Here is a 72,089-nt window from a genome sequence, read left to right as displayed (position 1 = left end):
TATTGTTTGAGAGACTTAAAAATTGCCTATCCAAACAGCAGCTATCAAATCTTGTGACATTTTAAATAAAAAATTAGAATAGTCTACCTTTAGGTGTCTTTCTTCAGATCACACTAATGAAGAGGTGATAGCGAAGCCTGTCAGAATGGGCTTTAAATGGGCAGCAAACAGATCAATGGGGTGGACTCTAAAGGGCTCAATAATCAGTCATAAAAAAGACACAAGAATACTTCACATTTTGTACTGTAGAATGCATTAGTTCAGTTAACCTTCTATTACGTGTCCCAGTTAAAGGTCGTTCAAAATTTCTTTTTACAAACAAAGCTTTTAGAAGATAGCTCGTTGCTATTACCAATGGGGATTACTCTTATGCATTACATGAAAACATAGAACCTAATTTAATTAAGGGGCCACCATTAGTGGTAAAAAGTTGTTCGAATTATATTTGTGCTGTTTTGTAGGCAAATATCGCAGTTAATTCTTGTTAAGAAAATGTGACTGCATCGCTTGGACGTGGCATAAACTGACATTGCTCTCTGAATTGACATTCAGGGATAAAAGGATTCAATAAGGTAGATGCAGAAAAACTATTTCCTCTGGTGGGGGAATCCAAAACTAGGGGGCATAATCTTAAAATTAGAGCCAGGCATTCAGGAGTGAAAGCAGGAAGCAGGAAGGGTAGTGGAAATCTGGAATTCGCTCCCCGAAACCTGGAATTGGCTCCCTTGTTCGAGCCACATCATCTTGGGAACCTTCTGCATAAAGAGGAAAGGAAGATGTGTTAGCATGGTGTATGTGGCAAATGGGGCCACGCACAGTAGCATGGCCAGTAGGGTGCCATGCTGTTGATGGCGTGTTAATTAGTGAATGATCGTAAAGGGCGAGAAAACCTCCCCAAAAGGCTGTGGATGCTGGGTCAATAAAAGTTTTCAAGACTGAGATCGATAGATTTTTGTTAGGTAAGAGTATCAAGGGACATGAAGCAAAGGCAGGTAAATGGAGTTGAGGTATAGATCAGCCATGATCTTGAGGGGCTGAATGGCCAACTCCTCTTCTTATGTTCCTAACACTTTCCCCTTAAATTGTTTATATTAAATAAATATATCAAATCTCCTTTCTTAACTGATCCTCCAGGCACCATCTTTAACATGTCTCCTAATGTGCACATAGCTGAAAACTACTATGTATCCCTCTTTGTATTTTCTAGAATCTGCCATTCTATTTCTGTCTTACCTCTTCTAATATTGCTTCTAGTTATCTTCAGCTTCAAGGCAAAGATAGGGAGACAGTAATCTGCTATCTAGACACTGGCCCTAAGATTTACGGGGAGGCTGGGAGAGAATGGGAGCACCTGTCTGTGGCCGAGCAACCTGGAAATGCTGGGAAGGCGGAGGTCTTGCCGAATTTAACGGCAGGACCTCATTAGCATTTTTTTACTCCGTTTCCCGCCCAGCAGCCTACCAGATTGAGAGGCTGGTCACTGCCGGGTGGGAAAGCCTGGGGTAGAAGGCTGCAGCTGGGGAATGCTGGGGACGGTCAAAGATCAAGGAATGGTGGGGGGGGCTCGGAGAGTGGCAGCGAGGAGGGAGAGATCATGGGAAGGTTGAGATCGCGGGGAGGGAGAGATCGCGGGGAGGGAGAAATTGCAGGAAGGTTGGAAGATCACGGAGAGGGAGAGATCATGGGGAGGGAGAAATCGCGGGAAGGAAGAGTTTGCGGGGAGGGAGAGATCGTGGGATGGTTGAGATCACAGGGAGGGAGAGATCGCAGGGAGGGAGAGATCGTGGGGAGGGAGAGATCACGGGAAGGGAGAAATTGCAGGAAGGTTGGAAGATCCCAGAGAGGGAGAGATCATGGGGAGGGAGAGATCGCGGAGGAGGTCGTAAGATCGCAGGGATGGAGAGATCGTTGGGGGAGAGTTCGCGGCAGAAGATTTGCATGGGGGGTCAGGGGGAAGCACTCCTACTCCTCCTGGCCCACAAGCAGTGCTGGAAAAGCATTTACCTGCTGGATCTGGCAGCTCACACCTCCCTTTAGCTGCTGAGTTCCCCGAACCCTGAGAAATCCAGCCCGCAGTCATTAAATTCAAATAGCTCCCAAAATCTGAGGAACGGAGCCTCATTTAAATATTATAATCACGGACTTGCCTCTCCAGAGCGGGTTACTCGGACGCCCCCAAACCCACCGCGGTTAAACTGGAAGTAGGCGCTTTCGCGGTGGATTGGGGCTGGGTTTCATATATTTACCGTTATAAACCCCCCTCCCCCCGGCCCTCTCCCGTCCCTTGTGGGGGTTTAAAATCCCCCCCACTATGTTTGAACCATAGCAACAAAAATGGTCTGTACTTGGCTGTAATAAGCATCACCTTTTATGCCATTGTGCACGTGAGCAGTGATGCCACCAAATTGATGCATGCTATGATGCATTGTGTAGAGCAGCCAGATCTACAGACCATAGCCAAAGTTACTTGTAATGGTTTAGTTAGTCGTTTATGGACAGTTTATTAGCAGGTTATAGACTGAATTATTGGAGATGGACCTGAGTGATTTTGGAGCCAAAACTGTTCCAGAGTTGGCCAGAGTAGAAGTGGGGTATGGGGAGCACAATGGACTTTGATGGTTTGTTGCGGTTTCACACAACAAATAAACTGGCATGAACGCACAAGGGGAAGAATCAGTGACACATGACGTGTCTTTCAGGTGTTTTTCCGCAGTGAATGTGCCATGTGTTTTGTTGTTCTTCTGCTGATTTCAGTCTGAATCATTGGAATAATAAAAGAACGGCCTATAGGCATAAAAAGGAATGAATGTGGGAGTTACTCTAACAGAAATGGACAGTCAGGACCTTTACAGAGAGAGACACTGATGGATTGGGGGTGTATAACACAGGGAGGCATTGATGGTTTGGGGGTGTATTATACTTTAGAGTATAAATGACTGATGAGTTTTTGACGCAATAAAATCTATGAAGTGAGTCTGGAGAATCCTAGGAATGAATCGTGCCTCAAAACTGACTGCAAAGTATTTATTGTTTATACTACGTGACATAAAGTTCACTAATTTAAATAGAGATAAAAAAAACTTTTGATGTAATGTGAAGAGCACAAAAAAAATGTTCTGGATAGGGCAGAATGCAAGTTAGAAGATATTGAACAGGTGCCTGCCAACATTTCCAGCCTGCTCAGGGACCAGAGAGATGGGCAAACTCGGCCCCCACTGCACTGCGCCTTATCTCTTCTGCACACGCGCTGCGACATTGTGCATGCGTAGAAGAGATAATGTGCAATGGGGTCATTTAAAATCCGAGCATGAGTTGAGTTCTTGATGCCTGGCGTGAGGAGCGCAAACGGAGACCAGCAACTCACAAAAAAGCAGATGGTTGGCAACTATGAGCAGTTCCGTGAGAAAGTCTCATGGCTAAAGAGGAGACTTTTCACCTTCCCTCAGTTATGTGGCTGAGTCTGTACATCCGACCCTGGGCTCGTATTTAAAAAAAATTTTTTTTTTAATTCGTTCACGGGATGTGGGCATCGCTGGCGAGGCCGGCATTTATTGCCCATCCCTAATTGCCCTCGAGAAGGTGGTGGTGAGCCCCCTTCTTGAACCGCTGCAGTCCGTGTGGTGATGGTTCTCCCACAGTGCTGTTAGGAAGGGAGTTCCAGGATTTTGACCCAGCGACAATGAAGGAACGGCGATATATTTCCAAGTCGGGATGGTGTGTGACTTGGAGGGGAACGTGCAGGTGGTGTTGTTCCCATGCGCCTGCTGCCCTTGTCCTTCTAGGTGGTAGAGGTCGCGGGTTTGGGAGGTGCTGTCGAAGAAGCCTTGGCGAATTGCTGCAGTGCATGTTCGGAAGGGAAATACCTATTTGGTTATTATAAATAAACCTTGTTCAGCCGTTTCTAAAAAAAAAATACACATCTGACTAGCCGTATTTGCTTCACATCATCTGAAATTCGAAGTTGATTGTATCCCAAATAAATAAAACTCTCCCCTTACACTTACATAGGATCATTACTGTGCGTACTTAAGATATCTGAACTTTCTTCTGCTGTCCCACCCAAAATTTGGCAGGATCGCTGCAAAAAAGGGGGCAAAATCAGGTGGTGAGACTTACTGCATTCCCACCCCGAGCTAGATTTCCCTCTCTGCTCTCCTTCCTCGCCTGCTGCATGTAATACTGGCTCAGTTTTCTGGGAGATTTTGTTACCGGCTGCCCTTTTTACCACTACATACAGGGAGTGTCTGGAGAAAGGTGTCAGTAAAGCTCGGGGTAGCGTCAGTAAGGCTCAAAAATTCCTTTAGTGGAGGGAGAGTGCCTAGTCGAGTCCTCTTCTCGCTCCACAATGTTTCAACTCACTCACCTCCTTAGGCCTCAGTCTCGGACAAGGCCTACAAGATAATCTTGCAAATCCCATTTAGGGTTCTTCGGACCTCTTCAAATCTCTGGCTGCCTCCTCTTGATCCGCTGCAGCAGATTTTGCTCCCTCGCAGCGTCAAGCTGCCTCTTGGTGATAGCCATTCTTCCAGGAGCCCACCCTGCATAGCAAATAACTTCCGACTCAGGAAAATAGGTCAGGGCTGCGGTGGTGTCGGGCCAACTGGAGGAAGTCCCATCCCACTGTGTTACTGCTGCGAAGAGGAGAATCAAGCTCGTCAGGTCTGTAATTCAGCGAATAGCAAAATGTTCCACAAATGTTGCAATGAAATTTGGATTCCACATGAAGCACAATCTCATCTGCAAGGACTACATAAAGATAAACTTGGATCTAAAGGGTTACAGATATGCACTGGTGAACTGGGATCAAATAAAGCAGGTTTTGTTTCACAACCGATGAGTGATTCTCAGGAACTGATAGCTCATGAACCATAGCTTCTTGATTGTGTCCCGATAGCTCTGCTGTTATTTAAATTAGGCTGAGTCCAAACAGAAACACAGCCTCTATATCTACGGGGAGTTAGCGGAATTTGACGGCAGGACCTCATTTACATTCCTTTTCTCCGTTTCCCGGCCGGCTGCCGGCCAGATTGAGAGGAGGGAGGGAGGGAGAGATTGTGGAGGCTGGAGGGAGATCAGAAAGGTTGGGGGGGGTGGAGACCGGGTGGGGATCATGGAGGTCCGGGGAGGGGGCCTGATGGCGGAGGGGGTGGTTGGCTGATCGCGGGGAGGGAAGCAGGTTTGCTTGGGGGGCCGGGGGGGGAAGCACTCCTGCTCCTGCTGGCCCACATGCTGTGCTGGAAAGGCACTTTCTGGCTGGATCCGGCCTTTCTCACCTCCCTTCAGCTGCTGGGTTTCCTGAGCCCTTGGAAACCCGGCCTGCAGGCGTTAAATTTAAAAGCCTGCTAAAATTTGAGGCACGCAGACTCATTAAAATATTCAAATTACAGACCCGCCTCTGGAGAGCAGGTTAGTCTTCCGCTCTCCCCAGTCTGCCTCCGTTAAAACCAGAAGTGGGCGTGTTGGAGGCAGGTTGAGGTAGGATTTCTGATTTTTGACATTTTAACCGCCCACCCCACCCCACTCCACTCCTGCCCGTCCTAAAACCAAGGGCGTAGGGGATGGGGGAAGGTTAAAATTCCACACCGTGGTTTTAAAATAAAATTGCATTCTTAATGTTGCTTAAATTTAAACATTGTACTGGTTGTATATATAATATAACATAAAAGAAATGACATTCACAATGCTGTGTATATAATCCAAGGACCCCCCATAACATATCTTATGTAAGCTCTTTGTAGCCATTTATACTTATTGAGGTGGTTAGAGTAAAGGGACCTATAGTAACTGGGATAGTTAGAGTATATGGATCTATAGTAACAGATAGTTACAGTATGGGGACCTATAGTAACTGGGATATTTTAGGGAATAGGGACCTATAGAAATGGATAGAGTATAGGGACTATGGTAACTGGGATGGTTAGAGTATAGGGACTATGGTAACTGGGATGGTTAGAGTATAGGGACTATGGTAACTGGGATGGTTAGAGTATAGGGACTATGGTAACTGGGATGGTTAGAGTATAGGGACTATAGTAACTGGGATGGTTAGAGTATAGGGGCTATGGTAACTGGGATAGTTAGAGTATAGGGACTATGGTAACTGGGATAGTTAGAGTATAGGGACTATGGTAACTGGGATGGTTAGAGTATAGGGACTATGGTAACTGGGATGGTTAGAGTATAGGGACTATGGTAACTGGGATGGTTAGAGTATAGGGACTATGGTAACTGGGATGGTTAGAGTATAGGGACTATGGTAACTGGGATGGTTAGAGTATAGGGACTATGGTAACTGGGATGGTTAGAGTATAGGGACTATGGTAACTGGGATGGTTAGAGTATAGGGACTATGGTAACTGGGATAGTTAGAGTATAGGGACTATGGTAACTGGGATAGTTAGAGTATAGGGACTATGGTAACTGGGATGGTTAGAGTATAGGGACTATGGTAACTGGGATAGTTAGAGTATAGGGACTATGGTAACTGGGATAGTTAGAGTATAGGGACTATGGTAACTGGGATAGTTAGAGTATAGGGACTATGGTAACTGGGATAGTTAGAGTATAGGGACTATGGTAACTGGGATAGTTAGAGTATGATCTGTGTAATTACAGATGCAGATTTTTATTTTATGTTGATATGTATAACTGAATTTTATAAAGAATGTTCTATTAGGTAATTCATGGAATTTTTTGAGAATCAATTCTGCATAAATTTTGCATCAGAAATTCTTAAAGAAAGAAAAGATTCCTGCTTATTTATTTAAACTAAAGCTTGACATAAGTTTTGTATGTTTTATGTTTTTTTTTCAGCTGCAATTTCTCTACAATAATGTGTATTAAAATTTAGTGAAGATGTTCAAAATAAACATAGCCATATTTCCCACTGAGTAATATGAAAGCTGTAAAGTATTTTGTAAATACACAGACAGGATAGTAGAGGAGGTGCTCCTGGATAAAAATACACAAAACCTGGACATCTCTTTTAAAATGGTGTTTACACTTTTTATAAAATGGAATTCAATCACTTTAGTTCATGTGATAATGACATACAATCAGCACTGTGCACCTACCAAACTATTATACACTGTTTGATCAAAATTGTTTTTGAGACATGACTTTTCATGTTATAGCCTTCAATAAACGATTAAAGATATAAGTACTCTGCAATATTATGGAATAAACTCAGTGCATTCATCTCAAATTGCTCTGTTTGCTATTTTAATGGAGCATTAATCCATTTATTCAGAATGTTTTGATGCCTCCATAAACACAGTGGACAAATGAATTTGAGCTAAACACACTATATGTTTGTACAATAATATCATACAGAGTAATTTGTAGGTTATTATTTCTCAAAATGTACAAAAAAAATCTACCATTATGGTTTTAAATAATAAAAGAAAACTTTTCTGATCCAAATTACAAAAACCAGAAGAATAAAACCAAGTTATGCCATTCACAGTAATTGTGAATTCAACCAGGAGTCATAACTGTTACAATAGATATTCTGCTATTCCCTGCTCATGTATATATAAATTTCATTGAGCTCATAAAGGTATTCTTTAACAAAACAAACCTTTGTTTTCCTCCAGTACATTTCAGTTGAATTTTATTTTAACTATTGTTTATTCTAAATAGGCAAAAAATATTCATCTCTACAGTCTAATATGGTGTAATTATATATATAAGAATCTCTATGCAGGTTATTTGCAATGCTGTTTATTTGTGATGTCTGTGCCACTGCCGGTAATATACCACATACACCTCCAAAAGCAATGAGAACCACTCAATATATTCTTAATATTCCTTAATATTTTCATTTTGATGTAATTTGTGCCCTGCTTTTTAAATATCCGCTCTGTAATAATGTTTAATTTCAGAGGTCACTCAGCAGAGGAGTATATTAAAGCTTATAAAACTCATTTTCAGCCTGCAATATCAAGCTGTGATCAGGTTAGAAGGGCAGCATCTGTGAATATTTCATCTTTTATCATGCTGATAATAAGAAGATGACAGAATTGCATTATTACAATGAGATAATGCTCATTTTGCCTCAGCAGCTGGAAGCCAAGGCCTGTGTTACTCAATAAAGGATTCCAATAAGAAAGCAACTTTACGCAGAAGCCACTGTTTCATATTGGGCTCTGATGAATAAAAGATCTTCCGCTCGCAGACTGCAAGTTGCAGCTCACTGGTGGTGATAAAAAAAAGCAAAGAATAAACAAAGCAAATGTGAGGTGTGACCGACCGTCAAAATAACTGAAAATATGGAAAGGTCATTTAAATAATCACCACAGATTACAATTGAATAATTAAGCCACTGTGAAAACTAAAGTATGAGTTTAATAGGGTTGTAGCATCACCAGTTTTTGCATACACACGAAGAATAATATGTTGGTACCCCAGGAGTAAGATATCGGAGGAAAATAGAAACCTGGCAGTGATTTACAAACCTTCAATTCAATTGAGAGGACCTGATAACATCATTAACCATAAGGTGGTACCAGCAAACAGTTAATGGATATTTGCACAACACCAAGATTGATTTACAGCCCTAAAATAATTGCCAGATATTAACTATTATATATGGTATGTGCTGAATAACTACTTTTAAATAATTTCTTATTGTTATACTGTGGGTGCACTGAACGTGTAGGTGTGACACGAGCTGGGGGTGAAATGGTGATTCAGTTGATTGCGATAACTTGAAGATATAGGACATCACATTAAAGCTGCTGTATCTCCCATGGCATTGATCATGAACAGCACTGGGGAATGGTCCTGGGCTTTGGTAGCACTGGAGGATAGTCTTTGGCTCTAGCAGAAAAGGAGTGTGGGTCCTGGAGTTTGGCTGTACTGCAGTGGGATTCCACAGGTTTTGTTGTATGGGTGGATCCTTTGGCCCGGATTCACTGGGAGGATAACCTGGAATTTGGTTAGAACTGCGGAGGGGGAATATGGGTTTGACTTCGGATAAATTCTTGGTGTTTGTCAGCATTGAGGGCAAGGAGAGAGTATGGATCTGACAGCACTGGGTAGGATTAGGGGCATCCCAAACACTGGTTTAAACTTTCTAAGAGATCTCTACAAACATTGAGTCCGGTGTTTGGTGAGTACCTGTACTGGCCAATATCTATCTCTATGCTAGTGTATATCATGGTGTAACAATAGGACCCCCTTGTGACCTGAACTTGAGGATTGCCCGGAGAGCAAAGATAACCCATATTCCTTTTCACTACTACCAACCACCTTCTTAAACCCCTTTTCATTGTCCGCTCCTTCTTCACCTCTAACAACAGATGTGAGGTGCCCGTAGAAATCTATGTCATCAAGCTAGAAACCACCTATTCAGCCACATCTGCTGATTCCCCCTCCCCCCTGCGACTAAGAAAAATCTCCTCATCCCAGCCCTGAACCTCCATAGAATCTATTCGGCCCATCATGCCTATGCTGGCTCTTTGAAAGACCAATCCAATTAGTCCCACTCCCTTGCTCTTTCCCCATAGCCTGGCAAATTTTTCCTTTTCAAGTAAATATCCAATTCCCTTTTGAAAGTTACTATTGAATCTGCTTCCACCACCCTTTCAAGCAATGCATTCCAGTTTCATAACAACTCAAAGCGTTGGCATCAATGGAAATAAAAATCAGGGGAGAGATGGAAAACGGGCTGCCGACTTGCTATCACCCATTTTACATTATTGCACAAAGTCAAGATCTACCCTGGACTACACAGAAACAAAACACTTGGTGAAAGTATTATACATTCATTTCAGGGATTTATGCTTGAATCCATTTCAAATTGTTGAAAGGTAAGTATTCTCCCTCTGCCAGATTTAATGGTCTAATGTGAAATGAGTTTGGTCAGTCCGAGACGTGGCCAGTCCTGGACCAAGCCAGTCCCTGGTGAGGCTGGGTCCACAGTACAAATCTACCACTGAATTGCCCATACGTGAACACTAGATTGGCAATTTCACTTAGAAAAGACACAAGGATGGCTGGTGTGGGAAATGGAAATGGCAACTGGCACAGTGGTGAAGGCTTTCTACTGAGGTTGCGTTATAGCATGTTTTTGGGGTAGAGTAGAGGGAGCTTTGTTCTGCTTCCTTCTATACCATGTTTTGGCTGGGGTTGCTATATGCTAACATTGGATGCATAAAGTGTAAGGGGTAGAAATTTGTTTGCGTGGCCTGTCAGCCCTAACTGGCAGTAGGTATCAAACTCTACGCTTGAACGAGTAGGTCCAAGGTTCACCTGAAATTGGGCTTCGGGCCACATTTAAACTACACCAGTGAGCTGTGGACACCTGTTGGGCACCCCCAGGCAGCTCACCGGCGAAGAGGCTTCCAATATCCAGCTGCTGTGTTGCTGATAGCGGCCCTCAAGTACATCTTTAAAGGGTAAGAGAAGGCGACCAGGAGTGGGGGCGACCGGGAGGGGGTTGGCGATGGCTATTGGGGGGGTGACGATGTGGTAGTGGCGATTGGGAGGTGGTGGCGATTCGGTGGTGGGGGGGGGGTCTAGGACACAATTGGGCGGGTAGAGATTACGATCGGGTGGGGGGGTTGAGGTCATGGTCGGGGGATTGTGGGGGAGGGGGTGGATGCGGCAATTGGTGGATGGGGGAGCGGTGACCTGCAGCGGTGGTTTGAATGTGGAGCCAGGAGGAGCACTCCTGCACCGCCCAACTCCGCATTCAGGTAAGTATATCTTAAAAACTTACCTTTTTGGTGACGGTCTGCAGCTGTCCCTGTAAGGGTTGCATGTAAAACTGGTTTTCCTGAATGTAACCAGCCCGGCCGGCATCAACTGTGTTCAGGGCAACCCAATCTTGCACAGAGGGCCTCAGACAGGCCTTAAGCCCCTTATTGCATATGCAAAGTACCTAACACCTGTTTCAGGCATGGGTCCCTTCTTAATTTATTCATCCAGAAAGAATCTAAAGTTAGCCCATCGCAGCATCCAACTGTTTCTTAAATGATTCCAACGTTTTTGCATCCACTACACTCTCTGGGAGTCCATTCCTTGTGTTCATCATTCTTTGTCCCCGATTTTCATCCACATTTTCGGTGGGAATGGCGGTAGCACTTTCAATATTGGAGCGTAGAACCTACTGCCCTGTTCTCACCGTCATTTTGTCTACCGCCATTTTGATTGTGGCCTTTGGATGGATATTCAAAGCTCTTGCTGGAAACAGGCAAACCTATAAAGTTAATAGGACCCTGATACAATTTTTAATGGGTGGAGCGTACCCCGCCAAGTGGTACCGGACATGGAGACCTCTCCAAAAACTGGGCGGGTAGGTTTTTTTGGTGATTTTTATGGGGGGCAGGAGGAGATTTAATGCCCCTTCTGGCTGCACAAAAAATGAACCTCCCCCAGGATCACCTTAAGCCCCCTTTAACTTAACGCACCTGATTCAACTCTATGGAGGAGCTACTACATTTCTCCTCGTGCCCCACAAGTGGCAAATTGCTCCTAATGCAGCACTCAACCACTTAGTGGCCAAACTTACTGCACCACTGAGGAAACAGATATAAAACTCATTGGTAAAAACAAATATGGGATTACAACCGTTCATGCATGGTGTAAACCATTTCTGGTGCTACTTTGACTTTGTAATGGAACTTCTGAGATCTTTTCAGGAATTAATTTGATCCCCATAAAACATTTGAACAATAACACCCCAATATATGACAGTGTTTCAGGCCCATACCAGCATTTAAAATGAATTATTCCTCCTCAGCAATTGAGCTTTGCACTGCATGAAATCCATGCTTCTTGTTGCTGAATCAAAAAAATAACATTTTAATAAGTTTCTTCTACAATAAACAAACTAGCTACACCCATAGGGTTTATTCTTGTTTAAAACAAAGGGGTCAAAGTCTAAAAATTAGAGCCAGACCTTTCAGGAGCGAGATTAGAAAACATTTCTACACACAAAGGGTTGTAGAAGTTTGGAACTCTCTTCCGCAAACGGCAATTGATACTAGCTCAATTGCTAAATTTAAATCTAAGATAGATAGCTTTTTGGCAACCAAAGGTATTAAGGGATATGGGCCAAAGGCAGGTATATGGGGCCCGATTTTACCAGGGGTGCGGGTTGGCAGCGGGTGGTCGGGCGGGCTCGAGGAAAACGCGCCGGCCAAATTGAGTGCGTTGCGCACGCGATCGCGGGATGATTGATGTGATTAGCCGGCAGTTACGGGTTCCGCGCTTCTCAGCTGCGTGTCGGCGGCCTGCGCATGCGCATTGACGTCTGAGCGATGGTTGCGCTCTATTTAAAGGGGCAGTCCACCAAAGCCCCTCCAGCCACAAACTACACTCCATCAAGGATGGAGGAGCACAGGGGTAAGGCTGCTCCCCGTTTCACGGACCACGCCCTCCAGGTGCTGCTGGACGGGGTCCGCATGAGGAGGGAGACGCTGTTCCCCACGGATGGAAGGAGGTGCCCTGCCAGCGCCACCAAGAGGGCATGGGAGGAGGTGGCCGCGGAGGTCACAAGCAGGGGAAACACCACCCGCACTTGGATTCAGTGCCGCAAGAGATTCAATGACCTCACCAGGTCCGGAAAAGTGAGTACACTAACGCATTCTGCATCACTCCGTCTTCCACATCACCTCAAACACCTCACAACCCCATCTCCACTGACAGTACTGCGCTCCCGCACCAATCCTCACAGCCACCCAACTATCAGCCTCACAGTGCCTGCACGTACCCACCGTCCCTGTCCCCACTCGACCACTACCACACACCCCAATGCCCATACAATGGGATGGCCATGTGGCACACGCATCCTCCCATCCATCTGGCACACGTTCAACCCAATCACACCAATGCTTGAAGCGTCTCACATTGTAATCATCACTCAATAACGTTTTTGTGTTTTGCCCTCACAGGAGAAGAGGGCCAGGAACGCACGCGATAGGGCATGCACCGGAGGGGGCCCGCCACACGAGATGGCCCTGACAGACGCCGAGGTCGAGGCACTGGAGATCAGCCGCACGCTGCATTGCCTGTCGATGGCGGATGGCGAGTCTGGTTCTGGCGAAACGGCCGGTAAGGGAAAGCTGGCACTCATCACTCATGATCGTGAATGATCGTAGCATCACATGGCATATGCCGCACCGCCACATTTGGTCACATGCCTGATATTTCCCTCTGTTCTCTTCCAGGACCGTCTGCGATCGACGTCTCGGTTGAGGGCGATTCCTCAGAGGACATGCCCGTCTCTGAGGGTGCATCGTCACACATGAGCCTTGCATCCACCAGCGCAGATACACACACCTCGGTGAGTACCCCCCTCAGTTAGTTGGGATTGCACATGGTGAGTCACCGCGCACACATGAGCATGAGCAGACCCTGGTGGCAGGGTCAGCCGCGGAGGGTCCGCGTCGGTGGGAGCACTCTTCTCCAGGCTTTGCTCAGCCGGACCCAGATGCTGAACCCAGGGGGCCACCTGTCAAAAGGAGAGTCGTCGAGGGGCACCAGAACATTGCTGAGGTACTGGGAGAGGTGCCACGCGCACTCTCCACAATCGCACGGAGGATGGAGGAGTCCAACTCCTGCATGAGGGGAATGGTGGCACAGGTGCAGGAGGGTATCGCCGAGATAGTGTCGCAGGGACGTGAAGGCATCTCTGAGATAGTGTCGCGGGTAGGTGTGGGAACGTCTGCGGTGGAGGACAGGCTAGCCTCCCTCGAGCGTCACGCACAGCTCACCAATGAGTCCATCCAGGCCCTCACAACGGCTGTTCGGATTCAGGGTGAACAACATTCTGCCGCCATCAACAGGTTGACAGATACATTGGAGGTGGCCTTGCAAGGTCTCACCCACGTCATCCAAACTGCCGTCCAGCAGGGTGGAAGGGGTGATGTGGGCCTTGGCCATGAGAGGGAAGATGGTGAACGGGGAAATGGAAGTGTGGACGCTACTCAAGGCGCCCCCAAGTCTCACCCGTTGCCCCCCTCTCAACCAGTGCCCGCAATAGTCCATCCTCTCCAGGTGGCCGAGTCTGCCCCTGCACAGGTGCAGGAGGAGCAGTCTGTGGAGGTGCCCTCACGGGCACCGAAACCCAGGGGGCGTCGGCCCAAAGCATCTACCCGGTCAGGGCACGAACAGGAGCAACCTGCCACCACCTCTGCTGGAGCCACAGGGGTAGCACCACGTAGGGGGTCCCGAAAACGAACGCCTAAAGTTCCGTGAGCACACAGGGATTGCAACAGGGTGTTTGTCGTTTTTTTTAAATTTTCTACTCTTTGAATGTCACCACAAAATAAACTCACTTTTTCTCACCAATGCTGCCACCTCTTGTCCATAATTCTGCGGCTTGTGCAATATGTCCCTTCCCTGCGCCTCATCATGACGACGACCACCCCGTCCCACCCATTGAGCATAATCCAGTGGGTGCAGGTGTACAGGCACCACTCTTCTGTGGAGGGAGCCTGTATGGACCCTCGTCTGTGCACGTTATGACATGTGAACGCCTCACACAGTGTGATGTTAGGAGAACCGTTGGCATATGAGTGCCTCCCTGGCCTGACGAGCACGCAGGTGAGCCGGTGTTCGGCGCATGGGTCGTTCCTCCTCCTCTCCCTCTTCCTCCTCCTCCTCTTCCTCCTCCACCTCCTCCTCATTGTCGTCCTCAATGTGGGTGGCGGGTGTGCATGGGGCCTCCTCCAGCGGCACCCCTCTCTGTAGTGCCATGTTATGCAGGGCACAGCAGACAACTATAATTCGTCCCACTCTGAATGGCGTGTATTGGAGCGCTCCCCCGGAACGATCAAGGCACCTGAAGCGCATCTTGAGCAGCCCTATAGCCTGCTCAATTGTAGACCTGGTAGCAATGTGGCTGTCATTATACCGACGCTGTGGCTCGGTAATGGGGTTCCTCAGAGGTGTCATAAGCCACGTGTGCAGGGGATATCCCTTGTCGCCGAGGAGCCAGCCGTTGCCGGCGTTGGGTGCGTGGAAGAGGGGCGGGACGGTGGACTCCCTGAGGACGAAGGCATCGTGGCAGCTGCCAGGGTATCTGGCGCACACGTGTAGGAATCTCTGGCGGTGGTCACAAATGAGCTGGGCGTTCATGGAGTGATACCCTTTCCTGTTGATAAACAGCCCTGGCTCATGTGGAGGTGCCCGTATTGCTATGTGGGTGCAATCGATTACACCCTGCACCCGTGGGAAGCCAGCCACAGCATGGAATCCAACCGCCCTCTCCGTCTGGCTGCGCTCATCCATGGCGAAGTTGATGTAGGTCGAGGCCCTGCGGAACAACCCATCGGTGACCTGCCTTATGCACTTGTGTGCAGACGACTGACAGACCCCGGTGATGTCCCCCGTGACACCCTGGAAGGATCCGGAGGCGAAGAAGTTGAGGGCAGTGGTGACTTTGACGGCGACGGGTAAGAAGATGCTGCTTGGTCCATCCGGGAGCAGCTCGTCATTGAGGAGGCTGCAGATGTCGGCGACTACCTGGCGAGTGACTCTGAGCCTCCGTATGCACTGCTGCTCAGAGAGGTCCATGAAGCTGAGCCTCGGTCTGTAGACCCTGTGCGGAGGGTAGTGCCTCCTGCGACGCATCTCTCTCTGCGGATGCCCTCCATCCTGCTGTGCAGGTGGATGTGCCGCAGCACCGTGTTGTGGGGATGCATGTCTCTGAGGCGGACGGCGTGGACTGCGAGGCTGCTGAGGCTGGTCATCCTGTTCGTCCTCCGAGGATGTCAACGCAGCACCCATCTGGCAGGTTTAGGTTTGCGGGGTTGTGCACGCTAGAAAAGTGTGTCCTCGCACAGGGGTTGGACTTCCACGCCGGTGAATCTTCTTGCTTGGAGGAGGGTGGTGGAGGGCAGGCGTTGCCCAATGTTACGGAGTGTCCTCCTGCGTTGGTGAAGGCTCTCCCCCCCCCACCTGTGGAATGCACCTTGGCAGCTGCCACAGGCTGCTGGCTGCAACACGTCCGTTGAGAGTGTGAGTGTTTCCCCCAGTATGGGAAACAGTCTCATTTCACTGTAAAATCCGACACCTGTTAAATAAACAGCTCAATCAGGTCATTTAATGACCTGAAATACCAAGATAAATACACTCAAGTGGAACCCCGCTGGCTTTAATTGCCTGCGGGATTCCCACCAGCGGGGCCAACGCACGCACCCCCGCACGTCATCGCGCAACCAGGAAGTGGGCGGGATCGAGGCGCGATCCGGTCCCGCTCCTCGAAACCGGGATTTTAGAGGCCCCCCCGCCGAGAACGCACCCGGAACCGGGTGCTAAAATCGGGCCCATGGAGTTAGATCACAGATCAGCCATGATCTTATCAAATGGCGGAGCAGGCACGAGGGGCTGAATGGCCTACTCCTGTTCCTATGTTCCTAAGTACAGGAAGTATTTTTCAGCTGACAGTCGAAAGTGTATCATACAACAATAACTTGCATTTATATAGCACCTTTAGTGTGGAAAAGCAGCCCAAGCCACTTCATACGTGTATCATTTGTCTCACATAGGAATGATGTTATAGGAGACATAGGCTGCAATACTTACCCGAGATGGTAGAGAAATTAACAGCAGCTGTTCCATCACAACTTGACCTGCTCTCAGAAATTGACTCCTCTGCGATCTTAGGTGGACTGCCCACCCACTTTACAGCATCTTCATACAGGAACTGACATAGAGACATACAGAAACCATACCATGCCACATATGAATAAATTACCAATTTTTTGCACTGATTAGAAAGGAATCGGTTTCTATCACAATTCCCTAACCTTACTAAACAATTCTTTAACCTTTTTTGACCTTTCAGTTGATTTTATGAATAATTTTATTATAGTACTCCTTACGGATGATATACTTTGCAACCTGAATACTAAATACCTTGCCAGCCTCAGAGCTCAGATGCTTTATGTAATACTCAGGATAGTGTCTGGTTGGTAAGAAATTTATTTACATGACTTGCTGTTGATTCAGAATTCATGCATTTTGTAACCCTTTCAGTAAAATATTTTGTTGCATTAGAATGAAAACAAGGCAGTAGTGTTTACTTATAACTTATATTAAAGGAAAGTCAGTGTAGGCTTGTGAAGGTATCAGGATGGGATGGCAGTGCAAAACTGCTGAGGTCACACATCACTTTGGATCTCAGTTCATCCTATCCCAATGTTGTGAGCTTTCTGGCTGGATTGACTGCACTTTTGGTTGTAATCCTTAGTAGTGGAAGCTTAGAGATTGGTGATTTACTGCTGTATTGAACTGGGTCAGATTCTTGTACAGTAACATCAGTGGGTGCAAGTTACAAACTCATGTGACCTAAGGAAATGTGTATTGATCACATGATCAAAGAAAGGTAATATAGTGAGAAACCAGGTTTTTTATCATTTTGTAAATACCTTTTTAAAAATCTAGATAGAAAATCTGCACAAAGTGGAAAGCTAAGCTTATTCTAAGAGTTTGTAAAATCAGATTAATTACAAGTTAAAACCAAGTTATAAAGGTCTTCTTTATGAATGGATGCTTTTTGTAATCATTTAGATTCTATTTATACTGGATGGAGATACATTATAAATATTAACATTTATCTCTAATGAGGATTGCTAAAAACATGAAGCTGGTTTATTGCTCTTCAAACGTTGCCTCTCTGCTCTTTTGAAGGAATGAAGAAGAGCTTGCATTTATATAGTGCCTTTCATGATCTCAGGAAGTCCCAAAGTGCTTCCTAGCCATTTTGAAGTGTAGTCATTGTTATAATGTAAGGAAGCACAGCAACCAATTTACGTGCAGCAAAATCCCACAAACTGTAATGAACTGCAGCGGTTCAAGAAGGCGGCTCACCACCACCTTCTCAAGGGCAATTAGGGATGGGCAATAAATGCTGGCCTTGCCAGCGACGCCCACATTCCATGAACGAATGAAAAAAAAATGACCAGCTAATCTGATTTTGGTGGTGTTGGTTGAGGGACACCAGGAGAAATCCTTTGCTCTTCTATGAATAATGCCATGGGATCTTTTACATCCACCTGAGAGAGCAGATGGGACCTTGATTTACCGTCTCAGTTGTAATATGGCATCTTCGACAGTGCAGCACTCCCTCAAAGAGTGAATGGCCATCATTTTGAAAATACCCTCAGCAGGAATAAAGAATTAAATGCACAAGGCTGTCTGGGGGCAGCACTGAGTCACAGAGGTAGGATGAAGTTGGAACTAGATGACATTAAATAAAAACTAAAAATGTCAAATACTTTTAAAAAATCTGTTAAAACGCCATTAATCCTTAGGGAGTGGACATGCGTGGTTAATATTTCAGTCCTGTACAGGCATTCCATCTGAAGAAGCTCCAATTTACCCCGTTTACCCTACAGTTTTTCAGGGTTTATGGAGTGGGATTAATGACAGACCTGGAAAAGACAACAGTTCTACCCCCGCAGTTACACAAGGATACATGGTACCCAAGCCGAGCTGCCTGGAAGAGGAGATAAATGGATGATAAATTTAAACAAAAATGTCTGGGAGCTGTTCATTTCATTCTCGGAAGTGCTTCCTGTGATGGATTTGTTTCTTCTTTTCCACACATTTTACTTTCTTAAAGTCACTCCATGCTTTACTAGAAGCATGAGTAAACTGGATTAGTGCCCCTAGTGTGGTTATTATCAATTTGTAACAATGGTTAACAGGAAACACAGTTCTATGAAATTAGAGCAGAAGGGAGAACCAATAAAAACATGAGAAAGTTCTTATATAAGAGTGATAAAAAGTCATTTTAGATATTAAACCTGTTTCTTATAAAGATCAATCATGAACTTTATCCAGACCATTTCAGCTCCTAGGGAAAGGTTCTGCAAAGTTCCTCCTTGCCACCTAAGGGTAAATAAGACAAAAACTCCAAATTACTCATATAAACATGCACCTTATGTTACATGTCTTTGACTGGTTGCCTTCCTTGCGATTCTGTTTCCATGGTCCCAGTGGTTCAGGAACCATCATGCTCCACAGAGTATTTAATTCTCACTGTCAGTACTTACCATCTGTCTGCACAGGTGGTGTAAATGACACCATGGTGCTATTAAGAAGAGCAGAGGAATTCTCCCAGTGTTGTGGCAAAATTAATCCATCAACTGACACCACCAGAACAGATTATCTGGTCATTTATCTCATTGCTGCTTGTGGGAGCTTGCTGTGTGAAAATTGTCTGCTGCATTTTCCCACTTAATAACAATGGCTACACTTCAAAAGTAATCCACTGGCTGTGCTTTGGGATGTCCTGACATTGTGAGAGGCGCTATATAAATGCAAGTTCGTTCTTTATTTTTCTTTCTCAACACCATTCCTAACCAAGTATTCCTCCAGCACTGGTTTTGAAGATACTAATGGGTACATCACTAACCCTGCAGATGCTGGCAACACTGGAACCTTCCACTTGTTAGTTACAGGTAAACTGCTTTCTGGCTGTGGCGAGTTGAATAGCAGAGTAACTCGTTAGCTTTCAACCAATGTCAATGTTCTCCCTCCATCTCCAATCCTTCTTTGCTTTTACTGTATTCTTGCTGACTCTTATCCTGTGTGCTCTACTTTTCAAATTTTTCTAATTTCCTGCCTAACTTTCCATCTGCACCTGTAATGAGATACATTTTAATCCTCTTTACAGCTTATTTCCTGTGACAAATGAAAAATTAATGGACACACAAAGAAGCACTTCTCAACAAGTGGCATGTGGCTGTTACAATAATTTCCAGCACTGATCTGAGCCCAAGTGTAGAACTTCAATATTCAGGTATGACGGGAATTCAAGATTGCATCTGCATTTAGTTCTACCACTGAAACACCGCAGAAATGTTTAGTAAAGAGCAATAGGACTGAAAGATAGAAATCCTTCAGAAATGATTGAATAGCAATAATGGTTAGAAGCTTAAGTTGAACCTTAGAGCATGACAGGACCAGGTTCTGTATAGAGGTGAATGCGATCTGGAACAGATTCATTTCCTGCTGTAAAATCCAAGGAACACATCACCTCTTCATATCCTGAAATGGCGAGTCACTCATAAAATTATTTGTTGTGTGAGTGTGCATGCATGTACAACGTAAACTAATTCTCTTAGAATTAAAACAGATGACCCAAATAACTTTTTAACTTTTAAGATTAGAGATTTGGGCATTAAAATAAATTTATCATGCTCATTTAATCAGTGTGCATATATTAAAGATTATAAATATTTCTGTCAGCATTGTTGATTTTCTTTTAGGTTTGTGTAGGTAGGTTGAATTTGTATGGGAGGGTCGTAGTAGTGAGGATCCTGGACAGGTTGGCAATGGCTTTGGGGGAAGAGGGGAAAGAAGCAGCTGGTGGTAGGGAGGGAGGCAGTTATTGCTGGGTGGAGTAACTGGTGTTGAGAGATGCAGCAATATCAAGGAGAGAACCAATAGTACTGGAGATTGACACAGTAGTGGGCTGTGGAGCAAAGCAGAACTGCAAATTAGAATAGCAAAAGTCACTTTTCTTCCTCCAGGTCTATATGGTAAAGTAAAAATTGACAGCATTTTCAAGTTTCTGTCTTACAAATCCCTTTAGACCCACACTTCAAAAAACTGGATGGGCTGAGAAGAACTGTCCAGAAGAAGTGGCCGTTAGACACAAAAGGCATCAAGGGGTATGGGGAGAGAACGGGAATATGGTATTGAGATAGAGGATCAGCCATATTGAATGGCGGAGCTGGCTCGAAGGGCCGAATGGCCTACTCCTGCTTCTATTTTCCATGTTTCTATGTTAGGATATTCCTGAAATTGCTGGTTTGTGGTTTGCATTTGGTTCACAGCCTAATAATTAGAATGATAATAAAATATTAATTCACTTCCTTTAATTCTGTCAAAACGACACCTCTTCGAATTTTACTGTTTTAAGAGCGAGTACATGTTTACAGAAGGCTAACTTCTGAGTTGGATTAAAGGGGAACTGTCTTCATAAAAAATGTTTGGTAAACCTTTTTTTTTGTTTAGGGAGGGAGAAGAGCTAGAAGACCCAAACATTATTTTCAACGATGTTACGCGCAAATGACATTTGAAGGTGATTAACATCATTATGCTATATGTTGGTAAACAGAAACTTTCCCCTGTTATACTTTGCCTTTACTATAGTCTTTGACTGATTACTTGAACTTCAGAAGATTTGTATTTTATAGTTATACCAGATCCACACCAGATATACATTGTATTGTGTTGAATTCTTCCTGAGGGTCTGCTGTTTCATGAATTAAAGGTGCAATGGCTTTTAAAGATAACTAGAGTATCATGAGTTTGATCGGTGTTTGCAAAATATAGTATCCCGATTGGTTAAATGCTGTAAATTCAAACTTAGATTAGGACAGTCAGCCTCATTGAAGATCCTCTCTTGAGACCCTCTAACACAAAACTGTAAGAAAATAGTGAACAAGATAAGTCTATTGGCCTATAGAGGTTGTTTAATCCAAGAAACCATGAACAATTTGTACTCTCTCCAGCTCATTTAATCACCTGAGGGAGGCAAATTACCACCTGTAAGACTTCCAAGAAGATGAAACTGTCTCTCTGAAGTAATCAAGCAGAAACTCCAAGACATCAATTTAACACTACAGACTGTATTATTCAATTCTGACTGGCTGCATTCTACAGGTGAAAGTCTTATGATCCCAACTGCACTGGAGCCATAGACATTCATGGAGCTGGGTTGTTAACATTTGCCCTTTCAGCCATGGCAGAACTCACTTACTGGCTGAACTCAGTCAGTGATTCTTGAAAACTGTAAAAAAACCCAACAAAATAAGGTAATGGCTCAAACATTCAGAGAATTGAATGAAAAATGTAAGGCACCATGCCTGGATTGTATTGAGGAGCCAAGAATACTAGGATGGTTGAAGGATTTAACCTATAGTTTTGTTCATCAGAAGAACCTATCATCCTCAATTTGTAGATATTGTACACAATTAAAACTCGGTTTACTTAAGGTGAATTAGCAAAGGTTTCCAATGTTGTCCAGTGGACTGGGGTAAAGATTGTAATCACAATTGTCCTTATGTTTCAGTGGCACAGTTGGATGATAATGAGCCACATAGACCAGGAAACCCCGGGTTTAATCTCTGGTATCTTTGCTATAACTGATCTCAACTGGAATGGCTATAGGGATGCTACAATTTGCTTCAGCATCACTGGGCTAAGAAGGAGGATAATCATCAGGGGTTCCTGCTTATGATTGTTATCTGCTGATCTATGCTGAAATGTGTGCATGTTGAGTGAGAACAGGATTGGGCACAACTGTGATGTTGTCCTTCCCCATCCTCTCCCCCCAAACACACAATGAAATAGCCTGCTAACATTAATTGGGGTGGATTTCCTTGTTCAGCATTTAGGTGTAAGAGTTTGTTGAGGTGTAAGAGCTTATCGCAAATTTGCGCAGAAATTGCGCATAATTTTCCTTGCCTCACCAAGCTTTTATACCTAGGTGCTGATGAGGAAAATCGATCCCATTATCTAGATTCACACATGAAGAATGGTCTCTTGGTTGAGATATCTGTAGGCTGCCAGCAGTGACTCAACACATTCAGGGGTGGAAATGAAGGAAGAACGACAAAGACAATTGGGGAAAATCCCAAAAATGTTGCAAGAGCTTAGGTGACAAGGAATTTTGAACACTCTAAACAGGTGTTGAGGTTACTTCCAGAAAGTGTGAAATGATGGGTGTTTGAACGTAGCTGTGTAAGTATGTACGAGGGAGAGATATCCTTATGCTGCAACCATCATAAAGAAGCCCATGTGCTCCAATTCTTGAACAAGTGTTGCTTAGTATGCGGGTATGCTGTATAAATTTATCTTAAACTAGGTTATCCTCTTTGGAATCTGGAGTCTTGTTGGGATCACGTTGGCTCCAAGGTGATATGCCCTGTGATGGGAGATTGGAACTAAGCCCATTATCTATGGCAGACTCAGAATCCTATGCCTGAGCCAAGTGCATGTGCAGTAGTCTAGGGCACTGCCAATGGTTGAGCTAGTCTGGATTATTGATGGGGCATGGGCGATTTTGGCATCCTCACACTCACTTGCGGATACCCCTGCAAATCAATGCCCTGATGGGTAGGATGGTCCTACAAGGACAAGGAGCAGGAAGCTTAGTGTTGCTCTGTGCTCCTAAGCAGTGTGGTTTTAACTGGTTGAACTTCAGTAGTACTCCTCCCCATACTTGGACATTCCTAAACTATGGTTTTTGTGTCTACGTTCTCTGGATTTAGGTGAGTGGGGTGTGTGCCTACAGGGTGAGAGTGCGTATTTCGTATCAGGCAAATAGAAACTACTGAGGTGGATTTCTTAGTGGTTTGGTTTGGTTTGAGACTATTAAGCAATGTGACAGGTTTCAGACACAGGCTGACCAAAAAAAACTGACTGAGCTGTGGAATTGGATACTTTTTGTGAGGCAACTGAGGATAGAAATGTAAACTAGAAAACAAAATAAATAGAAAAAAATGTTTTTTTTGCAAAATGGGATCAGGCATATGCTCTACCACTGGACTGTACAAGATCATATACCAATGCTTGTCGATCTTCTGTGTTGTTGCAGGCAGTCAAGATCAAGTGCAGTCCTCAGGTGAGAGGCCAGGAGATAATTAAACCAGGGCATAGAAACATAATTCAGTCCCCGTTTTAAAATCATACATTCTACCCTTAATTTTAAGAGTTGTCAACCTTGGCTCACCTTGGCTTAGTACTCTCGGCTCTGAGCCAGAAGGTCATGAGTTCAAGTCCCGCTCCAGATACTTGAGCATATTATCTAGGCTGATATGTCAGTGCAGTCCTGAGGAAGTGCTGCACTGTCGAAGGTGCCGTCTTTAGGATGACATGGTAAACCCTGCTCTCTCAGGTGGATGTAAAAGGTCCTATGGCACTATTCAAAGAAGAAAAGGGGAGTTCTCCTGTAGTCCTGGCTGATATTTCTCCCTCAACCAACATTACTAAGATAGATTATCTGGTAATTATCTCATTCCTGTTTGTGGGACCTTGCTGTGTGCAAATTGACTGCTGCGTTTCCCTACGTTACAACAGTGACTAGACTTCAAAAGTGCTTCATTGGCTGTGAAGCGTTCTGGGATGTCCTAAGGTTGTGAAAAGTGCCACATAAATGCAAGTTCTTCATTCCTTTATATAATATTATTATTTACAGTTCAATAACAAAACATACAGCAATCTGGGTAGCAGAGAAGTAGAGTTGGTTGGAGAATAGGAGTTTCTGTGCCGTACAGGCTAACAAGTTGGGAGATGCAAACTGAAGTGTTACAATGCCACCACTGGTGGGAGGGTGCAAATACAATGTGACAAGTTTACATAGGCAGTTTCTATTATAAATGCGGACAAAGGAATTCACAGTGGAAAAGTCGACATAAAAGTGTGACAAAAAGATAGGAACAGGAAGTAAGGTTTTGTAGACAGTAAGTGAGTGCAGACATAAGACTTTTAATATATTCTAGATATATTACCATTAGATTACCAGAGATCAGATTCCATTAGACAGCCCAGGATAAAGTAATTAACCATTGGTGCACCAGGGATGAGTTAATTAATCCATCTGGAGTGGACTTCCATTAAACGTGAGAAAATCTCATCATAGATTGATCTGGCTGCCTCAATGACTCGAAAAAATGTTGCTGATAATAGTAGATCATTTTCACCCTGCTTGCCACACTTCAAACAGAATGATGACAACCATTACTGTCTTTAATATTCACCCCACTCGCAACCAAAATGAGCTGCTTTGATTTTGCAAATGTGAAAAACAGTCACTTTGGCTACACGGGCAATGTTGCCATGCTTAGTTCAAAACAAATTGCAACAGGGCAATAGCCTTACAATGTTTTGAAACAACTGTGTAAACGTGCCTGTTTCAACCTTAGACTACGTTAATGCCACTTTCAAACCATGTTTCATTTGTTCCCACAACTCCATGTTTGAATCCCTCCAATCAGGTTTCTGTCCCTGAAACGGCCCTAATCAAAGTCACAAATGACATTCTATGTGACTGTGACCATGGTAAACTAATCCTCCTCATCCTTCTCGACCTGTCGGCAGCCTTTGACACGGTTGACCACACCATCCCCCTCAAATGCCTCTCCTCCGTCGCCCAGCTGGGTAGGACTGCACTCGCCAGGTTCCATTCTTATCTATCCAGTCGTAGCCAGAGAGTCATCTGCAATGGCTTCTCTGCCCGCTCTCGCACCGTTACCTCTGGAGTCCCCCAAGGATCTATCCTTGGTCCCCTCCTGTTTCTCATCTACATGCTGCCTCTTGGAAAACACAACATCAGGTTCCACAAGTACACTGATGCCACCCAGCTCTACCTCACCACCACCTCCCTCGACCCCTCCACTGTCCCTGATTGATCACACTGCTTGTCCAACATCCAGTAATGGAGGAGCAAAAATTTCCTCTGACTAAATATTGGGAAGACCGAAGCAGGTGTCTTTGGTCCCCGCCACAAACTCTGTTCCCTTGTCACCAGCTCCATCCCTCTCCCTGGCCACTGTCTGAGGCTGAATCAGACCATTCTCAAACTTGGCATCCTATTTGACCCTGAAACCACATATCTGACCACATATCCACTCCATCACCAAGACTGCCTACTTCCATCTCCGCAACAACGCCCATCTCCGCCCCTGCCTCAGCTCATCTGCAGCTGAAACCCTCATCTATGCCTTTGTTACCTCTAGACTTGACTATCCCAATGCTCTCCTGACCGGGCTCCCATCTTGCACCCACCATAAAATTGAGCACTTGCAAAACTCTGCTGCCCATAACCTAACTTGCACCCATCACCCCTGTGTTCGCTGACCTATATTGGTTCCCAGTCTGGGAACGTCTCGATTTTAAAATTCTCATCCTTGTTTTAAAACGCTCCGTGGCCTCGCCCCTCCCTATCTCTGTAACCTCATCCAGCCCTATAACCCTCCAAGATCTCTGCGCTCCTCCAATTCTGGTCTCTTGCACATCCCTGATTTTACTTGCTCCACCATTGGCGGTCGTGCCTTCAGCTGCCTAGGCCTTAAGCTCTGGAATTCCCTCCCTAAAATTCTTTGCCTCTCCCTCCTCCTTTGAGACGCTCCTTAAAACCTACCTCTTTGACCAAGCTTTTGGTCACCTGTCCTAATATCTCCTTTTGTGGTTTGGTGTCATATTTTGTTTGATAATTGCTCCTGTGAAGCACTTTGGGATGTTTTACTACGATAAAGGTGCTATATAAATGCAAGTTGTTGTTGTCATTGTTCATTATTTGGCTAATTATTGCCGTTTTATTCAATGGGTGTTGATATTGTCTCTGTATTTTACTAATTCAAACATACTTTTGCCATATTATCTTAAAAGTAATTGCTTGAGCCCAGCATGAATCTTTGGTCAGATTTGACATACCATATATATATATAGAACCTGCATGAAAAATAAGATTTATCAACATCATCTGTAAATACTATATGCATATAAATGAGAAAAAGATGAATAATACTGAACAACTTCATTCACCTTTTCTCACAATACTTACTATTAATGCATTGATATCTAGTGAAGACATGTATGTGGTTTTTAGGTCCGTTCTCACGTTGTGTTCATGCGTCGAGTTAGCCTGCAGGTGGCACTGCCTGCTTGAAACTCTTTATCACCTGAAATGATTGAGCACATTGTGTTTTTTTGTTATCGAATAAAATGTCAATGTTGGAATTGAATGAATCAAAGACAAACTCTCTTTTTAACATAAGGAGAGAGACGTATTTGTGATTGGTGCTAACAGAATTTGATGTAAAGTTTGAGCGGGAGAAGTTAGAGTCAGGAACAAAGGTTTTAAACTAGTAAGGCTGACTTGGAAAGAATGAGACATAAACTGATCTCAGTAAACTGGGCTGAATTGTTAACGGGTAAACCTACAGGCAAACAATGGGAGGTGGTCAAAGAAGTATTAAGTACAATACAAGACCGGTACATACCCCTGAAAAGGCAAAACCTCCACTTGTGTAGTTAGGCAACCATGGTCAACAAATGAGGTAAGATACAGTATAAAGTAAAAAGAACAGGCTTACAGAAATGCAAAGAAAAGTGAAGATCCAGTGGACTGGGAGAGCTGTAAAAAGCAACAATGGGACACAAAGAAAGTATTGAGCTGCAAAAAGAGAATACGATAAAAGAAACTTGCAAGGTATGTTAAAGCTAATGGTAAAAATTTTTATTAATATATTGAGAGTAGAAGAATGGCTAAGGGAAATGTGGGCCCATTAAAGACAGATGCAGGTGATACTGTATTCGACAATAAGGAATTGACAGACTTGTTAAATGAATACTTTGTATCCATCTTCACTGTAGAAGAAGAGGTCAAAATACAGCAGCACAAGGGAAACTAACAATAAATCAAGGAGAAGAACCTATTGGATTTAATATAAGTTAAAAAATGGTAATGGAGAAAATAATGAGACTTAAGATAGACAAATCTCCATGACCTATTAGTTAACATCTCAGGGTATTAAAAGAAATAGATGAAGAAATTGCAGATGCGTTACTAATAACCTCCCAAAGCTCACTTGATTTGGGTATTGTGCCACTGAATTGGAAAATTTAAAATGCCTCTCCATTGTTTAAGAATGGTGGAAGAGAAAAACTAGGTAACTACAGACTTGTTGGTGTGACATCAGTTGTGGGGAAATTACTAGAATCTGTCATTAGGGACAGAGTGACTGAGCACTTGGACAAATTTAAGCAGATCAGAGAGAATCAGCATGGATTTGTGAAGGGTAAGTCATGTCTGACTAATTTAGTTGAATTTTTTGAGGAGGTCACTAGCATGGTGGATAGGCGGAGTGTCTATGGATGTTGTCTATACGGACTTCCAGAAGGCATTTGATAAGGTTTCGCACAAGAGCAAAAATGAAAGTGCATGGAATTGGAGGCAACCTTGCGGCTTGGGTCGGTAATTGGTTGGGAGGTAGGAGACAGAGACTAGGGATAAAGGGTGTGTTCTCTGACTGACAAGTGGTGTTCCCCAGGGATCTGTGCCTCAGTGTTTCACTGTATATCTCAATGAGCTGGATGAAGGAATAGAGAGTTGTATATCAAAGTTTGCAGATGACACTATGTTGGGAGGCACAGTAAATTGTACAGATGGGAGCAGGAAGTTACAAAGGGAAATAAATAAATTAAGTGAGTGGGTAAAACTGTGGCAAAATGGATTTCAGTGTGGGGAAGTGTGAGGTTATCCTCTTTGGATCCAAGAAAGATAAATCAGAATATTTTCTAAATGATGAGAAACTAGGAACTGTGGAGGATCAAAGAGATTTAGGTGTCCATGTACACAAATCACTAAAAGTTAGTGGACAGGTGCAAAAAGCAATCAAAAAGACGAATGGAATGTTGACCTTTATCTCAAGGTGGCTGGAATACAAAGGGGAGGAAGTTATGCTTCAGTTGTATAGAGTCTCGCTCAGACCTCATCTGGAGTACTGTGTTCAGTCTGGGCACTGCATCTCAGGAAGGATATATTGGCCTTGGAGGGGGTGCAGCACAGATTCACCAGAATGATACCTGGACTAAAAGGGTTAAATTATGAGGGCTTATATTCCCTTTAGTATGGAAGATTGAGGGGTGATCTAATGGAGGTGTTTAAAATGCTAAAAGAATTCGATAGGGTAGATAAAAAGAAACTATTTCCTCTGGTGGGGGAAGCTAGAACAAGGTGACATAATCTTTAAGTGAGAACCAGGCCATTTAGGAGTGAAGTCGGGAAGCACTTCTTCACACAGAGGGTAGTGGAAATCTGGAACTCTGTTCCCCAAAAGGCTGTGTATGCTGGGTCAACTGAAGCTTTCAAAACTGAGATTGATAGATTTTTGTTTGGTAAGGGTATCAAGGGACATGGAGTAAAGGTGGGTAAAAGGGGTTGAGGTACAGATCAGCCAATTGAATGGTGTAACAGGCTCAAGAGACTGAATGGTCTACTCCTTTTCCTATGTAGAATGCACAAGTTAGTGCAGCACTGGTATGTTGATGTGTTAAAACTGTCTATTTGTATTTGAAGTTATTCAACAACATAGAGGAATATTTTCTCCTTAGGAAGACAAAACATATTACAAGTTGAATTTTGTTTTTATTCGTTCATGGGGTGTGGGCATCGCTGGCAAGGCCGGCATTTATTGCCCATCCCTAATTGCCCTTGAGCAGTCTAGTTGCCCGCCTCCCAACCCGCCTCCGTTAAAACCGGAAGTTGGAGGCGGGTTGGAGGCGGGTTGGGGTCAGGTTTCCCATTTTTGAATTTTCAGAACTCCATTTCAAAGACACACTGCCAGTGTCATATTTAACAATGGGCTGCATTACAGCTTATCCTGATACCATCTGCACCTTCTATCTGAAAGATTGCACCCAGGCAAGAGCATGTTAAAGGTACATTGGAGTATGGGACATTTTCCGTTAAAGCAAACCTGAATCAGGGATAAACAACTTCTTTTGGAAAAAACATTTTTTGTTAATCAGTTTCAGGCTCAAAACAAGCCTGGTCCAGAGAGTTAGGGATATGCAGGGACAATCTGAGAAATTCAGGGATGGGTGGGTTCTCTGTCAAGTAATAAAGTTTTACAGTTCTGAGAAGACTTTTCTGAATCAATCACTTAGAGCCATAAGTCATCATTTGAAGTATCAGACACCTCCCAGTGCTCGTCAGCCTAGTCCAAATAGTAAAATATTTATAATAATTCTCCCAAAATGAGACTACAAAAAGATTTAATGTTAGTACAGAGCAAAGATTGCCTATAGATGCTTTAAGCTTCTTCTTGGTGTCACAAACGGAGTATAATATAAAGTGGTGATGATTCATCCTCCCAAGAACAAAAAGGAAGAACAAAAAAAATCTGGAATATCACTGTGCAGAAAAGCTTAAATGTGAGGCATGTTAAATTGGAAAATATATGACAACCATTTGTGAGTATCTTTCTGTCCTTTTATCCTTCTTTAACTCTCCTTCCGTTCTTATCTGTTATTACATTTACTAATGCTGCTTTCAGGTTAGGTGCTTTTCATACAGCAAAAAAATAACAAAATTGTATTTATATCTGTATATGTGTGTCTTTGTGTATGATTAAATGTACATGTATGTCTGAGTGTGTATGTTTCAATGTATGTATATTATGCACATGTTTTACTGTATATGATATTTACAGGGGTTATTTGGTTTATGTGCATGTTTTAATGTGCGTGCATTTTATATATTTTTAAGAATAGATGAATATAGAAACATACATATACATAATATTACATACACATGTGTGCGTGAATATGATTTGCAGCTTATTTGATTCATTACAATAGAACTGAAGGAAAAGATTATAGTGACACAAGTAAGCATTAATACAATATGTCGATGCAGAGCAGGAATAAGAAATCAGGAATCAATTGCAGCTTAAATGCAGATTAGAATACTAACAGCATTAACATCGTGCCCTCAGGGACTGTGCCCCATCATACTGTTTGGATCCAGCACAGAATAAATGGCTTTGGAGCCACGAACAAGAGGCCTTGCTCAAAAGGGGCTGAGGAGCTCTGATAATCCCTCTAAACCATCTGCATATGCAGGAGTTCACAGCAAATATGCTAACACACAGGCTGACTGGGAGACAAGTCACAACAGAATAGGGCTGGAAAGACACATACAGACTACTTACATGACAGTTCACAGGACATGAAAGTCCACACTGATCTATTGGAAGCTGATATTTCAGGATTCTTACCAAAGTTCATCACAGTCAAAATATGTGTCACTTATTTTTATTAATTCTTCATTCAAAGGCATTTGCTCATGTGCTGATGTTTAAGATTCACTGTGGTCTTATAATGCAGTCCAACAAAGATTGTAGAAGACTTCTTCACCTGGTGAAACTGACGCATGTGTTCTCTTTCAGAAGGTTGGAATAGATAACCACGTCATATAAATCCAGTTGAAATTTCCCTTCTGCTAATGGATTTTTCATAGTTTCAGTGTGGAGCATTGAAAAATTAAAATGTCTTCCACAGCCCTCAGAAACTTTTTCGTTAAAATTCTGATACTATGACACTTTGCAGATCCTCGGGCACATCAATATCTGCACGTGTTGTGTAAATCCCCTGAAGATGCGTTTTCCAATCGAACCATTACACTGCACATCCAGTTCATCTTATTGTCTCTTTTATTGCTCCTTTCTTCCCCCCTCCCCCCCATGTTCTATCCAATAGATTTCCATTTACTTTATTGATAAGATCCAGGAGTTTTCCCTGGGTGGCCAGTAGCAGAATGATGACTGTTTTTGCCAGCAGTAAATACACTTCCATCCCATAGCCCAATTTTTCTCATTAGCATAATTTAAAACAAAAATTCTAAAAGTCGCTGAGTCTAGTTCGTGAGGGTTGATGAACATCTTCATCAGCTGCCATTGGGTGAACTCTGGGCAGCAGCAATTGTGCCCGTCTATCAAATATTTCACCATTTAAAAAGAGAATTGTTTTACAAGTGACAACTAAATCAAAAATCTATTCTGTTTCTTTCATGGCTGGAGTCTTGTGTTAACGAGGAGCCAGGAGATCAGATTTCTCAATGGATTTTAACTGGCCTTATCTCTCCCAGCCATAGCTATAAATTTAAAAGTAAAACTGGGCAGTTAGTGCCACTGGCCTGTACCCCCAGCCCTTGCAATAATACTGCTTCAGGATACAGTTGACAAAGTGTTAGCTTTTCCCCCCACCAGTGCCTTAAGGCAGCTTGGGTCATACACAATCTGGCTAAGAGTATGGGTGCTGACCTGTGTGGAGACCTTCACCTGTGTCACTTTAGGCCAGCTATTAGGAGTAATACAAAGTCAGCACAGGGTCAGCATTGCTTTTGGTTGTCCCCCCTCTGGGTGGGTAAATGCTTGATCTTTGCTTGTAGACGCCCCTATAGCAACATTCCTGTTGCTATACAAATGTAAGGAATCTTACAACACCAGGTTATAGTCCAACAGTTTTATTTGAAAATCACAAGCTTTCGGAGATTATCTCCTTCGTCAGGTGAGTGAGTGAAAGGTTCTCAAATCGCATATGCGAAGGAGATAATCTCCGAAAGCTTGTGATTTTCAAATAAAACTGTTGGACTATAACCTGGTGTTGTAAGATTCCTTACATTTGTCCACCCCAGTCCATCACCGGCATCTCCACATCATTCCTGATGTAGGCTGTGCAGTGGCACTGTGCACTCAATATTTCATCACTATGGCAGCCCAGAGTCACTCTGAGTAATACACATTCATTTACATTTCTGCTACAGCTCAGCGGGTAGCTAAGCAAGTTGTGCCGATGGTATTTATGACCTATCTTCTAGAACAAACGTGAGAAAGGCCTGGGTTGACTCACCCTCTGATTATCTCCCTGTGCAAAAATGCTTGTCCCCCATCATCCTAATTTTTCTGATGGTCAGGAACCCAAGTGGTGTGGGGAGTTGAGGCCATGGATTAGCCCTATTGGGTACAGCTGCACCACTGCTTTACATGAGGATAAAAAGCCTCATTTGATGAAAAAAAGGGGAATGCCTGTTTTTCGTTGGAATTAATTACGAAGCTGTGGGAATATGTGGCATCAGTCACTCCTAGAGATGACTGACTTACTTTAGAAATATTTTATTGAAAAACAGTTCATCTTGAACATTTCCCTAAGAATCACATGGAACTGAAGCCCTGTTACCACCACTCCAGACTGGAATCATCTGCTTTGCTCATAAACCGAATCATAATTAATCTGGTTTCTTTCCCCCCCCTGATAATTGGTTAAAAGAATTTGAATAAAATGTTTTTTTGAATGTCAGAAAAGATTTAAATTGGGGAGATTTTTTTTGACAGCCCGCTGATGGATCTGCAGATAAGTGAAGTGAGTAGTGGAGAGCTGAGCCATACACACCGAGAGGTACCAGATTTGATCCTTGGTCCCTGCTAAGTTAGTTATTCGCAGCTAGGGAAACTGTTGGGTACTAGAAATACATAAAATTACATAGAATGTACAGCACAAGAACAGGCCATTTGGCCCAACAGGTCTATGCCAGTATTTATGCTCCACATGAGCCTCCTTCCTCCCTACTTCATCTAACCCCATCAACATACCCAGTGTGTTATGGAGAGGGGACCAAAATTCCTGAGCTGGGAAAGGCTCTGTGCAAGGTAAGACAATTGGGTGGGTTGGAATTTGAGGCCAGGCCCAATTCCACTAGATCGCCAGCCTTTTTTTAAAGGTATAATAATTCTGCCATGATTGGGGCTGGGTGTTTCTCCTGTCCCAGGGTGCTGACGTCAGGGGATTTCACCCACCAGAACCTACCAATCTTATCTCCAATGTCTCCAACGCAAAGTATGCCTGCTTTTTGCAGGTATTCTTGTGTCAGAATAGAATGGTGTTGGAAGCTGGCCCAAGATGTTGGTTTCCTAACAGCAATCAGATGCAAATGGCAACTTTAAAATTGAGAATCATTTTAAATATTCTACCGAACTTAGGCTCGTTCCTCCCCCAACAGAGGGGAAAGGTTCTGCTGAAAAATTTTGGGCCTCCCAAGGGGCAGACACCCAGGGAGTACTGGAAATGATGGAGACACATGCATCCTCTATGAAAATAGCCCTGATCTCAGAGCTTGAGACAGGATCAAGGCCGGGGCAGACTGGTAGGTGGTAGTTCAGGCCTGCTGCAATCCCATTGGTGGAGAATGGCAGCAGGAATTTTTGACATTAGCTGCTTTTATACTGGATTTAGCTCCATGCTTGTGCCACTGGGTCCTGTTGCGCTGGTGACGCACATCTGATGACAATCCCAAAGTAAACCTTGCAAATTGGCTAAGGCCAGCAGTTGGGAAGGCCCATTTATTACCAGTCTTCCTGGCAGCTGGTCTTAGGTAATCCAGCAAGTTTACTTTGGGGTTACCGGCAGTTGCATTGAGAACCAGCAGCACTAACATGGGTCCTGCACAATATAAAAGCGGCTTTTGTTTCACTAAAAGAGTGAGGAGAGAAGTTGGGAGAAATTTCTTTACGCAGAGTTGAAGCATGCAACGCTTTGCCACAGGGAGTGGTTGAATCATAGACCATTATATCTTTTAAGGAAACATTGGATTAATACTTGAAATTGAGAAAGATACAGGCTATGAAGAAAGAGTGGGACAATGAGATTAGTTTTAGATTGCTCCAACTCCAGCACACACACAATGCAATGAATGGCCTCCTTCTGTGCAGTAAAGTAATATGGTTTAGTGGATCTATGGTTTCTCTGTAATTGAGGAACCTATAACCAAAGGCATTTTATATCAGAGCTTGTTTTGTATTTAAGAGTGTTACCGAGAGTTCTGCTGTAGCAAAGGTCTTTTATGGTTTCTCTATTACTGCAAAAATCATAACTAAGAGGTGTCCTATCAGAGATGATTAGAGAGTGTTATAGTGAAGGGTGTATAACACAGATGCTTTTGACTTGGTTTCTCTATTTGAAGCCAGTTACACAGTATAAGGGCTCCCTGATCTCCCACTGTAACTTCTGCGGAAGATTGGCAGAAAACCAGAGAAACTGCGTAAATAGCGGTTTGCACCATTTCTCTGGGGTTCCGCCGATGGTGCGCTGGACGACCAGGGGAACTCCCGTGGAAATTATTGGTGTATCTAATCATAACAATCATTCTTGAATTCTAAATTTCCCACTGTTCATCCTTCGACCTTTGATTGCTCGGGATTTGACGGCTGATAATGCTATCGCTGAGGTACGTGCTAGAGCACCTGAACTTTCACGGTCAGGAATGAAGTTGTTGAGAGCCCTAAGCATGCAATAAAATACTGAGGTTTCTTTCCAATTGAGTGGGAATGTTTCAAATCTAAGGTTGTATTTGGCCATTTCACATGCACTTTAGTAAGTCCAGTAGAGCAGTGGCAGCTCATTACCTTTTTGACAGGCCTAACCAAGCCAGCATGTTACCATGGCAATGGGCCCTTCCTGTGGAATCCCACCACCAACCTTAGAAGTTGTATATTATCTTTTTCTAACTGTGTCGTTTATCAGTTGTTTTCTTTTAAACCTTTACCTCCAGGATTGGACGTAAAAAATAAAGCAACTAAAACTTCATAGAGAAAAAACTAACTGGTGCATCACCGGGCTATTTTGCAAAATGTTGCAGTTCAAGTTTTCCTAAAATACAGTGATCATTACAGATCTGTGGTGTTTTTTCAAATTCCAGAGCAAAATATTACATTTTAATTGGATTTAAACATAGAAACAATTAACATGTGATGTTTTCAAGAAGAATATAAAATATAAGAAATGGGGGAAAAGTAGTTGAATGGCATATCATGAATAAGATTGAGAATAGAGGAGACAACTTGTTTAGTAAAGGGGGACTGTGGTATCTGAGGAAGGGGAGAGGGATTCCATTTGATAATAAATCACCACAGTCAAAGCTGTTACCATAGTCACACCCTTGGCAGAATATAATCCAAGATGGCGGCGGATTGCAAGTGCACTGTTATTTTTATGAGAAATTATTTTTAAAATTGTGAACATTCTTCATGCAGAAACTAAGAATCATGGATCCAGAACACTCTTAAAGTAGCCTGTGTGAAAAATTGTGGTTATAGGCTTACATTTAACTGCAATCTTGGATTCTCTGAATCTGAATTTGACTTCCCCACTTGTTTACCAGCCAGAATTTTTGTAAGGCATAAATTCTGACAATATCCCAACTGTCCATCAACCATAGATGGAATCACGTCCATTTTGCATGCTGAACATTAGCATTTTTGTATTTTAAATGTGCAGCATTGTAATGTCACCTTAGGTGAGAGAATGTGTGTAGAAAGCTGCACACTATTGTACATTGTGTGGGTTGGGCCCTGAGTTGTTTCATTAAAGATAAATGGCCTGCCCAGAGTTTGCCTGGAGCTGTGCTGGCCCTGGCAGCCACTGCGAGTGCATTCACACACTGTGTCAGGTCAATGATTTATGGCTCTGTTTAAGCCAATGCCAGATTTACTCCCAGTGCGGCTATTTGTTTCAGCTCTCACCCGTTTTTCATCCACTTTAGGATGTTGTAGCTCTTAGGAAATAAAACCATTTACCTGCACAGGGCTGTGTTAGCATGGATGCACTCTCTTTCCATATAGGTTTAAAGTGTTGAAATATTACAGTCTTCTGTTGGTTTAGTGTTGCGCTAATTGCTCTGAAAAATGGACTAATTGTTCTTTTAAATTTATTAAATGGTTAAAAGAAAGGCCTGTCATTCTGGAAAATCTGAGTAAATTTATACTTCAAAATGTGCTAAGACATTTGCTTTATCTGTAACTAATACTGTCAACAACAATAATAGCAAATTTATTGATAACAAATATGCTAAAACCCTACCAGAAGTAACCATTTAAATGAAGTTCTGCAAAACAAAAGATGAATGACAATCCTGGATTATACTTTATTAAATTATGCATTGCAATTATGTTTAACATTGCTTAGCTCCTTTTATTATTGGAAACTTTGACTTAAAGAAACTAGGAAAATAAAACCAAGCTGATGGCATTGAGACCAGGCATTAATATCTTCCAATGTGCTGGAGCTCACACCAAATCATGTCATCACGCTAAATGAAGACATTGCATTTACCCCATTCCTACTCCCCTCAAGAGTCCCAGCACTGCAGAGAATTTCCTTCCCTTCTCTACAAACTGACTTGCACATATGCCAGATGGCGCTACACTGTGTGTCAGTAGATAACAAAACTGCTCAAGAATATAATGTAGCATGTGGAGGGGGTGGAGAGGAGTTTGAAAGCAGTGTGCTGCTGAATCGACTTACCTCCAACAGTTTTCGCATATAACAAGATTAGCATTCTCTGTCTATTCAGAGTATTAAAACAGGAACGTTCCCTATCCAACCCTTGATACAATCGCTATTGGTGATTAGATCGCTGAAAGTGATCTTTTAGAGAAGGGAGATTCTGAATGACATTTTACTGTTTCTAAGCACCGCTGTTTTTTTACAGATTAAGCTTTGGGGAGTTGGGGGCGGGTGGAGGGGGTGGGCGGGGGTGAGTTCACCACATCACTAGGCTCACTATTCTTACTACATTGGGGTGGAAGAGTGAGTCTGTATTTTCAAACAAGGTTATGAACACTCAAACAGGATCAGACTGCAGACACTCCCATGACCCTGCGTTGTGTAAGTAAGACGTACTAACCAATACTGACACTTTAGAGGTGTCCACGCTAGATGCTATATATTTTTTGAGTTCCTCTTAAATTATTTTAATAGGAAAGCAACACATATTCAAATATCTTTTACAAATCTGTGCTTTTTTGTCGCAGTCAGGATGAGATATTTATTAATAAATACATTTTTTGCTCTGTTTTAAATATCTTGGTTTCTCTTGTCTCTTTTTCTGGTTTCCTCCCCACACACCATGTATCATCCCTGGCTGAGAGAGACAGCAGGCGTCCTTGCTATCAGGAGTTGGGAACACAACACTACTTTTACAAAGACACGTGTGACAGCAAAGAAACTGGCTGCCGCCAACCTGCCATCAACTGCATCCAGCACTGTCAGCAAAAATTCAACCTCCGCTAAATGCTGTAAAGAATCCTGGATGGATGTGAGTGAGTCATAGACCAGTAATCCAACCACTCAAGCTTCACTCTTATGGCTTGTGACGTTACCTGAATCCATTAGTTGAATTGCTGCTTTGTGATTCACTGGCTGACATCCAGTGTCCTCTATTTACTCTGTGAGGTTATAGAAATGTCAGAGAATTTTATTTATTGTATGAATCCTGTGGACTAAGAACTATTCTGTGGTTCTATGCAGTTCTTTACTCCAGCTCTTCAAATGTCCCCAGATTTTGCTATGGTTTCATGCAAACCATTCATTCATTGTTAATCATAAAAAACTCAAACAGTTAAACTGTTCTGAGGACCACACGTTTCCCTCAATTGAGTCTTCCCAGGATTGCGCCTTAACTATGAATGCTTCTTGGCATAACTATGATGATTCAGTCTTACTGCAGTTATTGCAGGGCAGTGTGAGACCGTCTGGCCTTTGTGTTATATGTGATTATGTGTCAATCACAATTTTAACATTCAATCTTAAGGAAAGACGACTCAGAAGATCAGAAGCTCATTTAGAAATTTGTACTTGTATTTCTGTAAAATACTGAAAGGGTCAGGAGCTCAACACCGAGTAAAAACCAATGCAAGGGAGGTCTATTATTTTCTCACCCAATTTGTCAGCCAAATGTGTGACATTCAGAAATATTTTGTAAGGTGCTTGATGGGGCAGCTGGTACAATACTTGAGTTCCAAGGGTTGCCTTGCAGTTGAATGTCACTTCTTGTTTTGGGAGTGAGTTATGGAGACATAGACTACCCAAATAATGACTTATACATTCACATATCTAAAACACATTAAAAATCTTATGTATGGATGCACTTACTGTTACCTTCTTCCATTATAAATTTATATACCCACATTTATAAAAGAAACTGCCTACGTAAACTTGTCACACTGTAATGACACCCTCCTGCAAATGGTGACACTTTAGCATCTCAGTTTAACATCACGCAGCTCTTCAGCCTGTACTGCAACTCTACTTCCCAAATTGATGTTAGTTTTGCTGTTGAACTATAAATAAAAATAATCCCAAATCAAAGTAATAAATAAAAATAATGACAGAATATATGGCTTCTGAATTATGTCTGCAAGCCCTGGACAAATTACCCACTGCCATCATTCCCAACTTCACCTGAAGACTACACTTGGTCTTGACACCCTCGGAATATTTTTGACTTTTTGCGATAAGAGTAAAATGGATCAGAGCGAATCGGCAGCCCGTATTATGGAAATACAAATCGGGAGAGGTATAAAACACGCTGCCGATTCGCTGTCACCCATTTTACGCTGTCAAAATTATCCCCACTGTTTGCAACATCATGGGGAATTAACTAGCTAAGCATCAGCTTGGCTCAGTAGTAGCACACTCACCTCTTTGTCAGAAGGTTGTGAGTTCATGCCCCCCTCCAGGACTTGAACACATAATGTAGGCTGAAACTTCATTGCAGTACTGAGAGAGTGCTGTACAGTTGGAGGTGCCATCTTTTGGATGAGATGTTAAACCAAGGTCGTGTCTGACTGTTCAAGCGGATGTAAAAGATCTCATGGCACTATACAAAGAAGAGCAGTGAAGTTCTCCAGGTGCCCCGGCCAACATTTATCCCTAAACCAACACCGCCAAAACAGATCAACTGGCCATTTATCTCACTGCTGTTTGTGGGACCTTGCTATGTGCCAATTGGCTGCCATGTTTGCTTACATAACAACAATGACTACACTTCAAAAATAATGAATTAGCTGTGAAATGCTGAGGAAAGGTGCTATCTAAATGCAAGTTCTTTTTTTAGAGTTGTATAAAGATGTATATACATCAGGAAAAGTGCAAAACAATGAAGAGAGAAGGAAGTGTATTGCAGGAACGTAATTTGAAACAGAGAAGATTGTAGGGGACCAAAATAGATCAAAGGCCAGGACTAGTCGCATGCTAATGTATCCGTTAGATCCATTACAGTGCTATGCACAAGGGTATGATGAGGTTTAGTTTACAGGTTTATAAGGCAAATTAAACTTAATCCAACATATTTGAACCTAGAAACATATGTGACATCAAAAAGCTTTATAAAGGTATAACTTAAATAGAAATACATATAAATCAGAATTGTAAGGATTTTACAATACCAAGTTTTGATATAAATTTCTGTGATATTGCTTACCTATCCATCAACTGCTAATAACACCCTGTGTACTTAGACTTTTATAATAGTTGAGAACACACAGAGATATAGGAGTTGTGTAAAATGAAAGGGCGCTAAATTGGGCCATGTAGCGCCTGTTCTTTCGGCGCTATGCGGCCTCTCGAACATCTTGGCTGTGAAAGCACGTTTCCAGTGCTGGACGCCATCTTAATATGGGAGTTAGTGCATGCGCAAATACCGAACGCCGGAAGCGTGTAAATTAGGGAGAAAATGCATGCAATCAGTGTGCAATGGTGATTTAAAGTGATAGACACCATTTTGGACCTTAACGCTCAATTCAACACACAGCCTTAACCATGCACACCTGAACGTGTTTTCGAGTGCCTGCAGGACCGCCACTGGCATTATTTAACGGGACCACGCAGGATTTACAGGTTAGTTGCTGGATTATTGCTTCTGGCTGCTGGTGGAATAGGAAGTGTTTTTTGACGCTCCCTATACTAACTGAGAGTTCCTGGTGTACATTTGAAAGTGCTTTGGCAGGTACTGCCTTACGGTTTGGAAAGTTACAACCGTGGTCGAACAACATTCCTGGCAAACATGGGTGGTCTGCTAGGGCTCCCGCTGGGCATTGAGCTGGACTGGGAGCATGCAGAGAGGCCATGCACAGCAGGTCAAGCTGCGAGGAAAGGGAGGACGAGGAGGCACAGGGCACTGAGCAGGAAGCCGTATCCAATGACGGCCTTCTGGGACGAATTCTCTTACCTCAACATGACCGAGTAGGATTGCATCCGACGCCTGAGGTTCACCAAAGATGCCTTGACCAAGATCTGTCAACTGGTGTGGCCACAACTGCAGCCTCAGAGCAGGGCAAGGACAGCATTGCATGTGGCTGTGAAGGTCACTGCGGATCTGAATTTCTACGGCTCAGAATCATTTCAGGCCTCTGCTGGCAACATGCGCAATATCTCGCAGTATGCAGTACATAAGGGAGGTCACAGCCGCACTGTGCGAGATGAAGAACAGGTTCATCACCTTCCCTTTTGACAGAAACAAGTAGAACAAACGAGCATGGGGGTTCACTCACATTGCTTCCCCATGGTGCAGGGCGTCATTGACTACACGCACATTGCCCTGCCTGTCCCGCATATCAACTCGGCCGTCTTTGTCAACCGAAAGGGCTTCCACTCCCTGAACGTGCAGCTGGTGTGTGACCAATGCATCGAACCATGGAGGTCAATGCCTGCTACCCTGGGAGCAGTTACAATGTTTTCGTCATGCAGCAGCTATCTTTCACCTGCCTTGGGCAAGTCAAAGGCTGGCCACTGGGTGACAAGGTCTATCCCCTCACGCCATGGCTCATGACTCCGGTCAGGAAACCATGCACACGTGCATACCAGGTCCATAATGAGAGCCATGCTGCCACACGCAACATCATGGATCACACCATAGGCCTCCTCAAACAATGCTTCCGCTGTCTAGACCAGTCTGGAGAAGCCCTGCAATACTCCCCTGAGCAGGTGGGCAGATTTGTGGTTTTATGCTGCATACTGCACAACCTCGCCATCATGAGGGACCAGACTTTGCCACCAATGATTGGAGAGGATCCTGAGCCAGAGGTGGAGGAGGAGGAGGAGGAGGAAGAGGCTGAAGAGGAGGAGGGGGAGGAGCCGGAAGAGGAAGTGAAGGAAGATGCAAGGGTGCAACAGGGACCACACGCCTTGTCTGCAAGGGCTCTGCGTGCTCGTCTGACCCGTGCCTGTTATCAATAGTGTAAACTACATCCCCCAACTCACCAACAGTCCTACACTTCCCACCTTTCCGCTCCCACAAGACAATCAAATCACCCTCCATCTGATTACACATTGGTTTCCCCCTCAGCTCATCACACAAATAAAACCCACCAAATGCAAATTCAAAGTCACATTTATCAGTGAATAAATTAAACTATGGGAACAGAACAGAACTATTCACCCTTGTGCATTGCCTTAGTGCCTGTTGTTTGTGTGCCTTTACCTATCCTACAGCTCCAACGAGGTGCTTCCCCAGTGACTGGAGCATGGGAGGTGGAAGGCTGCTGGCCTTCAACGGAAGAGCGTGCAGATGGCCTTGGAGGATGACCTCCAGCAGCTCTGGGCCAGGAGGGCCCGGCTTCAGACTGCACCATCTCAGCGTGGGCTGCAGCAGTCTGGCCTGGCTGGCCAATAAGCAACAACAAGGGCACTGACGGAGTGGCAGGGGTGGGAGCAGGAATGCTGTCGTCCTGAGAGAGGACAACAGGTTCGACTGCCATGGTGCCACTACCACTCACCCGGGGCGACGCCTCAGCAATCCTGGTGATCAGCTGGAGAACGGATTGCTGGAGTGCTGTGATGCCGTGGAAGCCCCGTTTCACACTGGCCCCCAGACCCACGATAGCAAAAGTCTGAGCTTCCATTGCAGCTGTCTGAGCAGCAACCATAGCTTGCAGACCTTTGATGAAATTCCAATGGAAGCCGCAGCATCGGCCATCAGACGCTGCATCATAGTGGGTTCCACAGATGTACTGATGGAGGTGTTGGAAAGGATGGGCTCCAAGTTCTGCGCAAAGCCCTGTGCCAAGTTGAAGCAGGACTCCTCCATGCCCCCTGTCATTGTGCGCAGGCTTTCTGGCAGGCTTTCCAGTGCCCCAAGCATTTGTTGGTGTACGCCCATCAGCCGTCTTCTGTAGCCTGGCCCATCGAAGTCATCATCTGACTCCTCTGCAGCAGAACTAGTGAGCGACCTCGCCCTCCGGCGAGCTGGCACCTGTGGTATCCGTTCCCCCTGCCCCGGCTCCTGCGCACTTGTGCCTGGTGTCTCACCACGTGCAGATCCCTCCTCTAAACTAGCCTCTAAATGACGTGCAGTGTCAGTCTCTGAGATGGTGGAAGCGAGTGTCAGATCGAGTGACAGTGTAGCTTCAGTGTCCCCCTCCTCCTCCTCCTCCTCCTCGGACGGTGCTGCCACATGTTCTTGGGTGTCTGAAATGACAAAGGGAAACAGGTTGAGTTGTGGAGCGGGAAGAGGAGCAAGTAAGATTTGTGTTCCAACAGCATCTGCAGCACGTGAGTCAGAAAAGATTATGGGAGAAGGAAGATGTGGGAAATGAGAAGGAGCATTAGATATGCAGAGACCACCCTCCCTTCATCGGGACCTCCAGCACGGCATGTTGTCACGACTGCAGCGACGGCCCGCCCAATGATCTGAAGGACTGTCTCCTCTAGGAGGGTGAGGACGTGGAAGCGTCCCCGTCCACCCTCAGTTCTCTCCTGCTGCCGGCTGTTATGCGCCACCTTCTCCTGCAAGACAGAGGGAAGTTTGTCAGTGAGTATCCTGCAATGTGTGTGGGTGATGTGCCTATCATGGCCGAATAGCTGCCAGTTTGTGTGACCTGTGAATGGTGGTTGTGTGGCCTGCAAGTGTGGTACTATATACCGGTGAGATGCAGCATGCCAAGTGCAGCATTGCGTATGGATGGGCAGTGTTTGTTGGTGGGTGGGTGACAGGGGGTGTGATGCGTGGAGCAGTGGTGCATTTGGTTGGATGTGCCACTTGACTCTTGTATTCACTCACCTTGACCACTCGTGTTAAATCATTGAATTTCTTTCGGCACTGTACCCACATGTGCCATGCTCCTGACGTTCACTTCCTGGGCCACAGCCTGCCAATGCCTGCGGAGCTGTAGTTTAGAGCGTCTCCTGCCACCCTGCGGGTACATGTTGGCCCTCCTTTTGTTCATCCCTTTCACCAGGGCCTCCAGTGCATCATCCGAGAAGCGTGGAGCCCTCTCTCACACCGGTCCTGCCATCCTTGCGGTCATCTTTCCCTCCTCCTAGTGGACTGTGCATGTCCCATTTAAAATTTAAGAGGTGCAGCCTGCTGATGACGTGCGCTGAGCACGCCCCATTTCCGACTTCCTCATTCTCTGTGCAGTCTCTCAGCAGCATGGGTAGCGCTGGCTGCACTGAGATAACATGATAAGCAGCAGGCAGCTCGAAATTCATGTGCTGCCTGCGTAGGGGCCATCGGGCGCAGGGTAATAGCGGATCACGCTACCCGCACCCGAAAATGGGCCCTATCGAATTTTCCCCCCCCCCCCCCCCAAAGAGTTTATGCTATAGGCCATTTTATTACAGTCTTACTCTGATCACGATTGTATCACAGAAAAATATCGGTGTGAATCAGATCATGTGACCTCTAGCTGACATCTATTGTACCACAAATGCCAATTAAAATGGAAACATTAATAAAAGGAAACAATTTGTCTGTATAGTATTTTCTATCTGTGTGCCATATATCTATTGGGACAGAGATTGCTTGCGAAATAACAGAAAGCTCGACAGCACTCTCCGTTGTTAGTGACAAAATGGAGGAGCAAGTTTGCACATGCGCAGTGAAACACGGAAATCCGGAACTTGCTCCTAGTGGTTCGCCGGTGATATGACAGCTTCGAATTAAAGGGATATCGCATGATGAAATCAGAGAAATCATTGAATAAGTGTAAAGTTGCTCATCTGCCCAGCTGGAAAGTAACTAATTCCGCCACCAAACAGGTACGCTTAAAAATGCAGGTCTAAACTAATTTTTAACAGTCTTAATGACTGCCAAACAACTAAAAATTGACTTTTAAAAATGTGGAGTCTCATTACTGCTTATTTTAATAGTTTTTAGTCATTAAAATTTTTTTTTAATCAAAAAAATTAATTTTTTTTTTACTTTTCCCTTCCCTCTCTTTTATTTAATTCAATTATTTCTTACTCTCTTTTTTCTGCTGTCTATAACCGTTTTTACATTGATTTTAATGTACCTTTCACTTCCTGATTTAACAATTCTAGCCGGCAGAGACAGTGAACGCAGCTTGTCAAAAATGCTGCGAAATGATTGTTCGAGTGGAGGGATCGATCCTCTCGTTTCTCCCATGGGTCCTAGCTTCACTTGACCTGCCGCTGGGCTCTTCTCCACTTCCTATTCGAGGAAGTGCCCGATGAAAAGACCGCAGTAAGTTATTGGGTTAGTATAAATCTTTGGAGCGGCAAGCAGTGTTGGTTCATCGCTCCGAGCAATTTCTGCCCCATTATTTAATTCTTAGCACCAATTATTTAATAAAATTATATTTTTAAAAAAATTCTAAAGAACATCATAACACTACCGCAAAAATGTAATTATGGTTCTGTTATTTTTAACATCCAAAGTAGAATTTGCAATAAAAACATTGAATATATTAAAACAGTTTATTGAAAGAAAGATTCGTTGGTTGATTATTTGATATTGAACCATATTTTTCAACCAATAGTGGGACATTTTGAACAATATGAAACTAATGAAGGAGGAATATTTACAACATGCAGGACAATTCCTAACCAATCCCATGCAAGTGATTTGAAATATGAAATTCAGTGGATATTTTTAAGAAAACTGAGTCGGCAATAGAATGTAAATAGTAAACGATATCGATCAGACGGCGGATATAATTTCTTCCTAATCTGACACTGAATGCTTTCTCAGGTATGAAGTAACTGCATCAATAAACACTGAGTTGTACTTCCTTTGGTTGGCAGACACACTTTGTAATTGGTTCAGGCAACTCATTGCACTGCAGGCCTGCATCAAGTGTGATCAGTGTTAATAACTAGCTAAAGCTAGCTAAGTCTCAAAATTTATTTCCCTTTCACCAATCTGTGGAAAATCACAATTTAACATGGCTATAGTGTATTTCAAGATAAGTGGATGATCTGTGTTGCCATGCATTTCGCAAGTTCTTCTTTGTGATACTATTTGTGGTCTTAGGCCTGTTTGCCACCTGATGAGCACAAGTACTATCCTGTGACCAGGTCATGATTTAAGATCAGGAGGTGGGCGGGATTGCACTTTTCATGTGACCCCTTCATCAAGTCTTTAAAAAGTGTGCAAATAGATTTAAAAGTACGCGTCGCCACCATTTTGTGTGTTCAACCTCAAGAATGAGTAAAGTTGAGCTTTGAACGCCCCTGCCTCCATTTTGGACCTTAATCATAGAATCTTACATCACAGAAGGCCATTCGGCCCATCGTGCCTGTGCCGGCTCTTTGGAAGAGCTGTCCAATTTAGTCCCACACCCTAGCTTTCTCCCCATAACCCTGCAAATTAGTCCTCTTCAAGTACCTGTCCAATTGCCTTTTGAAAGTTCCTATAGAATCTGCTTCCACCGCACTTTCAGGTAGTGCATTCCAGATCTTAACGGCTCTCCATGTGAAAAAATTTCTCCTCATTTCTCCTTTAGTTCTTTTGCCAATTATTTTAAATCTATGACCCCTGGTTACTGACCCACTTGCCAGAGGAAACAGTTTCTCCCTACTTGCTCTATCAAAACCCCATACAATTTTGAATACCTCTATTCAGTTTCCCCTTAATCTTCTCTGCTCTAAGGAGAACATAGAACTACATAGAGTGTACAACATAGAAACAGGCCTTTCAGCCCAACACTTCCGCACTAGAGTTTATGCTCCACACGAGCTTCCTCCCTCCCTATTTCATCTCCTTCTATTCCTTTCTCCCTCATATGTTTCCCCTTAAATGCCTCTATGCTAGTTGCCTCAACTATTCCTTGTGGTAGCGAGTTCCACATTCTAACCACTCTCTGGGTAAAGAAGTTTCTCCTCAATTCCGTATTGGATTTATTAGTTACTATTTTATATTTGTGACCCCTAGTTCTGGTCTCCCCTGCAAGTGGAAACATTTTTTCTATGTCTTTCCTATCAAACCCTTTCATAATTTTAAAGACCTCTATCAGGTCACCCCTCAGTCTTTTCTTTTCTAGAGAAAAGAGCCCCAGCCTGCTCAATCTTTCCTGATAGGTACAACCTCTCAGTTCTGGTATCATCCTAGTAAATCTTTTCTGCATCTTCTCCAGTGCCTCTATAGCCTGTTTATCTTATGGAGACCAGAACTGTTCACAATACTCCAAGTGTGGCATAACCAAGGTTCTATATAAGTTTAACATAGCCTCTCTGCTTTTCAATTCTATCACTCTGGAAATGAATCCCAGTGCTTGGTTTGCTTTTTTTATGGCCTTATTAACCTGCATTGCTACTTTTAGTGATTTGTGTATCTGTACCCCCAGATCCCTCTGCTCCTCTACCCCATTTAGACTCTTATTATCCAAGCAGCATGTGGCCCCCTTATTCTTCCTACCAAAATGTAATACCTCACACTTGTCTATATTGAAATTCATTTGCCAATTACACGCCCATTCTGCAAGTTTATTAACGTCTTGCTGTGTTTTGTCACAGTCCTCCTCGGTTTTAACTATACCTCCCAATTTGGTGTCATCCGCAAATTTTGAAATTGTACTCTGATTCCCGAGTCCAACTTGTTTATGTACATAGTTAACAACAGTGATCCCAGCACTGATCCTTGTGGAACACCACTTTCCACCTTTTGCCAGTCTGAGTAACTACCTTTAACCCCTATTCTCTGTTCTCTGTTTTGTAGCCAACTTGCTATCCATTCTGCTACTTGTCCCCTGATTCCACATGCTCTGACCTTAGTCATGAGTCTACTATGTGGTACCTTATCGAAGAAATCCAGCTTCTCCAATCTTTCCACATGAAGTCACTCATCCCTGGTATCTTCCTGTTAAACCACCTCTGTACCCTCTCCAAGACCTTGGCACCCTTCTTAAAATGTGGTGCCCAGGATTGTTCACAATACTCCAGTTGAGGCCTAACCAGTGATGTATAAAGGCTACCTTGTTTTGTATTCAATGGCCCTATTTACAAAGTATCCCATACACGTTCTTAACCACCTTATTAACTTATCCTGCCACCTTTAAAGATTTGTGAATGTGCACCCTCAGGTCCCTCTCCTCTTGCACCTCCCTCAAAATATTACCTTTTTAGATTATACTGCCTCTCCATTTTATTCTCCCAAAGTGCATCACTTCACACTTAGCCGTATTAAATTGCATCTGCCATGTGTCTGTCCATTTCACCAGTCTGTCTACATCCTCCTGAAGTCTGCTACTATCCTCCTCACTATTTACTACGTTACCAAGTTTTGTATCATCCACAAACTTTGAAATTGTACTCCCTATACCCCAATCCAGGCCATTTATATATAACAAGCAAAGCAATGGCTCTAACACCGTCCCTTAGGGGACCCCACTGCATACTTCTCTCCAGTCAGAAAAACATCCGCTCACCACTACTCTCTGCCTCCTATCTCTTAGCCAATTACGTACCCAAGTTACCGTTGTCCCTTTAATCCCATGTGCTTCTATTTTCCGAATAAGTCTGTTATGTGGTGCTTTATTAAATGCCTTTTGAAAGTCTACGTATACAACATCTACTGCACTACCTTCATTAACCCTCATTTTTATAATCTTAAAGGGAGTGCTATTAATAGTTGTAGAACTATTTTGTTGCAGTACCTGCTGTTTGTTCAATTTTTTTTGTTGCATTGTTTTAATTGTATTTGTTACTGGTTTTGGTTGTGCATTTTCAGCAGCAATGTAAGTTGCCACAGTCACAATTCAGAAGATAGATATTGCACTAGGTTACCTCACTATTTGCTGTTTTTAGAGGATCTTAGGAGACATGGAAGAGCTTTTACAATAGAGGTGGTCTTCCTGCAGTCTCCTTTGCCTGACCACAGCACATGTACCTTGACATGTCTGACAAGATCTGTCTTCATCACTTATGCCTCGTGAGGGAGACAGTCATGGAAATATGCCACACCTTCAAACAATTTTTATGACAGGGATGGCTCTGCTAGTGCCCGTCAAAGTGACCATAGCCTTCAACTTCTTTGTGACATGATCCTTTCTAGCAACAGGATCCTATGCTAAATTTTGTAATCAGCAGTGCACTAATGTATCAAACAGGTGACTGATGTCTTGTTTGCAAGGGCAAACTGCTTCATCTATTTCCTATGGAAAGTAGGTGGCAGCACAAGAGAGCACTGCACTTTTTTTCCTTCTTGGTGGCATGCATATGGGCTCCTAACCTTGATCCTGCAGGCTTCATGAACAGAAAAGAGTTTCATTCCACTACTGTGCAGCTGGACTGTGGCCATAGGCACAAAGTTATGTACATCGTAAGGCCATATACTAAAATAATGATGAACAAATGAAGTTGCATTTATATAGTGCCTTTCATGTCCTCAGGACTTCCCAAAGCACTTCATTGCCAATTAATTATTTTTTAAACTACAACCAGTGTTGCTTTGTAAGCAAACAAAAAGTAGGTAAAGTGTGGGTACTTTTGCCTTGGCAATCTTCTTGAATCCAGAAAATGTCCTTCACATTTTCACCTATGACTCACAGACATGGGAGGCTGCAATGACTTATCCTGCCACCTCCCCCCAGGCATTTTAAACTGTGCTCCTGATCACCTTCCATGAGGGCAGCCCTCCTCTGTAGTACTTCTTGGAGTATTCCTCGTGGAATAACACCTCCAGAGCTACATCCTTAAAAGGAGAATTCTTGCTCTTCTCCTTCCTTGCACTCATACTGAAGTGCCAGCAGCAAAAAAGTTAATTTGAAAATAAGCAGCTCAGCTTTAATTGCAAGCACCAGCCCTTTAAAATCTGCTGACTCGGTGGATACTCTGTCCTGCGACTCCAGCACACCCTCTGCTCACCAGCCAATCTGCACAGGGAGCATGTGGAAATTCTTAAAAATGAGCGGACCTCATGAAATGCTGTGTTCACAATACTGCTGCTGCTCATGCCTTGCATGTGCACTAATAACTGAAGTATAATATGCTGTTATTGTTGAATACAATTCTCAAATGAGTAAGCACTAGGGATCCGCACATGATTAGCATATTTCTTCCTTTCAGCAGAAAATAGGTTGCATCTATTTGTACCTGATTATTTTGATGATTCCAATATTTTATATGAAAGTCGAACAGAAAGAAACCTTCTTTATGGGTCATTTTTTAAATAGGAAAAGGCTCTATTTTTACATGCAAATCCCACATTATAGGGATCACAATTACTCACCATCTAAAAGAAATGCTCTTAATTTGGGCTGGAGTGAGAACGTTTGGGGCCACCCATAAGCATTCCTTTAATTAGCTTTCCACCTCTTTGTGACTGAGTTTACCCGACTGCAAGTGAGTGATTTTCTTCCAATGAAGATAAAGCTGGTGGTCTTTACTTACAACCAGTTCTGCATTGCTTCAGAACTTTATCCTGAAAGCTCAATACTCGAAGGGTTAAGATTGTTGCACCATCCCCCACCCACTCCCTTTTTTTTAACGATCCCTTGTCAAGTTCAGGTCAGTTGCACCAATTTAAATCCAATCAATCAACCAGCCACTGATCCCCGTGCTCTGTGGCTGGTCTGAAAGCAGGGCCATCAGTCAATAGATTACTGCCAGAATATTTAAGTAACTTTTATACAACAGACAATGATGACTTTTCTGTAGGACAGCACATCGACTGGAGGGTTTCATACGGCAGTTAACCAGTTCAGATATATATATAAAAAATGTGTGTGTGTGTATGTGTATATATATATATATATATATATATACTATAAAAAAGTATGTAAATATATAATATATACCTAGACGGGGTTACATTTAGGATTGTAGGCAGGCTGGAGTGTGAGATAATGCAATAACACATCAAGAGATTGAAATGGTCCCATAAACTGTGAGAGCAAAGTTCAAATGGTTTATCAACATGATAGGACCCTGTGGTGGGAAATCGGGATGGAAACAGAAGCACTCAGGCCTGCAGCTGCTGTCCGGGCCACTGGCCCCAGAGTGTTTTGGCTGATATTGCTGGAGGGCAGCAGCCAAGAGGTGCCAAGACCCATCATCCCTGTTAGAGGAAAGAGAAAAAAAAGACTTGCCTGCTGCGGTCCTCCTCCTCAGCTTGCATCCGGTCGTCCTTCAGACCCCCCTGATCTGAGGAGGGTCCGAGTTCAAAATCCACAACCAGCTTTTTGTGACACCCCTTGCTTCATTTCCCCAGTTATTGTGTCTGTGCCGATCGCAGGTGTGGTCCCAGTTTGCTCATTTAGAAAAGTCCTGGGAATCCTGGTGTAACGTAGTGGGGGAGAGACTTAATGTAACTCCCTTTACCCCTCTGTAGCACCTGGAAACTGAACTTTCGCCAGCTGCTGTGAAAAGTGAAATTGGCCCTAATAAGCAAAAGTTGTAATTCTTACCTGTACAACCTAAACCATATTTAATTTTGCAAATTAAATACAATTTATGGATGTGCTGCAGACAATGGGATTGATTTTCATCCCCCCATCAGGCAGGAATAGGGCAGTAGTGCGACAGAAATGGTAGTGTAGCACTTACTCCCTCGTTCCTGCCAACCATCATTTTGGTGGGGGGCCTTGAAATGGACTGCCTAGGCTTCTGCATATGCTCTGCCCATTGGTACTTGGCATAGAGTGGCTTAACCAGCCATCCTTAAAGAGAGCATTGCAGGTTACTCCAAAAAACTTTTCAAAAAAGCTTTATAAATGATTTTTGTGTGGCCAGGAGGAGTAATAATACCTTTTTCCTGGACAAGGCAATTTGACTCACACAATGGGCTTTGCTTTTGGGATTCTGCCAGAACTGTTCGAGATGGAGGAGGAGGATGAAATGGCCTAGCAGCAAAGGAAGGGGAAACAGATGTGTCAGAACAAGAGGCACAGTATGTGAACTTGACACCACGTCTTGAACAGCAAGACTAAGATGAATCCAAACCTACTTCACTTCAAAGAATATTGGCCCCATGCAGAAGCATTTCTGGATCAGTTTTCCCTTGGCATGAGGATCGTGAGAGTATCCTTAATGGCCCTACCCCCCAAGAGTGACAGGAGTCCAAGCAAGAGGTACGTAAAGTTAAGAAAGCATTCCAGATATGCAGTTGATGGAGGTGAAAGGTTTTGTATGTGTTATAAGCATGGCATTGCAGACCAGTATAAACAGTAAGTAGGGGACTGAAGTACTTTGTCAAACTTCTTGAGGGTCTTTCTTCCTCATTAACTTTAGAGACCACACTCACCTGCTCCATTACCTTTTCCCATGCAGCTGTGTCTGCATTTTGTTGAGGAGGGTGTCCCTCATACCCAAAAATGGCATGTCTCCTTGCCGCCATCTCCTTCACCAGGCTCTCTCCATGGTCCCAGGCAACATTCCTGGGACTTGTTGGAGATTGCACTCATTTTCCAACAATTTCACCGATGCTATTCTCCAACTCCCCCCCCCCCCCCACTTTGGGTCCCACAGGAAGTGCCGATGCAGCTTTAAGGTGCCACACCTGCACTTTTGAGACTCTGCCCCAGAAATTGTACCCCAACTCTGTAAGGTGGGCTGGCAGTGTAACACCCATATAGTAATGAGGGAACAGTGCAAAATCTATAGCAGTCCCCTCAGTGCATGGGCTGCATGAAGTGTCCATTGCTAATGGTGCACGAGGAGCCCAAATCAGGCCCAAAGAGCTCGGGCAATTCAATTTTTAAAATAAAAATCACACCGTACAAAAAAAGTCTATAAGTATAAGTTGTTTAAAAAATACCCCCCTATAGCTCAATGATCAAAATAATTAGAGATAATAAGTACACATAATGCCATTTGCTGGTTTTCCAACTTACTATTCATTCCATTATTTTTCTTTCTTTTCCACTTCTCACCAGCCACTTACCATCCTTCTCCAACCAGGACACAAACATAACTTGGGAAAAGTCTGCCTTGCCACTTATTTCCATCCAATTTGACTATTTAAAATGTTCTTGAGTTCAGTGGACCACTTTTCTTTCTGAACAATGAATTGGGTGCAAAATTATAGAAAAAGGAACAAACATAAACAAAATATAATTGTTATATATTTTATACAATATTTAAAACAAATATAATTCATTTTTCTCTCACTATATGAGATTTTGCAGAATTTCACAAAAATCCTGCAGGACATTTGCAAATTCTGCACCAAATATCAAACTGAAAATTGCTCAATACTTCTTCAAGACTGGTGAGCAAGAAAACTGAAACCATTCTCTTTCATGTTTATGCAACCAGACCCCAGAAAGAAACATCTCAATGAATGCCAGCAGATGCAAGTGACAAGAGATCTAGGAACTCAAAGCAACCTCCATTCTGACTGGAAGGTAAGTGCTGTGCCACCTGTACTGCATGAGACCCTTTCCATTTCAAAGCATTTCAATGTTTTGCACCAGCAAGGGATACTGTCAGTTTAAAGAGTAGTGCATTGTGGAGAAATACTTACCTATTGCAAGTCTAAAATTCCAATGAACTACTCAGACTCATTCCCCTTACATTGAATTTCTGATCTAAACATAATATTTCTGTGTAAGTGAATTATCTGTTGACTTATAGTCAATGGTAATATGAATTAAGGAGTTAGGGAGTGGTTCTTTGTAAAAAAAAAGATTCTAGATTGCAGTGAACCATTTCCACCAACAATTGATTGCTCGTGAGTATTGAATTTACAATTAGCAAACTTTCAGATCCATTTATTACCCTGCCAGGTTTAGACAAACAAGTCCATACTAATAGAGGACATGACACATTTAATGACATTTCAATTACTTCACATGTTGGTGTAAGGTAAAATTTGAAAGTTTACTCAATTTATGCCCAGCAAGTCTCACTGTTACATTTGGACTGCTGAGGTGCCGAGGGTCATACTCAGATCTATTTCATACAACAAGGAAAGGGAAGGACAGAGAGAGAGGGGGATTTGTAGAGAATAGAGGAAGCAAGAGAAAGAGAAAATCTTTGCAGGAGTTCTGCTTCATATAGAATTTCATCCCATATTTGGGGGCCTGTGTCACTTCTGGAGCAACACAGAGATAAAAGGATTAGCTTACGAAATCTGATGTTACGGAAATTCCACAGCTGACTGACGCAAAACTACCAACCTCAAATGCTTGATGTCCCAACTGGACCACTAGGTGGAGTATCTCACATCAGGTTACTGCTCCTGTCAGAAGGGAGAGGAAAACTGACTCTGTTTGTCTCTCCCAACTACCTTCAGGAATTCTAGCGGGTAATCTTAGAGTGGTATTAATATAATTAATAATGCAAACTAAATAATGTGAGCTTGTCAGGTCCAACATGTGGTTCTGACACAGCTTATGAGCTGAAATGAGTTCTCATTAGAACATGTTACAGTTATAACATCATCCTTTAGATACGCATCCAACGCCTCCTGCTTGAATTTTGTATGACTTTGGTATAATTTAACAATTTTCGGCAGAAGCTTTCTAATTTTTAAAGGGGTACTCATGGGACGGAAATAAAAGTATGCAAACTGTAGCCAGTTTATTACAAATGATGGGACTCATGCGAGTAGTCATTTTTACAACAGTTATGTTTTTGGTCAAGATCACATCTTTGAAACCATTCAAAAAAGATTATGAAAATTGCAGACTCATATGGCTGAATATAAGATGGTAAAAATGAGAAAAGGCTACTCAACCCATCCAGTTTGTGCATTCTCCACCTCCACTCTTACCTCAACACCTCCATCTATTATAAAGGATGTGATAGCAGCACACTTAGAAAATAATAATAGGATTTGGCAGAGTCAACATGGATTTATGAAAGGGAAATCATGTTTGACAAACCTATTGGAGTTCTTTGAGGATGTAACTAGTAGAATAGATAAGGGGGAACCAGTGGATGTGGTGCATTTGGATTTTCAGAAGGCTTTTGAGATGGTCCCACACAGGAGGTTGGTGAATAAAGTTAGAGCACATGGAATTGGGGGTAATATACTGGCATGGATTGAGAATTGGTTAACAGACAGAAAACAGAGAGTTGGAATAAACGGGTCTTTTTCAGGTTGGCAGAGTGTGACTAGTGAGATATCGCAGGGATCAGTGCTTAGGCCCCAGCTATCTACAATCTATATCAATGATTTGGATGAGGGGAACAAATGTAATATTTCCAAGTTTGCTGATGACACAAAACTAGGTGGGTTGTGAGTTGTGAGGAGGATGCAAAGAGGCTTCAAGGGAATATAGAAGGCTGAGTGAGTGGGCAAGAACATGGCAGATGGAATATGATGTGGAAAAATGTGAAGTTATCTATTTTGGTAGGAAAAACAGAAATGCAGAGTATTTTTTAAATGGTGAGAGATTGGGAAATGTTAATGTTCAAAGGGACCTGGGTGTCCTTGTACATGAGTCACTGAAAGCTAACATGCAGATGCAGCAAGCAATTAGGAAGGCAAATGGTATGTTGGCCTTTATTACAAGAGGATTTGAGTACAGGAGTAAAGATGGCTTACTCGCACCTGGAGTATTGTGTACAATTTTGATCTCCTTACCTAAGAAAGGATATACTTGCCAGAGGGAGCACAACAAAGGTTCACCAGACTGATTCCTGGGATGGTGGGATTGTCGTATGAGGAGAGATTGAGTAGACTAAGCCTGTATTCTCTAGAGTTTAGAAGAATGAGAGGTGATCTCATTGAAACATACAAAATTCTTACAGGGCTCGACTGGGTAGATGCAGGGAGGACGTTTCCCCTGGCTGGAGAGTCTAGAAGCAGGGGTCACAGTCTCAGAATAAAGGGTAGGCCATTTAGGACTGAGATGAGGAGAGATTTCTTCACTGAGGATGGTGAATCTTTGGAATTCTCTACCCCAGAGGGCTGTGGAGGCTCAGTCATTTAGTATGATAGATTTCTAGATATTAAAGGCAACAAGGGATATGGGGATAGTGCAGGAAAATGGCATTGAGGTAGAAGATCAGCCATGATCTTGTTGAATGGCAGAGCAGGCTCGAGGGGCTGGATGGCCTACTCCTGCTCCTATTTCTTATGTTCTTACGTTCTTATTGCTGAAACTTTTATCCATGTTTTTGTTACCTTTTAGACACATTTATTAAAATGCTCTTATTTCTGGTCTCCCATCATCCAGCCTCCACAAATTTCATCTTGTGCAAAACACAGCCGCCTGTATCTTCTCCTGCTCTAAGTTCCGCTTGCCTATCGCCTCTATCCTCGCTGGACAACACTGGCTCCCTGTCTTCTAACTTATCAAATTTAAACTCCTCATTGTTGTCTTAAAATCCCTCTACAGCTTTTCCTCACTCTATCTCTGCAGTCTCCTCCAACTTACATAACACACCCCTCACTCTTGGGCCCTCTGACTCTGGTCTTTTGTGTGTCCCCTCCCTTTCTTCGTTCTCCACCAATGATAGCAAAGCCTTACGGTGCCTTGGTCCCACTCTCTGGATCCCTCTCCCGAAACACCATTGCCTTTCCACTTATCCTTCAAAAACTTAAAACCCATCTTTTTGATTAGGCTTTCAATCACCCAATTTCCCCCCAACCCCAATCTATTCCTCCATGGCTCCTTGTCTGTTGTCCTTTACCCCATCTATTTCCATGTGTGAAGATGTCGAGATGCCGGTGATGGACTGGGGTTGACAATTGTAAACAATTTTACAACACCAAGTTATAGTCCAGCAATTTTATTTTAAATTCACAAGCTTTCGGAGGCTACCTCCTTCCTCAGGTGAACGATGTGGAAATCCACATTGTTCACCTGAGGAAGGAGGTAGCCTCCGAAAGCTTGTGAATTTAAAATAAAATTGCTGGACTATAACTTGGTGTTGTAAAATTGTTTACACATGTGTGAAGAGCCCTGGAATGTTAGTTATATTGAAGATGTAATATATATGTGCAAGTTTTTCTTTGTAGGAAATGCAACAGCCAATTGCACGAGCAAAATCCTATAAATTGCTAAACTGAGATGAGATACATGAATGATTAATCTGTTGTTTTTTTGCGATGTTGGTTGTGGGAGGAATGTTGGCTAGGATACCAGAATTTGCTGCTTTTATTTGAATAGTTCCTCGAGAACATTTACAGCCATCATGAATAGACAGAGGGGGGTCTCAGTTTCATGTCTTATCTGAACGACGGGACTTCCAATAATACAGCAGTCCCTCAGTACTGCATTGAACTATCATTCTATCTATCTATCATATGCTAACGTCCTTGAACCCATAACCTTCTGACTCAGAGGCGAGAGTGATACCAACTGAGCCAAACTGACAGTAGAACAAGCTCAAATTGTAATACTTTCAAACTAACAAAAGACCAGGTCTGTTCACCTTCCTAAATTTTATTAGGTGATTGCTAAAGGATAAAAATATTAAACATAATTTTAAAATATTAAACAGAATTTTAAAAATAATCTATGATGTCATCCCCTAATTACTTGAATTTTGTCTGCTCCCCATGACAATTTATTTTTAAAATTTCTCCATCTCAGATACTTGACTTGCAATCCTCAGTTTACTTTGGTGCTCAACTGTAATTATCATTCATTCACATTCCCTTCTATTGCTTTAAAATGTTTACTTATGCAAAATTACATTTACCTTTGTATTTAACACACTGTGTGCATATTTCAATTATGTATATACCCCTTAGCAGCATAAATTGCCCTTTGAGTTTTTTTATTATGACACTTTAGTTTTTAGAAAATAAAGGCGATGGGAGTGTGTGGTGAAGTCTGGGGTTGAAGCAGGGTCCAATAGTGGAGTAGGGATCAGTGCTGTGGCAAGAATAGTCGAATGCCTGGATTTAAGACCAGGAGGCTGCTTGGAATGAGCATAGTGCAAGTTGTTTCTAGGAGTTGTAGCCTGGTTGCTCTGATCACATCAGCTGGTAGATGTCAAAAGTTTTCTCTTGTATATATTTCTGGTCTGCTGCTGTATCAGCATTCTGGAATTATACTGAGGAGGTACCTCTCCACTGGAAAATTCTGTATGGTTACCAAAATATTTTTTATCTTTTCATTTCTACTAACCAAACATCATTGAAATTATGAGTTATTTCTTCAACTGGCAACCACATATCCAGTAAGTGCTATGTCATTAACCCACTTCTAACATATGGTTAGTATTAGGTGGCAGAGGGTGTTAAAACTGGCCCACGGACTTCCTTAGGACTGGGCTTTATTCTATAGATACAGCAAGAGGTGATATATAGTCTACTCAAACATTTCTGCTGGACATACTTGTTTATGTAAAACACAACAGGGGGGGGTCACAGTTTATGGCTTACTATTTTTAAAGGACTTTTAAAAGCTAAAAGACACAGATCAAGATGTGATCTTAAAAATTTGCTCTTGTAATATTAGGGAAACTTGAGGGGAAACTGAGTTCCTGAAACACCTACTCTGAACACTTGAATCCTAATGCCGCTTGGTTAGCAGGCACAACGTTTTTGCACTGAACTCCAAGCGACAGCTACTGGTGTGTGAATGTTTGCAATGCAGCTTTCAGATTGTTATCACAGCGTCTTACTTCAATTATACCAAGATTGGAACATGCGTTCATCAATTCAGTGACAGTGCTCTGTCATCAATCATATACTATTGTAGATTTCTCTCCAACAAACCTGTTAAAGTGACTTATCCCAGGACTGGCAATAATACGTCTTGCAAGTGTTAGGTCACTGTGTCTGTGATTTCAGCTCCTTGTGTCTTCAGTATTCTTGAGTACGGGAGTTTTCAGGCTGTGTCAATACTACTAATGAATGGAAGATCTCTGAAATCATATGTATAATTATGACACACATTGCATGTGTGAATATTTTTATCATGATTGTTATCCAAAATGTATGATTTTTTTTCTAGCTGTTAGCAGAATATCCCAATCATACCCAATCCTGCCACGACATATCATTGTGCTGTTTTCAATGCTCTGGCAGCTCTCCCAGCTGACAGTGTGTAATGCCTGAACCGTCCCCTTCAGTACCCTGAAAGATTGATTAGCCCCCTGAGTTCCAGTGACTGCCTGTGTTTCCAGGCGTAAATGTTGGCCCGCATTTCGTCAGTCCTTATTTCATGCTGTTGCGGTAAGGGCAATAGCTTTGGCAGTCATACCATAGGGCAGGCTCATGAAACCATATGTCACAGCAACCAATGAACAAAAACAACTGTTATTATTACAGAGCAGGAAATTGTTGCTAAGGATATCTGAATATCACTGTTAGTCTCTTTTTTTATTCTTTCTGACTAATTGGTACCTGTTCCAATTAGGAATTTAATCATTAAAAAGTATGTCTACAAAATGATTTTTAAAATTTTTATAGGCTGGTCCCATCAACATTTATCAAAAAATTAAAGCTGTGCAAAATAATTTTAATGTCTACACACACCCATTATCCATTCAGGTTGAGAAAATTAGATTAAATTAGTTTTCAATTAATTACAATCTCTACATAATTAATATTGATATCTTGGCTTGCAAGCCAGAATCGATGCAAGCCAGGAGTGCTACTGTGCCTGTAACATGATCCCAGAGTGGGGTGTTGTAAACAAGTCTTGGCACAGCTGGTCATATGGTCCTGGAACGAGGAGTTATTTATAAATAAGTCCTGGCACACAGTACCACCAAATAAGCTCTTACCCCCAGCATTACTGCTTTCAAAACTAGAGGAGCTAGCAAGGAAGCACACATGTCCACACAATTTCTACAAACTGATGTTAAATATCAAGCAGTACCACTGTGAGATTGGTACGAGAGTTGATGAATTATTTACTTTCAGCTTGTTATGCAGTTAAGTCCATTTAAGTGAGTACATGCTAAGTATTTGAGACTGAAAATCCCAAACCTTTTCCTATCTCACACCCATTCTATTTATTCCCGTTAACTGACTGATTTGAGCTCTGAATTTATATCAAAGGTGAGGAGACTCGCGGTGAATAAAGTCCTTTCCTCTTTTCTATCTCAGCTATATCATTTAACAATAACCTTCTACCTGTTAGGAAAGAAAATCATTCCCAATGATACTGCACTGCACCCATGAGCAGACCCAACATTTCGGGTTGAGTAGAGGCCTGATTTGTGCTCAGCTGACATCTGCCGTGCGCCTCCATTGAACAGCAGAGATCAGCATCCCTTTTGTTCCTGGATGTCAATCCAAAGCTGTCTATTATTAAATAGCTTAATATGTGACAAGTCTTATTGTATTCTCAGACTGTGGTGACTTATCGAATACAACTTTTAGACCGTGGTTGGTACGGGATACTCCTTTAACTCTTCAGTTTTAAGAATTTAGATCTCAATTTTCAAAAGTATTGTGAAGTTGCAAGATAATTTGAACCTGTTTTCAGAATTCTCATGATTAGCCAAAGTAGTTGTGACAAGCCAGAAACTACATAGGTTTATTGAAAATATCAAAAATGTGAAAGATGCCAGCTTTCTTGCACTTTAATGGGCTATTGCTGCACAAATCATTCAAAATTTATGGAAAATATAACTAAACTGCTGTTCATTCTGATATCCTCTGACATGTTTTTATTTAACAGGGAGGAAACTTTAAGGGAATTACTTTTTGTTCAAAGTACTTCCTTATGTTATGGATAATGTAATAGTCTCAGCAAAATTTTCTCTGGCATTTTTGTAAAAATGGCGATTTTCTTATTCGAATGGAGAGCCCTGAGTTGAACTTCTCTCTTGCTACATCACAGGCAAGGAATGTCCACATGATCGCAACCCTTCACTAACTGTTGCTGGAGTTGGGGCTGCTGTGTCCCCAACATGTCCCCCAACATGTTTCTCTTCCCACCCCACCCCCCCACCTCCCTCTGGCTCTGTGAGCACCTTGGATGTGCCGATAGTGGTGTGGGTGCCCAGCAGTTTTATTAAGAAGAGGGAACTCCTTCCACCCCAGGTACTCTGGCGGGTTCAGTGGCAGAAGTTCCCGGCTGGCGGATCCTGGCACTTATGCCAACGTCAAGGGCTCATGGATTTTTTTTTGGGACATAGTTCCCAGATATTCCACTCTGTTGCGAGGTGCACCGACACATCATGAGACTGTCAATTCTGTGATCTGTGATGAGTTAGTTGACCTCAATTGGGGGCATTACAATTGGCCTTATTGTCTGGGGAGGGGAATAATCAGCCAGGGTTTTTACCCCCACTCAGTAATCCCTACTGGCAAGTACATGTTTATGTATCTTGGATGGGAAAAAGCTATACTGAACTAGATGGCAATTATTTGGTGATTAATCACTTAATGAGCTTCAGGATTAGTTGCAGTACACGTTTTTGCTGCAGTTAGACTAGTGATTACTGGTACTATGTAAGTCATTGCAATACTTTTTATTGCAAGAATATGGTCCTCAGGCCTGTGCCTTCTTTATTTTGTCATCCAGAATTGATTTCTGTTGTATCAAATGACGTCAGGCATAGCCTTTGCCATTTAAATTATATTTAGTTTTATAGCTTTGGTACCCAAATCATACACATGGTGCAAATAGAGGTTATTACACTGGTCTTACCATGAAGTGATCTTCCTGCCATATACTAGTTGCTTAAGTCATATTACCCAGTCAATGTGATGCAGGTTGGCATCAGTGAAAGTTGAGGGAAAGAAATGAAGAGTAGAGTGGGATAACAGCCACTTCAGAAAGAGCATTAGGATGAACAATTTTGCAATAAAATCTCTATAAAGAATCAGTCACTTTTTGCAGTAATGGCCCCCCTTACTGTGATTCTGATAGATCTCCCACATACTAAAAGGATGGCATTAGATAACGCAAAATTAAGAATGTATTGAAAAGACCTGGTACTTCAAAGGAAAGTGACAATTGACAAATTATTATGTAACCTCTGAACAATTTTTAAAAAAATTTTAAGGGAAAGGAAGAGTTGGGTTTCTACAGCAGTAGGTATCAGAGTGTGTACAGGTAACAAGGATAGTAAGTGGAAATGCATGAGAATTACTGATCCTTATTACACTCAGATCTCTGGGCTACAGACTGACAAAAAATGAAGCATTTTTATCTCACTTAGTATTGGCTCCTTTATTTCAGTTATAGCACATAAGAGTTTTAAAAACCAACTCTGCTCACAGAAATCATCTCATCTTAATAGCTCCGAAAATCTGTGAAGGTTCTCCCACTATGATTTCAGTGGAATCCATTAGAAAATGCTGGAGGCCAGGTTGCACTGGGCCTCTGCAATATCCAGGAGCTTTTAAAATGCCTTGCAAGGTGTGGAATCTTCACCCATCTCTTACAAGGCAAATGTCATCGGGGGCAGGGGGTTGGAGTTAGGGGCGGGGACTCGCTACACCTAGAGTTTCCACTTACCTGGATTGTTTCTGGAGGCCGTTAAGCTGAATAAGTTGAGGCATTCCAACGTCCAGATGGATAGAAGTGGACAAAACCAGTGGGATCGAGGCCAGGGAAGTGGCCATGACCATAAAAGAAAGGGAACACTTTAAAAAAAAAATCTTGATTGGCCCCTTCAGGAAGACATGGCTGGAGTTGGGAAGGGGGAGGCCTGGGCAAGCCTCCCTCAATGGTGGGCAAGTGCCAAACTTGCTGGCCACACAGGGCAGGCGGGCCTTGGAGATATGCCAATAGTGGCGTTTGTGCCTGCCTATCCCATGCAATTAGGTGTCCTCTCATTTACCCCACAAATTCCAGCAGAGTAGGTGCTAGAGGGCACTCGTGGGCATGAGCCCTGCACTTAAACCAAGATTGTGTCCCGAGAATTTTTGAGTCCAATGCAATGTTGCAAGGACTTGTTGGTTGTCTCTGAGCAGCTTGCTTGAGAGAGGAGCCAATACACACAATTCAAACACAAACAGAGATGTGTATGATTGGTGGCTTTTTGAATTAACAGACAGTTATGTAAATTCTAATGTTCAATTTGCTTTGTTTTATTAGCTTGTTCCTTTGAGTTGATCTGGGGTTTTTATACAGGCAAGAGGCTTTCAGCAATTTGCAGAATGAATCTGTATGAAACTTTCAAAACGTTAGCTAGCCAAATACTCCTGTGGTTGGTAAAAATATAAAAAGAACAGCTAGGCATATAAAAATTAATAGAATATGTAGATTAGTATACAGATTGTGAACCATTTATTATTTTCCTTATATAAGAAGCAAGCATAGTCAAACATCTATACAACTGTTATCTATTCCCTTGTTCATTTACTGTTCAATAAACTCATTTGGCAGTTAAAGCCAATGTAGGGTCATTCTGCAGCTTCTCAAAAACAAGGAGGATTACGTGCAGGCGCAAGATGGAACTAGTAGCTAAAGCAATTTAAAGAAGGATTTTCTGTTCAGTACCTTAGGCACACTGTCAAAACTCATAGATATCAGTACACCCTTGAGAATGTAGAGAGAGTGAGGACTTGGCTATTGGAATAGCCTGAAACATATAAAATGAAAATATATGTAAAGTAAAAAAAGTAAAAAGAACCAAAATTGTGGTATCTCTGAGGTGGATGTAAAAGATGCCATGGCACTATTCGAAGAAGAGCAGGGGAGTTCTCCCTGGTATCCTGGCCAATATTTACCCCTCAAACAATATCATTAAAACAGATTATCTGGTCATTATCTCATTGATGTTTGTAGGACCTTGCTGTGTGCAAATTTGCTGTTGCTTCTCCTACATTACAGCAGTGACTACACTTCATTGGCTGTAAAGTGCTTTGGGACATCCAGAGGTCCTGAAAAGTGCTATATAAATGCAAGTTCTATCTTTGACAGCAGTATATAGGAGAATAAAGTCAATGAAAAAGTATAATTTAGGCTTTGAAGCTCTGCCTCTCCCAGGGTTCTGAAATGATGCAGTGAGCTGGCGTTTCAATGCATAGTGTCACAGAACAATAGGGTACAGGTTTGTGTCTACGATTGAGTTATTCCTGATCTTAGACGTTTTGTTAGAGAGGGAGAGAAAATCAGAAGATTAGTTATCTCAGCTTCTGGCCCTGGATGGGGACTTGATGTATCAGTGGCAGCTGGTATGCCAGGAAAGATGAGGTGAACTGCCCTCCACAAGGGTGCATTTGAGCCCCAATGGTGGGGGTGGAGTTCACAGGAGCATACCCATGAACTAACAGGACGGAGCATGTGTGGCTATTTTGAAACCTCTGACACATTCACTGTCCAAGAGTCCGATAGGGAAGAAAACTGCAGACTTGTAATGTCAATGCTGGATTATTCAGGATCCACCATTGACAGGCTGGATCAAATTTTGAAAAAGTCTTAAAAATGTCACAACTTTTTCACTGTTCCTGTCGTGGTGAAATGAAGATGGGACCATGTGCAAGTTCATTCTGTAGAAGGGACTTGTGATGACTGCCGTGCAGTTGCAGCTCTGCCTCCTTTGACTGTTAAATAACACAAACGCGTCCATCAATAAGGGAAAAGATATGGAGGTAAGATGTAAGTCCTACCAAGTAAACAGTTCCAACTAGACTGGAAAAAACAGCATCAATACATGGAAGCTGGAACTCCCCCAATTCAGTCACTAGAGAACCCTCCTGGGTAATGACCATAGCAGTTAGGCTGGCAGCTCACCCACTAATAGCCATACTCATGGGCTACACTCTTATCCAAAGGCTCGGTCCTGTAATAAATAATTGTCCAAAAATGAGGCCATAGAAAGGTCATTAGAGATTTGAAAATGGTGAGATTTGCTACATTCTGCCCCCTACTCTAAAATGCCATAGGCTCTTGAGACCTCATATCCCCTTCACAGATGGAAAAATACCCCAAGGCCAATTTGCAACATATTTGCAAGATGCAAGTAGCCTCACAACATCAGAAAAACATTAGAAAGTTGTGCCTGCCATAGCAACAAGCCAGCACTGTCTTTTAAAAGAGACGGTGCAGATTTGCAGGTGACATGAACTGCATATGCAAATGGTATTCCAAAGTCTTTCTTTGATTTTCTTTCCATTTTAACCAAACAAATTGCTTGAGGAATCAGTGCAGTGTTGGTGCTGTTTCATCCTCCCTAACTGACAGTTTTGATTGATGCATTCCAGGTAAACTACCAAAACAGTAATTTTTTTTGGCTCTGCTTCTTAGAACCATGCAGAAAGTTTTGTTTTTATGATTACTGTTTTTTTTAATATATATATATATGAGTAACAAAACAGTATGTGCAGGGTGGATTGCTCTGAAGGGTGGCTGGCCCTCTGCTCTGCCATTGTTATGTTGTTTGTGTTGTTAATGATGAAGCTCTGGCATTCTGTCTGCTTATTGTGTGCCGGCCATCTGCTGAATGTGGCTGGGGTCTTTCACATTGGCGCTCCAGGGTCTGAGCGTGAAAATGGATCACTGGGGCATGATCTGGAGCATTTGACAGCCACAAGGGCTTGGCAGGGATTCTGGGACTGTAGCCAAGGCTGCCAAAGAGTCTGCAATTTGCAGCTGATTTATGAAGTTCCAAATTAAAAGGGCTACCTGTATTTTGATAGCACACGTTTAGTTCTGTGCCTTCTTACAAGGCCAAGAAAAAAATCAGAGATATTTCAGATTTGTGTTCGTCTCCGATTACATTTTAGGATGATGGAACTGGTTCAGAAAATAATATTTGCACACATTATTAGATATGAGACAATAGGTAAGCGATGCTTACTTTGAAGGGTGCAATTCAATGCAAGAGTTCTGATGATGTTACAAACTACGCGAGGCAAACAAGAGCAGTTTATAAATGTCATCAGTAACCCTCGACTGAAGTACAGCCACAGATTTTTGGGCATCGATCTGTTATATATAATGCACCGTATGCTGAATAGTTAAAATGAAGTGTATTCTTTACTTTTCTTAATAAATCAAATTGACTGACGGATCTGGAGGTACATGGCATTGCGTGAGAGGTGGCATAAGGAGTCCACTTTAGACAGTAGATTGCCAGTAAATCAACTATTCAGTGTACATCGCACATCCAACAACAAAGAAGAGATGGGATGATAAACTGTAACTCAGTCAAGGGTTTTGGGTGAGGTTAGAAGTTCCTGTGGTTTTTGAATGGTATCTGGACTCTGAAACTGGGTGGCCGTCTTTAACTTAAATACCAGGCCTTTTATTAAAAAAATACTGTTTTTATACAATATATCGTGCTGACTTACTGGTTTGAAACAGGGAGCACTGATTGTGCATTGCACAAATCGCAAGTCTGAGCTCATTAACATGGAATAGTGGAAATGTTCAGAGTTTAATACGTTGCATAAGTAAAGTGGTGAAACATCCACTTCTTATCTGCAAACACATTTCAGTAATTTTACAAAGTTTAGTTCCCAATGTGGAACCTCGCTAGACTGCAGTGCAGGACACAGAATTGACCCTATAATGTTCTCACCCTATAACTGACCCATGCTCCTATCTAGCATGGAACCACACCGTGAACTGAGCGTTGCAAAATGACCTCTTTCACATTTGACTGACAGTGACAAAGGCCATAATATTTGTCAGTAAAAGTAGATTAATTAATTTCTACGACTGGCTTGTTACATGAATAAAAAGTTGAGCCCAAGTTTCAGGGAATTGTGGCTTTAGGAACAGTTGAAAGAGAATGTTACAATTGTTATCACTTTTTTTCACACTTATTGTGACTTTGCAAGTTGCAACAATCAGCGCACGTTCAAAGAAGGACACTTGGTGACATCACTGCCTTTGCAAAAGTTTGTGGCATGATGCCAGTACTCTCATCTCTGTATGGTGGGTGGTTTCTATTTTCAACAGGATTGCCGGCTACAAAAAAAAAGACACAGGAAGAACTCCTGAGAATAGAATGGTTTTTACGAGAAGCCCACCCACCTGGATCAGAATTGTACCATAAAAAATTGTCAAATTAGGTAATCCTTCAGGAAGGTGACATGGCATGACATGACGTCCCACGACAAATCCCGCACATTTCCGCACTTTACCACATTGTGATATTTGGTGCTGAAGAATAACGAATTTTGCATCAAAGTTAGTGGAGGCAGTGAAAATTGGTGGATCTGAGCGACAACAACTCACTTGTTTTAATAACACTACAAGTACTTCTTTGAATATACCATAAGTTATAACAATGAGTTCACATGAATAACAGAATCTCCCCTACCTCAGAGAATTAGAGGTAAGGAAGTAAGGTTTGATATATTACCTATACTCAGTAATCGCATGGTATAATGTTTGGTCAAAAGAAATCACTAGTGTTACAGCATACGTTCAACAAATGGTGATCTGAAATCTTCCAGGATATAACAAAAAAGAAAAAAACCCATAATTGATGACTGATAAATATAATGTAAAAATCTTACATATGCAGATGAGATTATAACCATGTATTTCTTTATAACAACATTAGACTAGAACTGACAAACTTCGGAACAAACTGGCACTTGAGAATAAAAGCTGCTTATGATAGATGGTCACATGGATTTTGAATATAGCAGAGATAAGAACAGTTGTCAAATGTGTAAGCTTTACACTTAAGGGCAGAAATTGTGAGGTTCCACTGCCATTGGGTGGCTTTAGTAGATGCAAGTGCAGGTCAGAGATAGAGCTGCAGCGTTGTAGCTCTGATCCTGCGTTTGCAGCTGATGAGGCTCTAAGTTGGTAGTGGAGCCTCTCAGTTTCTGCTCTGTTAGTGTCCAGTTGCCAGTCAAAGTTAATTCCAATCTTCTTGCCAAAGTGCTGCTTTTTTATGGTGGGTTTATGCAAGGACCCTTAAAAGTTCAGGGCTGTGATTTGAGGTCAAAAACAGAAAATTCCACTTCATTTAAAATGAAACCTACCTACAAGATCTTCATTAACGCTATAGAAAAATATTGTGCTATCTTTATTTTTTGGGTGAATTTCTTAGCTTGTCAAGGTGAAGAAGAGATCAGTGGTGGGGAACGGGTCACTTTTCTACTTTGAGTACCCATGCTCAGCATCGAGAACTCCCCAGTCAGATTACATACGGCTTTTACTCAATCCCAGTTGTGGGGTAAAAATTCCTCATCGGCATTTCTTGTGTGCGCCAGAAGCGTATACTCAGGAATTGTGCACCACCGGTCTGTGATTCTTTGTCCAGGAGTGTAGAAGCAGAAGTTTTCCCTCTGTACAACTCCCTCACAGGAGTACTTTGGGCGCCTGTGTCAAATTAAAATGAATTGACAAAAAAAATCATGGTCAGCATGCGATTTCCTGATGTGCATGGCCGGTGGGCAGACTTAATAAAATGGGTCCTTATGTCTTTGTGGGTAGGGAGGAGCGGAGGCGTCTGGAGTGCATGTAAAGAAAACTTGTCTGTTTTCTCTGAAGCTGGCAAGCATTAGTAGAAGGGGCCATGCATCTATTCAGTCCACAAACATCCACAATTGTCTGTAGGTGTATACATATGATTTGTGTAATGGAGTGCAAGTATCTGTCTAATCAAACATAATGAATTGTATCTGTTCATACACTTACATCAAGTAAAAAAAAAATCAATTGCAAAAATACATGACATATCTCTATCCAGATATGTTTAAACAAAGATTATTAGTGCACTGAATGACCATGGGATTGGATTGATACCTTATTCATGATTTCAGGCTACGTGGAAACTCTTCAATGATATTTTGACTCAGTGCTGTGTGTCTTTCCCAGGTCCTTTGCAGATCACTGGTCCTGCATTAGGTGGGATAATATTTGGATGCAGGGAACATCATGATTGGGGTTAGGGTAAATCTGTTAAAATTCTGCAAGCATTTGCTTTTTTTTGACAAATCTGTTGAGATATTTAATAAAATCAGCAAACTAATTTCCCTACAATTCATTTTGTTTCTTCACCGATTAAACCAATATACCATATCTTGTCAATAAACAAAAAACAAGTTAACACTTATCCATTTTGTGAAGGAGATCTCTTCAAGTCATGTAAATGAAGCAGTTATTCATTACATAATAGACTTTTAACACTGCTCTGTTATGTGGTAGTCTGCCATTTTGTGAATTGCAGGGGTGGAAATTTTGTGCAATGCACAAATGCAGGTGACATAGGCTGGTTGCAATAAGAATAGTGACCATTTTGATTGTGGTATCAGTGATTATGTAACAGAAATGGCTGTTTTGTCAAAAAGTAAATTGCAGCACGCTATTGACTAACAGGAGGTAAATCCGGCATGCGGATTGGACACCCAATATAGAAACTGCCCAATTTTCCTTTCTGCTGGCACAGGCACGATGGGCTGACTGGCCTCCTTCTGTGCTGTATCCTACAATGATACGGTGGGGGTTAAATTGGATAACTCCCAAAACTGGGTGCGGGTATTGCAATCCGCGACATTCATCCTGCCTGTGGACAGTGGTATTGAAAAACTCGATCTGACATGAGGATCCAAGTAAATGCACACTTTTCACCAGCAGGGGGAGCTCCAATCTCTTAAAGGGAGGTTGTCTCTTAAAGATAGCCAGTAACTGTTATTTGCTAAAAAATAACAGTCTGCTGTCTGCACGGAGTCTGAACGGAGATCAGACATCGTACACGTAAAACACAGATGCAGGTCCCGTCCCTATGTTTACAAACTGATGAGTTAGGTTAACACATTGAATAAAGGTTACACACTACTAAATCCCATATCCTCCAATCTGCATGCCAGACCTCACCAATCTGTGGATCTGAGTTTGTACCAGGCCTGCGAGAGTGCGTGTACCAAGGTTCTCTGCTGATGCACTAGAGGCCTTAGTGCAAGAGGTGGATAGAAGGAGGGACATCCATATCCGCAGTGGGGGGGTGGGGTGGGAGTGCGGGGGGGAAACAAGAGGCCCTCCAGACATATGCCCAAAGGGAGTGGGAAGCAGCGGGAGACAAAGTCAATGCCAGGTGCACAGCACCACGAACATGGATGTAGTGCAGGAAGAAGTTCAATGCTTTGACAGGAGTGGTCAAGGTGAGTGAGGTCAACTGTCAAGTGGCGTATCCTACCAACTGCACCACTAGCCGAATCCACTGCATCACACACTACACCCCCCATCACCCACCTACCAACAAACTCTTTCCATCAGTACTCAACTCTTCCAATCAGATGCTTCCTCTCGCCCTTACACATTACCACTGTTGCAAGCTGCCCGACCACAACTCACAGGCCACACACACTGGCAGATATTCAACCATGACAAGCACAACACCCAGACACACATCCCGCTTTCTTGCAGGAGAAGGTGGCGCATAACAGGAGGCAGCAAGTGGCAGTGGCATTTAGCCCCTCGAGCCTGTTCCGCCATTCAATGAGATCATGATGGACCTGTAACCTAACTTCATAAACCTGCCTTAGCCCCATATCCCTTAATACCCTTGGTTCACAGAAATCTATCAATCTCAGATTTAGAATTCACAATTGAGCTAGCATCAGCTGCCGTTTGCAGAAGAGAGTTCCAAACTTCTACCATCCTTTGCACATAGCAGCATTTTCTAACTTCACTCCTGCATGTCCTGGCTCTAAATGTTAGGCTATATCCTCTAGTCCTAGTATTCAAGTATAGGAAACTTCCAAAAACAATTATAAATGAATCAGCAGCCAAAAGCAATAATCCAGCAATTAACCTGTAAACCCTGCATGGTCCTTTTAAATAGCGCTGGTGGGAGGTCCTCCAGGCACTCTAAGATACGTTCAGATGGTCGTGGTTAAGACTGCATTGAGTTGTGTGTTAAGTTCTGAACTGGTGTCTATTACTTTAAATCAGCGTTGCACATTGATTGTATCGATTTTCTCCTTACTTTACATGCTGCCGGCATTCGGTATTTGTGCATGAGCTACTACCTATACCAAGATGGCGTCACGCTGGAAACGTGCGTGCGCAGCCAAGACGCTATCTTGGCAACTCAAGGGACCAGGTAGTGCCGAAACAACGGGCGCTACACGGCCCGATTTCTAGCCCGGTGACCCACAATGCCAGCAGTAAGTTGACAATTGCCCCCATTGTCTCTAGTTGGCTGTTTAATGTTGGTGGGGCAATGTGAAAACTGACAGAATTGTAATGTTATAATCCCAAAACAGCAAGACTGACTTTGATCCAGAGATTTTTTTATTTTTATTTAGATCTGAAACTTAGGATTTATAGAAATGTTTAAATATGTAGAAATGCACGACATCAGCTCCAGCTCCATTAAGTTCAAAATCACCCCCACCCCCGACCCATTTTGTGCAAATTTCGATTCTCTCCATTAAAAAAAATGTATGCAGTGAGTTGTACTGATCTAGAATGCACTGCCTGCAAGGGTGGTGGAAGCAGATTCAATAATAACTTTCAAAAGGGATTTGGATATGTACTTGAAAAGGAGAAATTTGCAGGGCTATGGGGGAAGAGCAGGGAAGTGACACTAATTGGATAGCTCTTTCAAAGAGCCGGCATTGGCACAATGGGCTGAATGGCCTTCTCCTGTGCTGTATCATTCTTTGATTCTATTCCTAATTATCATCAGGAGAAATGTCACCATCCCCTATTTGGTGGGTGATTACAATACCCTATATAGTAAATTATGTTTTCAGTGATATGACTAGTGAACTGTTGTTTGCATTTATCAAAACCTTAATTTGCAACAAAAGTAATTAAGCTGAAATGTAGGCTGAATACCCGGCATATGGAATTTACAATTTGTGAAGAATGCAATTAAAAGAAATGTTAAGTATTAATACTAAAAGATTGACATTTAAATTGTGTGGAAGTAACAGGAGCATCCTGTTATTTTATATGCTAATCTGTGAGGTTGACTGCAGTTAAATAATTGTTCAGATGTCATATGTGCTATAATCAGGGAACATGCAAGCTATCCAACACCTAACTGTTAATTTTATTTTCCATCTTCAATGCTCAACAGCTTTTCTCTTTTCCTTTATTGTCTGCTGAAGCACAGAGCCATCTGGTGCATGCAGGAGTGAGGAAGATTAGAGTTTAGTCATGGGAGGGAATTTTATATGTCAGATTTTCATGGTTAAAAACATTTGGGCAGCAACATCACTACTTCATACATCATAGCTGGATGTGTAGATAGCTCAAAAATCATTAATAACTCAGCAGGAGTTCCTAATGAGATTTCTGATACCACGGATGGCCTAGAGAAGGACTGTAGCAGTGTTAAGGAGAATAACATGAAAGTCCTGAAGAGGGTTTTGAAAAGTGGCAGTCTAGGAGAAAAAGTAGTGCTAATCTCAGAATAACTAGTGGCACCAGCCAGAGGAAGATAACAGGTTCATTCTTAGAAGACTGCTTTAAGGGAACGTATTGAAAGATGACGCCCTGAGATCAAACCATGCGCTTGGAACTAATCAGTTGCTTACGATATTCTATCTATGTGCTGTGGAAGAAAGGATAGTTCTCTACTTGTTTCTAGCCTGGGGGAAATGTCTGCCACGAGGATAGAAAAACCTGAAACTTGTTGACCACTCCCCGGCTCCAGAATCTAAACCAGTAAATGATTAAGCCTCCTGGTTTCAGGGTTGAACCTGATAAAACCTGTAAATGTCGATGATGACATACTGCAATTGGGCTGTAATGCATGCAATCACTTTTCGTTTGGCACAGGGAGCACATTATCTTGTCCCTGGGCTGATAGGC

Source organism: Heptranchias perlo, chromosome 26 (genome assembly GCF_035084215.1).
Source record: "Heptranchias perlo isolate sHepPer1 chromosome 26, sHepPer1.hap1, whole genome shotgun sequence".
In the NCBI taxonomy this organism is placed as follows: domain Eukaryota; kingdom Metazoa; phylum Chordata; class Chondrichthyes; order Hexanchiformes; family Hexanchidae; genus Heptranchias; species Heptranchias perlo.
Note: the sequence above shows the minus strand (reverse complement) of the source record.